This window comes from Bombina bombina, chromosome 3 (assembly GCF_027579735.1).
Source record: "Bombina bombina isolate aBomBom1 chromosome 3, aBomBom1.pri, whole genome shotgun sequence".
Taxonomy (NCBI): Eukaryota; Metazoa; Chordata; class Amphibia; order Anura; family Bombinatoridae; genus Bombina; species Bombina bombina.
Window position 1 is genome coordinate 466,814,390 of NC_069501.1, and position 72,089 is coordinate 466,886,478.

The 72,089-nt window shown below is 37.9% G+C and overlaps 2 protein-coding genes across 2 annotated transcripts; one reads left to right on the forward strand and one right to left on the reverse strand.

The window, feature by feature from the left end:
- Positions 1-18,854: 18,854 nt before the first annotated feature.
- Positions 18,855-38,883, reverse strand: BYSL (bystin like). Its single transcript, XM_053706734.1, has 7 exons — positions 38,625-38,883; positions 35,228-35,390; positions 32,931-33,069; positions 24,940-25,073; positions 24,696-24,856; positions 20,790-20,892; positions 18,855-19,807 (listed from the first exon to the last, which is right to left on the reverse strand). Exons 1-7 carry the CDS (start codon positions 38,881-38,883, stop codon positions 19,459-19,461), a joined length of 1,308 nt encoding a protein of 435 aa, XP_053562709.1. The 3' UTR covers positions 18,855-19,458.
- A 37-nt stretch (positions 38,884-38,920) lies between these two features.
- On the forward strand, positions 38,921-52,697 carry MED20 (mediator complex subunit 20). The gene is made up of 4 exons (XM_053706735.1): positions 38,921-39,053; positions 40,748-40,902; positions 49,246-49,499; positions 51,928-52,697. Exons 1-4 carry the CDS (start codon positions 39,040-39,042, stop codon positions 52,141-52,143), a joined length of 639 nt encoding a protein of 212 aa, XP_053562710.1. The 5' UTR covers positions 38,921-39,039; the 3' UTR covers positions 52,144-52,697.
- The last annotated feature ends 19,392 nt before the right edge of the window (positions 52,698-72,089 follow it).

Genomic DNA, 72,089 nt, shown 5'->3' on the forward strand with positions numbered 1-72,089 from the left:
TATGCTTTTAGATATTCAAAAAGAAGATATTTTTGCTGCTCTAAGGTAAAATATTAAAATGAAGGTCAATTTAGATGAATCGATGCCCGTTTTTTAATTAACCTATTAAAAACAAGGGCACTTTAATTCATCAAAATTGACATTTCACTCGTTTTCTTCAAAAACTTACCTTTGAATCCTGACAGCCGCTGCAGCGCTTCCTCCGCCCGTCGCAAGCCCTCTTCGCGGTTCCAAAATGACGAATCCGGCTTCCTCCAATCACGGCGTTGCCTCAGGCCATGATTCCCCTGGGGGGGGGAAGCCGTGATTGGAGGAAACCGGATTCGTCATTTCTGATGTACGAAGAGGCTTCCGACGGTCGGGGGAATCGCTGGAGTGGCTGTCAGGATTAAAAGGTAAGTTTTTGAAGAAAACGAGTGAAATGTCAATTTTGATGGATTAAAGTGCCGTTGTTTTTAATAGTATTATTAAAAACCGGGCACCGATTCATCTAAATTGACCTTCACTTTACAGCATGTTACCTTGCTATGTTAGTGTGGACCATCATAATAAAAGCTCCAACTCCCCTGTATCCATGAGATCTGGAAAAGAATACCTGCTAATATATGGTAGTATGAGATTAAAGAAGAGGAAAACATAGACCTAAGCAGCATTGTGTAAAGCCCAGATTCTCTGTTTGAACTTGGCATGTTATCAGGGCTAAGTTGAAGCATAAGTAAGACCTCTGTTTTAGAGATTAGTCTTATGCACCGTCCCAGGATCTAGGCATAGATCGTAATGAATGAGAGAGAGAGGCCAGGTCAGTATGATTAGAGTTTTCGAACATTTGTCTATTTACAGCTGTCTGTTAAGGATCCAGCCATTTAGGTAAAAAGAAAAGTCCAGTATAAAGGGAGTATCAGTGTGCAGTCTGATTGGTGAGATACTAGCAGACAATATGTGGTTCATGTTGGTGCTTGTGTTGACCCGGGTGTGCGCCCACTGTTTGGACACACACACCCCCTCCCCAATAATGAAACATTTTATGTGTTGTTAAAATAATGGTCCTTTAAATGCTGAAGAACCTCTGACTCCATCTTAGGACATGATACATTTAACCCACCTTGCTATAGTAGCAGAGGAAACAGGTTCATGATAAGGAATACAAGAGAAGGGTAGTTGAGAAAAGGAAGGAAACTGTGAGTAGATTTAGATATATATATATTTATTTTTTTTAAACATAAATTAATTGAGAAGAAATAAGGATTGTAAACTGATTTAAATTGGTGTCATCATTGGTGTCATCATTGTATTGGTGAGTAAGCAACTAAAAACAGAGAGGTACTGTGACCTCGTGAAAGTGCCCCTGACGCGCGTTTCACATAACGCTTCTTCTGAAGAAGCGTTATGTGAAACGCGTATCAGGGGCACTTTCACGAGGTCACAGTATCTCTCTGTTTTTAGTTGCTTACTCACCAATACAATGATGACACCAATTTATTAATTAAATCGAATTTAGTCAGGATAATGTTAACACAGTCTCCGCTATAGAAGAGACTTTTTCAGCTCAGTTTTGCATTGTCTCAGAAATCCAGCAAGATTAATGTTAATGAGAGCCTCCGCTATAGAAGAGGCTTTTTCTTTGGAGGACAGCATTTTGTTTTCACTTAACTCTATGCGATACTAATGACTTATACAGTAATTTAGTTACTTTAACGATATATACTTAAACGATACTTATATTTAGATTATATGTTATCTCGTAAGTCATTTTAATAACTGACAGAGTCACTCTTTTCATTACCACATATGTGGCCTAGATAAAGCAGATGGTGTGATTTGCGTAAATGGCTGATAATCTGTGAGTTTAATTTTTGACTAACCTCGAGATATACCACATATTGATAAAATTCAGTGTTTTTTACTGTATTAATATCTACCGCTTAGACAACTAGTGATTATATTTATTCGGTGTGTGTCTTATATTGTGACTTGATTGCACATATAGTGGGGCAACACTTGCGTTAAATATTTGAGGCAATAACTTTATAGTGTTAACTATCCCCAGTATATACCTGATATTGCAATCCTAGGCCATACCTTATGAGAGGGTTATTTAATATTGCCTAACAGTGTTTGCAATTTTCCCAACTTTTTCAATTTATGTACATTTCAAATTTATTACCACATTATGTTTCTGAGTTCAAGCTATTTTTAATCAGTGTGTGTGTGCGTGTGTACAAGTCCAGATGGACTAACTCCTTCTTTCCAATAAAGTTTTTGAGTTTAAATGTTGCTGTCTGAGACAATTTTAAATACACTCATTTGAATCTTTTTGTTAATGGGTTTTTGTTACAAACTTTCTTAGAGACTGGCAGTCTCTTTCTCTGTTTTGCAAACTTTGTTGCATCATTTGCACATAAATATTGGAGATAATAAATGTGACAGCCACCGTTATCCGTTTTAGCTCCGGACTTGATAACAAAAGATGTTTCCATATTGTGTAAGGAATAAATCTACTTATGTTATATATTAATATGCTCATCAAATAGCATGCCTTACGTATCGATCATCATTAGTGTATTCTACACCTGAGAAGGGTGAACAAAATAAATGAAAAAAGAGGTTGAACAGATTGAGTTAAAAATGTACATCAGGTAAATTAGGAAATTAATCTTAAAACTTATATCGAGTCGGTATAATGATATTAGTATTGTCATAATAGTATATATCCTACATATCAGTTACCCACTGTGCATTTTACATCAATGTGGGGAAGAGAACTGTGTTAAACCTTAGAAGTGAATAAAATGCATTTGCCATGTATTAGTGCATATTGTGTTGAATGAATCTGATGCCTGCCAATATAGGCAAAAGATCATCAGCACGGGTTTTGAGTGTCAAATAGTGAAATAAGAATTTACTTCTTAAATATAAGTGTTTCCATATTTGTGTAAACATCATAATCCATGTCTTGGGTTGGACACTTTGAAAATTAATACATGTAAATATTAAATAAGTGATACGCTAAGTTTTACCATTAATTAATGTCCTAAATAACAGGAAATTAGTTGAAGTGATGCTTAACATAACGTGACAAAACACAAACCATTAAAGCACAAGTGATGAGTGTATGCACTGGGTGAAGAAAATTATTAATGTGAACATTGCAACTTGTATGTGTTTGTGCGTTGCCCAATAGTGTTTGATGTTATCTTAGGCATAATAACTGCCTCTGTAGTAAAGACATGCTGTGGTCAGAGTTTGAATTAATATAAATTGACACAATCTTTATGGGCCCGGTGCTGTCTTGGATATAGGCTGGCTCTTTAGTGATAACAGTCTCTGCACAATTAAGGAAAGTTTAATATCACTTACAGAAAGGGAGCAAAGTTATTCTGTTCATTTAACCCTAGCAGGTAAACAGAGTTAAATGGACACTGAACCCAATTTTTTTCTTTCGTGATTCAGATAGAGCATGCAATTTTAAACAACTTTCTAATTTACTCTTATTATCATTTTTTCTTTGTTCTCTTGCTTTCTTTATTTTAAAAAGAAGGCATCAAAGCTATTTTTTTGGTTCAGAACCATGGAAAGCACTTGTTTATTGGTAGGTGAATTTACCCACCAATCAGCAAGAACAACACAGTGTGTTCACCAAAAATGGGCCGGCATCTAAACTTACATTCTTGCATTTCAAATAAAGATTCCAAGAGAATGAAAATAATTTGATAATAGGAGTAAATTAGAAATTTGCTTAAAATTGCATGCGCTATCTGAATCCTGATTGGGTTCAGTGTCCCTTTAAGTAAGAATATCCATTTACTCTCAGCACGTAACAGGTCTGATTCCAGGTTACCACCTCTTATTCCTAGGGTAATTTTTTGCAATCCAAAGCATTGTAAATCTGATTGTTTAGACTTATGAGTGGTCAGAAAATGTCTGGCAACAGAAGTGATTGTTTTGCCTGCGTTGGTGTCTTTTTGGGCGTTCTTGATATTACATAGGTGTTCCTGTATCACAGAAAAAAGGGGAGGCATGGCTACAGGTAAAGCCAGCAAGGAGCGCTTCTCACCAGACCGTTTGCGCCGGGGCAAACAAACTCCAACGATATGGCTTTGTAGTGAACGAAAGGTGCAGGCTCAAAGAAGAAAGGGACCAAGCAATCCCAAAAGTGCACGAGAAAAAAGAAAAAGCAGCACTCTTGATATCATGAAAAAACGAATGTTTAATCAAGCAGGTACATACCAATACACAAACACACCAGTGCTATGGAGGAGTTAGGGGGCGTGTCCTTACACGTTTCGTGCTGTGCGGCACTTAATCGAAGGATCCTATGATTAAGTGCCGCACGGCATGAAACGCGTAAGGACACACCACCTAACTCCTCCATAGCACTGGTGTGTTTGTGTATTGGTATGCCCCTGCTGGATTAAACATCCATTTTTTCATGATATCAAGAGTGCTGCTTTTTCTTTTTTTTAGGTGTTCCTGTAACCTGATTCTGATATATACTACTCCTTGTGTTTGACAATTGATGTGGGCATTAATTTGTTGCGTTGTGCCAAATCTGTCAACAATGGAATTCTTTGTTAGCATAAAACTGTAAGTGCTGCAAGTCCCACATTTGAAAAATCCTTTGGTTAACTTTGTTGTTGTCTTGGGACCAGATAAATGGCTTGGGCTCACCATATTTTTAAGATTGTGTGCTCTTTTGTATCCCACTGAAATTCTGTCTCCATGTATAGTTGCCAATACTGGATCTGATTTGAAGATGTACCAATTTTCTTGAGGTATCTTAGTCACTTGTTTAGTATGTGGACTGTAGGTGGTAATGAATCTTACTTGCTCCTGAGTTTGGATATCAGTTTTTTTGTTCAGTAACTCTTGTCGGGACGTTTGTCTTGCTTTGAATTCCGCTTTTTTAATAGATCTCCTACTGTATCCTCTTAGCAACAGTCTATTTGTGAGTTCTTTAGCTCTATTATGATAGTTTCCATTATTGAACAGTTTCTCCTCATTCTGAGGAACTCCCCTATCGGTAGAAATTTGGCTGTGCTAGGGGCACTTTCCCAATGTTCTGAAAAACTCATGAAAATACTTATAAAACACGATAAGTCTGAATATGACCTACTAGAAACTCAAATTAAAGATTTGAATGAAAAATTTAAAGAATTTGAATCCCTTGAGGACTTTGAAAATGCTTATAAGAGATACCAACAAGAGTTGGACAAATATGAACAAGAAATAAAAGTCATGAAGCAAGGGAAACTCAGCAGAGACAAATCAAGACTATGAGAACAAAAAAGTGTATAAATGGAGAAGAAAGAACAACAACAACAGAGAGAAGCCTTCACATGTTAATGCAGTTGAAAGTGACATATCTGATACGTATATTCAAGAAACAAATAATTCAGAATCCGAAACAGAAACTTCAATATCCACTATTACAAACACTGACAGAATTACACGTATAAAAAGGAAGGATTTTTTAGGAGAAAGTGCCTCTTCTCCAGCAGACACACAAGAAGAGGCAGGGGGAAAACCCAAAAGACAGATGAAGAACAAAACCAATACACAAAAAAAATCAGAGAGAAAAAAATTGGAAACCGAGTCCTTTCTCACAGATAAGGATGAAAAAATGAGAATCATCAATCTTTCCCAGAAATTATTATCAGAGGATCATATGAAAGTATTATCAAAAGGACTATCATTTTGTCCAACCCCAAAGAGTGATTCATTTGAACTAATTAAATATGTACAGCTGTATTTAAGGAAATTAGCACTAAAGAGGTTATATAATGTCAGAAATACAGATACAACAGAAGCAACGGATATACATGCATGGACAGAGGATGAATTAACAACCTTAGAAATAATGCAAAATCTTTTAAGTGACAATGAATCTCTACAAATATTCACGTGGAGAGATAAAATCAAAAATAAATCTCAGTTCATGCCAAAAACAAGTAAAAATCACTTCTTGGAAGTACTTAATAACTTGGTTTGTAACCAAATTGTTAATCTCGATATCAGTCCTATGAACCATAATCTTTCATATAAAGAACAAGCCTTATTTGACTTAAAAAATTGGAAAGATGTAATCACAAGGAACTCTGATAAGGGTGGTAATGTAGTTATCTGGCCAATAGATATGTACCTGCTAGAAGCTGAAAAACAACTGAGAGATACAATTTATTATAAGAAATTACATTTTAACCCCTCACAAGTATTTCTTCAAAAATACATGCATATGATAGAATCAGCCAAACAAGATTGCATAATATCACCCAAAGAGTATAAATTCCTGAAAATAGAAAATCCAACTACGGCAACATTCTATATGATACCTAAGATACATAAGAATCAATACCATCCACCGGGCCGCCCTATTGTTTCAGGGATAAACGATCTAACAGAAAAAGCAAGCAAATATGTAGACTATAGGTTAAGAGAATATCTACCTTAACTCTCTTCGTATGTTAAAGATACACTGGATGTATTGAAACAACAAGATAATCTACATATTAACACTACAACTTGGCTTATCACTGCTGACGTCGAATCATTGTACACAAGCATCAGTCATGATTTAGGACTCAAAGCAGTCATCAATGGAACATACCTCACATTATGAATTTATTCTTCAACTTCTGAGCTTTGTACTTCACCAAAACTTTTTTACCTTCAATCATGGTTTTTATTTACAAGTCAGAGGAATGGCAATGGGCACTGCATGTGCACCTACCTATGCCAACCTATTTTTAGGTTGGTGGGAACAGCAAATAGTATTTTCTGATGCAAATTCTTAGCATATGTCACACATACTCATGTGGATCCGATACATAGACAATGTGCTGTTCCTTTGAGAAGGGACCAAAGAGGAATTAGATTAATTCCTGGTAAACCTGAATATCAATGGCTTAAATATTAAGCTTACTTTATGTCAGGATATCTGTGAATGTTATTAAATTTTATATTTATATATATATATATATATATATATATATATATATATATATATATATATATAATTTTATATATATATATGGTTGTGTACACCAAATAATTCATTTCATTTGTAAGATTTCAGATGTCACTTTAACAAACCAACCCCCTCTCTCATTCATCAATTAAATTGTTTGCATAGTTATTTCAGAGAGAACAAAGGCTTAGACTGTTTTATAAATAAAACCAGTGGGCTACTTCAAAGTGAATATTAGCATGATGGAGCCCATATATGGGCTTCCTGTCCAGGATTGGTAATGAACTCACAGGCCCCCTGTGGGGAATAGACGGTCCGTCTGTGGGAATGATTGAATCTACAAACATGTTCAAGGAATTGTAGTTTTTTTACCATCTACATGTTAAATGATCCCCTGTTGAGATACATACACATCATGCCCAGCCATGTGTTCCTTGGGAGCATAGAAGCCAAGAATTAAGATTTCAACATGCAACATTGCAGCTGTTGAATTTATTTTTAAAATACAGCCTGTATAATTTTAAATACTGTATAAAAATGTGTATTGTGGACCTAAGAAGCAGTGACTAATAGTAACATATTAGATAAATATTTGCTGCGCTTGATAAATACTGCAAATAGATGTATAAATGTTTGACATTTTTCCAACATTGTTTCTTTATTTTACAGACAAGAAGATGTCCTATGAATATTAGCCATAAACATGGATATCTTCTATTTTATCATAGAACTTGATAAAATACTGGTGTTTGGTGTCAAATTGTACATTTTCTGTTATGCTAAATGAAATGTAGACGCTGACAAAAGAGGTTTATTAATGCTAAAAGTTATAGTATGTGAAATAATCACTTTATAAGGATGTATTAAATTGTTAGCAATATTGATGATGAGATCTGCATTTGCAGTTGTTTGCTGCCCCCTAGGGGATTAAAACTGGTATGACAGCCAAACGGATTGACTGTTTAAAACACAAGCAAATCCAAATAGCCAATAAATGCTCAGCTCCGTATGGGCGAATCAGGGGCAAGTTTCCAATGGGCCTATCATCCTAATTTCACTAATGATTAGAATAAAAAGGTGTGGGATTATATTGCGTGATATAACTCCAGGCAAGAGAGAAAAAGAGGGCTGCTGCTGAATTTTTGGCTGACAAACTGCTGCCTTGCGATCCAGTCTATTATAAAGCAATCTGGGCCTAATTTTTATCCATCTTACACTTTACCTCTTTTAATTTATGAGGTGAAATTGGATTTATCAGAGGAATCCTGGAAGAATTGATTGGTTATATGGGTGATGTATGGCTGTTCTATATTTTTAATATTTTAAAGCAAATACATTCATGGTTGCTACAGTTTAATTACAGTTAGTAAATTTAAAAGGGTGCTTTGTATTTTAAACTCATATTCACAGTCCTGTATAGTTTTAAGCTTGTCTTTTGTATGCTAAGTAATTTATAATTGTAGCCATATAAATATATTTTAAAATTCGTCTTAATTGTAGCTAATTAAGAATTTATTTCAGCTTAGCTAAATTAGCATATATACTGGCTGTGTACATTAAGAATATATATAACCTCTGGTGTTTTAATTAGAGTTGTATAGAATCATTGGTGGGCTATATATCTTAAATATATTTGCCTGGAAGTCAACAAACCATACCTTGGCATCTCATTATGGTATTTTAATGCAACTCTGATTTGGGAGATTATTGTGAGTAAAGTAAATTCTAAAGGTATATCTGGTTTGCTTTGTAAGGATATTGTAACAGTTTATGCTTGTATAGTTTGATTCATAACCTGGCTCCTATAAATATAATTCAATGTGTTTATAAATGTAAGTAATATAAAGAATTTAGGAATTTATATTACTTTTAATTGTTTTGTATATGCATTTTTTTTTTTTGGGGGGGGTTATTTTAAAGAATAATTATTAAATATGTTGTATTATCACCCAGCCATATACTGACATTATGAAGCAAGTCAAATGAGTACAACATTCCTAGACCTGCAAATAAATAAGAACGGGGATGGGACAATCAGCACTGATGTGTACAGGAAAGCTACAGTGACTAACAGCATCTTACACAGTGCGAGTGCACATGTCCCTAGCACAGCCAAATTTCTACCGATAGGGGAGTTCCTCAGAAGAAAGAGAAACTGTTCAACAATGGAAAATTATCATAATAGAGCTAAAGAACTCACAAATAGACTGTTGCTAAGAGGATACAGCAGGAGATCTATTAAAAAAGTGGAATTCAAAGCAAGACAAATGTCCCGACAAGAGTTACTGAACACAAAAACTGATATCCAAACTCAGGAGCAAGTAAGATTCATTACCACCTACAGTCCACATACTAAACAAGTGACTAAGATACCTCAAGAAAATTGGTACATCTTCAAATCAGATCCAGTATTGGCACCTATACTTGGAGACAGAATTTCAGTGGGCTACAAAAGAGCACACAATCTTAAAGATATGGTGAGCCCAAGCCATTTCTCTGATCCCAACAACACAGTTAACCAAAGGATCTTTCAAATGTGGGACTTGCAGCACTTACAGTTTTATGCTAAAAAAAAGTCCATTGTTGACAGATTTGGCACAACACACCAAATTAATGCCCACATCAATTGTCAAACACAAGGAGTAGTATATGTTCTTTTGCGCAAATGTGAGCTAATCTATGTGGGTATGACCACTAGGAAAAACAGAATCAGGTTACAGGATGTCACATTCCAGTATGTATCACTTTAAGGACGGCTGAATTCCCTATTTAAGGCTCCTCCTCTCTAACCTCTTTGCTAGGTAATTTGCTATAGTTGCGCTAAGGACGCACTTCTCTGTTACATCTAGCCACTGTTGATACTAAGGGGTTACATTTTTTAGTTACATTCAGTCAACCTGACACCAACCCTCCCAAATACCAACTTATATATATATAATAACGACACAACACTCAGGGTTGGGAGAAAAAACCACCTCCCCAACAGGGGGAGGGGTTGCTTTATTAAATAAATAAATAACTATAATCCTGAATAACCACCAAGCTGGCAAAAAGATCTTGTCCTAATTAACCCTCTAAGGGGCGTGGTCGCCCTGGAAATGAGGACGCCCTCATTCCGCCTACCTCTCCGCCCAAGGAAGATCGACCAGCGAGCCAACCTATCCCTAGCCCTTCGGCGACTAGGGTCCTACACGCCCACTGTACCTTCCTTCTATGATGTTACCGGCCAATTAGATTGTTATGCCACACCCCTTTCCGCCGCACTTGGGAAAGCATGCCGCCATGCAAACCCCCACCTATCAATTTTAGGGTTAACGGAGTCTCCAATACTGGATAGTCAACGGTCCCCCAGCCAAAAGACTGTTAGTCCCGAAGGGAGACCCCATACTATCAATTAACGCCTTTGGGCTTACAAAGGTCCACATGACTATGTAGCCCCCTGCCAAAGGAAACTAAGCCAGCTGTTATGAACTGAAACTCCTCCATCTGCTACCGGACCTGTAAAAAATTAGACAATGAACAACCGCCAAACAGGGAGGGCTGGGAGGGAAGACAAAAAACAGGTTAGTGGTTTTACTTTCAGTTCTGCAGCTCTATTATTAGCTCTGAATCTCCACCCTCTCAAGCTCCCTCCCCCTGCTCTGCAGGGAACACTCCTATCTTTTTAACCCTATACCAGCTTTCCTTCCTTACAAAAAATTACCCCTTAACTTGTTACATCCCTAATTAGGTATTCCACTTTTCTAAGGGGTTAAATTTTTTAGTTACATTCAGTCAGCCTGACACCAACCCTCCCAAATACCAACTTATATATATATAATAACGACACAACACTCAGGGTTGGGAGAAAAAAACACCTCCCCAACAGGGGGAGGGGTTGCTTTATTAAATAAATAACTATAATCCTGAATAACCACCAAGCTGGCAAGAAGATCTTGTCCTAATTAACCCTCTAAGGGGTGTGGCCGCCCTGGAAATGAGGACGCCCTCATTCCGCCTACCTCTCTGCCCAAGGAAGATCGACCAGCGAGCCGACCTATCCCTAGCCCCTCGGCGACTAGGGTCCTACACGCCCACTGTACCTTCCTTCTATGATGTTACCGGCCAATTAGATTGTTATGCCACACCCCTTTCCGCCACCCCAAAGAGGACAAGGTACTCTTGCCCCACTAAACATAACTAGATGCCAGGACCTGTCGAATATTCTCCAGGAACAAATCATTACCTTTATCAGATAAATGCACCTGATCCTTCCTAAACAATCCTGCATAATCAATACGAATATTGTCATGTAACACTACCTTCCCACCTGAAGCCAAAACCTCTTTGCAAACATCCCTATTTAGTTTTCTCTTTACACAAAAACCAGCCTTCCTAGTAGCCATATGCCTCCATATGTTCCTGGATATAATGTTTGACCATATAATGGTCACTCCCTTAAACTGTGTCCTCAGCCACCTAACATCAGAAACCATAATATCAGCAAGATCTCCCATCGGCATAGTTCCCACATAATTTCCTCCTAAATGAAGTAGAATCCCATGAGGTCTCCCCCATCTCCTTCTGGCTTCGCCAATCTGTTCGGGTAATTGGGACCACAACATGCCCCTCCTACCCAGCCACCTAATTGACACTTTGTTAGTCGGCAATCCCAACTGCTGACCTCCCGCCCGGGATGCTGCCCGTATGGCCGCCCAATGAACATAAGTATGTCCAACTATCCAAATTCTTCGGCATCCCGTGTCCTGACCTGAAAAAACATCAACCAACAATAAGGTCCTGGCTTCCCCAAAGAAACACCAAAAAACACATCCACTAACCATAGAACAACAAACATCCTGCTCTTCCTGATATTCACTGTTTTGTTCAGGCTTTGACTCGTATCAAACCTGTTATAAAATCTATTTCTCCTCCTTGGAGTCTCACTTTGGTATTGAAGTTTTTACATGCTTCTCCTTTTGAGCCTATGCATTCTCTGGATATAAAATTACTTTCTTGGAAAGTGTTATTTCTTTTGGCTATCTCTTCTGCTAGAAGAGTTTCTGAATTGTCTGCTCTCTCTTGTGAGTCTCCTTATCTGATTTTCCATCAGGATAAAGCTGTTTTGCGGACTTCGTTTACATTTTTGCCTAAAGTTGTGAATTCTAACAACATTAATAGGGAAATTGTTGTTCCTTCCTTATGTCCTATGCCTAAGAATACTCTTGAACTTCTTTGGATGTGGTAAGAGCTTTGAAATATTATGTTGAGGCTACTACAAATTTCAGAAAGACTTCTAGTCTATTTGTTGTTTTTTTTATGGTTCTAGGAAAGGTCAGCAAGCCTCTGCCATTTCTCTGGCATCTTGGTTGAAACTTTTGATTCACAAAGCTTATTTGGAGGCAATGCATGGCAATCTCTGCCTCAGCAAATTACAGCTCATTCTACTAGATCAGTTGCCACTTCTTGGGCTTTTAAGAATGAAGCTTCAGTTGATAAAATTTGCAAAGCAGCAATTTGGTCTTCTTTGCATACATTTACTAAATTTTACCATTTTGATGTGTTTGCTTCTTTGGAAGCAGATTTTGGTAGAAAAGTTCTTCAGGCAGCTGTTTTAGTTTGATTCTAGTGTCTACGATTTGAGTTTTTTTGAAATTTTTAAGAAAACCTAATTATTTTTTGGATTTAATTTCTCAGTGGAAATAGCTGTTTTTATTTTAACCCTCCCTCTCTAGTGACTCGTTGACTTCCACATTTTGGGTATTATATCCCATACATCACTAGCTCATTGCCACTTACATGAAAGAAAACATAATTTATGTAACAACTTACCTGATAAATTCATTTCTTTCATAGTGACAAGAGTCCATGAGACCCACCCTATATTTTTGTGGTTATGATTTTTTTGTATAAAGCACATTACTTTTCCAGTTCCTCTTTTTATATGCTTTTTACTCTTTTTTTTTTTTACACCTCACTACTTGGCTATACGTTAAACTGAGGTATGAGTGAGGTGGGAGGTGTATTTATAGGCATTTTGAGGTTTGGGAAACTTTGCCCCCTCCTGGTAGAAATGTATATACCATACGTCACTAGCTCATGGACTCTTGTCACTATGAAATAAATTAATTTATCAAGTAAGTTCTTACATAAATTGTGTTTTTATGGGAGCATAGTGTTTCTAAGAGGTTAACCTATGATTTGATAGTCTAGATGAATAGTTAGTTTACTGTAACTATATATAGCAGTAATGAGGTAAATGCTAAAAGGAAATGTTGGCATGCTCTGCTTTAGTTACACATACAATAACACACAGCTTGTTTTTCTCATAGACGTGGTCATGTTGACGCCTCCTGTTTGTGTCCAATCAGCAAGGGCATCCTAGGGGCTTGGTTTTAATGAGTGTTATTCCAGGTGCCAGAACACTGTCCTCAGGATTCCAGTTGTCCTTGGAGCTCAGTGTTCTTATCACAAATAGCGCACTACAAGGTATTATTTCTTGGCTGCTGAGGGAGGGTAGCCATTAGTATCTACCTGCATTACCTAATAAAAAAAATCTGACAATAGGTATTTCAGTAAAATACCCTTGCATTAGCAAAGAATGCTTCTAGCATTGTTTCAGTGAGAGCATTTACTGTGCATGGGCACATATCTAGATATGATTTGTGCACCTGCATTTTAAACAGTGTTTCTCAGAGTCGCCAGTGCCTTATATCATGTCATGTTGCCAAGATAACTCTCTCTCTGATCAGATGCACTGTTTAAAATGCTGGTTTATGGAGCATATCTAGATATGATCATGTGCTCATGCACAATAAATGCTTTCACAAAAACAATGGTAGCTTTTGCTAGAGGCATTCTTCGCTAATGTCAGTGTATTTTTGTAAAAGGGGCCATCTAATCATTCAATGGACAGTGTAGTGTAAAATGTCTCCCCTTTAATGTGTTCTCTATGATCCATTTTACCAGCTGGAGTGTATTAAATTGTTCATAAATAGTTCATTTAACTTTATTTTGTTATTTGAAATAGCTGTCAAAAACCACAACCTAAATTGAAAATATGACCACTCTTATTTTCTCTAAAGAAAAGCTACGTAAACAAGATAAAGGAACCCGGTGGGGTGGAAGTGACAGGTACTAAAATGTTAATTTTCAATTATTCTCTAAAAAGCCCTCCATTCTGGCAAGATCATTTAAAAAACATCAGTACTGCAATGTTCCCGTGAATTTATAATGTACTGCTGTATATTTAATATTCTTTTATGTCCTTTTTTAGTTTTAATGGTTAAAGGGACATAAACACTTGTGGAAATTTCTGTAATTTAATTCTGAAAATTATAAGCTGTTAAAATGTGAAAGTGTAGCCTCCAGAGACATATTCATTTGTTTCCTTTAAATGTTTAAAAATACTTGGCTTTACACGCTGGAGAGCCACGCTAACCTGCTCCTCTTCTTCTCAGAGCCTCAGCTGAACGAATAGGAGGCTTAGCACGGCGACTCCCAGGGCCTGCACTAAAGGAGGTCTGTTATTGCAGGCCTTGGGAGCCACCACGCCAAGCCTTCTATTAGCGCGGCCAGGGCTCTATGAAGAAAAAGAGTGGGTTAGCGCACTCTCTGGCACGCTAAAGGTAAAAGGGACATTAACTTTGAGATAGTAATATAAAACAATAAATTGTATATATAGAAAAAATATCTGCAATATACTTTCATTATTTATTTTGTCCACTTTTCCTGTAATTCCATTCTAAAATTGTGAGCTTTTCAGTTCCTGTTAGAAATGTAAGTGCAGAACACTTTCATATATCACACAGCTATTGGCTGCACACTCTAGTGACCTATGTATAACGGTCCCTAATTGGTCACAGCAGAAAAGGTAACCTAAGTTACAACATGGCAGCTCCCATTGTTTTATAGACCCTAAAACATTACACTTATTTTGTCAATATTTAAACAGATAATTAAACTTTAAAAATATACATTTACATGTTATTCTCAGACTAATCTTTTCTTAGAATGTATCAATTGATCAAGCATTTATTTAAGGTTTAATGTCCCTTTAAGTATAAAGCTACAGACAGGGATAGGCAAGGTGTCCGTGACTGGCCCTTGCAGTGTCCGCTGCAAGTTTTGCAGTGGGGAGGGACTTGGGATGAGTTGAATCCTCCTTGACACGTGGCGCCATGTTTCGCAGGATTGGGGCAGTGCCCGCGTGAGGGCGCCACTCAGTAGCGGGAAAGTGACTCCGAGTGAGATGTGAGAGGGATGATTTGAGAAGCAAGCTGCCATTGCACTGTTTCTTTATATGCAAAGGTAAAGCATAAAAAAGCAGTGCACTGACCTGAGATCTAGTGCTGATTATAAGGAAGCTATAGTGGTAATTTTAGCTTGTGTCCTGCTTTTGCACATCTATAGTTTACCTCTGTTGTTATAAATGTATTACAATTTTATTTTCTTCAGTTGAAGACAATAGCTATTCTGATATCTCAGACTGTCGCGATATATAAATACTCAATACTATTTTGTCATTTTGGCAATGTACATTTTAATTTAAACTGCTTAATATTTATAAATTCAGAAGAATAGCTACAAAAATCATAGTCTGATTTGAAGAAAAAATAAATAATGGAAAACTACTATACATTCTTTTTAAATGTTGTTTCACGTTTTTATCACGTTACAGTTCTGTTTTTATTTATTTTAAATTTAAGAAACATGTGGGGTTTCACAAACTAACAGGTCACAAAGACGCCAGCATTCTATGACACTTTTACATTTTTGTTACTGTATTCTTTATACCCTAAAGCCAACAAAATCGTGTTATTTTCTTTTTAACCTTTCATGCACCACACAATATAATGTATGATCCAGTTAGATTGATGAAAATTTTGTTTCCATTAAAGGGACACTACACCCATTTTTTTTTTTTTTTTTATCTTTCATGATTCAGGTAGAGCATGCAATTTTAAGCAACTTTCTAATTTATTCCTATTATCAATTTCTCTTTGTTCTCTTGGTATCTTTATTTGAAAAAGCAGGAATGTAAGCTTAGTAGCTGGCCCATTTTTGATTGAGCACCTGGGTAGAGCTTGCTGATTGGTAGCTAAATGTAGACCTTGGTGTCCTTCACTAAGGTCTGAACTTTATAAAATGTCCGCCACAGCTTTGGTCCATGCCTATCCCTGGCTACAGATGAACCTCTTACAAAACTAATGTAAACGTTAAACTAATATTCAATATTAGTTTTGTTTTAAAAAAAAAAAATAATAATATTGAATAGTACGAGCAATTAATATTTGTTTCCGGAAAATTCGTCCAAACACAATTTCTGGCCGATGCACGTCTACTACAAACTATACAGGGTACGTTGGCTGTCATTAATCAGTTAAACAAATAATATGTTTAAAATAAATCTGTATACAGGTAGCCCTCAGTTTACGCCGGGGTTAGGTTCCAGAAGGAATGGTTGTAAATCAAAACCGTTGTAAATTGAAACCCAGTTTATAATGTAAGTCAATGGGAAGTGAGGGAGTTAGGTTCCAGGCCCTTCTCAAAATTGTCATAAGTTACACCTAATACATTATTTTTAAAGCTTTGAAATGAAGACTAAATGCTAAACAGCATTATAAACCTTATAAAATAATCACACAACACCGACTTCACTTGCATTTTTCTCCAAACAGTTCTTTCTATGCATTCCTATTTGGACTGATTTAAAGACAGGAAAATCTTGTTCCTTTGAAATCTGCTCGATAGCTCAGGTCTGGTTAAACTGATTAATTTTAGCTTGCTTGGCTTTGTTGCAACACAAGCGGACAGCTCCACCTACTGGCTATTTTAATCAATGCACTGCTTCTCAATGCTTTTCAATAGCAGTCACATGACTGGGAAAAAAGGTTGTTATTCTGAAACAGTGTAAATTGAACCGTTGTAAACCGAGGGCCACCTGTATTGTTATCAGGCTAATTTTTGCTATGACGACATTCTGTCTAGCATTTATTTAGTTAATGTCCCTATAAAAAAATAATTTTCTTTATGTATAAATATTGCAAAAATGCAATAAGCTTTTCAAGTGTGATCAGACCTGGGTTGTAATTCCATTAAAATGACTTTGAATGATACACATAAGAACCCATTACAATACATGATACTTCGGGCCTTAAACAGCATTTAATCCTGTATGTCATACACCAGCTGCAGAAAATTAAATGTTTTGGAAATTGGGTTTTATTTTAGTATTTTTAAATAACTGGTTTTGCTCACTCAAACCACTATGCATTTTATTCTGAAACAGACTGAGCCTGCAGAAAAAGCAGGCCTGATGTTATATGTCTCTGCACAAATGCTAACACCTGGGTACTAGAATTTCTATTATGGGAAGTGGCTTCAATAAACAAAGCCAACTTTTTCAATTGCAAGAATAAATCTAAATAAGGATTTAATATTATGCAGCTGGTATTCATTGAGAGCACATAAACCCCTTTGCTACCAGGAATTTCAGAGAAAATGTTTGCTATAACTCAGTTTAAACAGAAACAGTGCCTTTGTTGTTTTGTTTTTTTTAAGATCAGCAGTATTAGTTTGACATTTTAGTAGTAAATAGCATACTCTGTATTTTAGTTCAGTAGCAGGTGTTCCTATCTTGGTTATATATCATACAAAAAATATATAACCTCATAGATATTTAAAAAAAAAAAAAAAAAAAAAGAGGACTTTTTTATATATATTTTTAATTTTGATTTTAATTTTAATATTTGGATCCTTGAATTCCTATTTATGCTGAACATAAAGATCAAAATGTCCATGTATGCATTTCAATTTTAAAAACTTTTGCATTACACTTCCATTAGCAAAAATTATTTTAGTAAAAAGGTATTACTGTTTTTCAGCACCATACTAGATATATATTATAAATGGTGCTCCTGACTTTTTCATACATTTTTGTCCACCACAGCTAACAAAATTTTAGTCCAAATTTGGATACTTTTAGGTGGAACGATGAATCATAAGTTTTTCTACAGTAAATATACTGTACTTTAGCTACCATGTTATAGAAGTAATTTATATATTAAAGGAACAGTGTGCTGTAAAATGTTCTAAACAGAAATACACCTCTCCAGGTTCACTCCAGTCTCAGTCAAACAACTCCAAAATGGGTGGGGCTTCTGAGAGCACTTATGCTGAATAAACACTCCTGCTTGGTGCAGGCCGAAGCAGACGAGCAAGCTATAAAACTGCAAATAGTTACAAATGACAGCAGCACTTAGGGAACAAAACTAAAATAAAAAAATAACTTATTTTCAGTGTACATTTTAAGCCAATGGAATAAGACTATCCTTATGCGTTTCGTGCCGCACATCACTTAATCATAGGATTACAGTGCCATGTGACACAAAATGCATAACGATTGTCCTCCTTTCCGAGGACATTTTAATCAAATGGAATAAAAGTTTTTTATTTTATTTTTGCTCCTTGAGTGCTGCCATTATTTGTAAAAAATAAATAAATAAAAATATCTACCCTTTAATTTGTTCCCAATTTACCGTTTTACCTGCTGGAATGTATTAAATAGTTTATAGATAGCACATTTACCTTTATTTTGGCATTTGAAAGCTGATTTTGCCTGTGGTATTCCCACCCATACTGAAAATTTGAATTTCAATACTCAAAAGTATTGGCTATAATTAAAATCTGCGTAAACATAACCATCACAAGAAATTACACTCCCAGTGGAAGGTAATAAAATGTAATATTTCTTCTCTTTAAGTATTGGGCTTTGGCATACATAGATGAGGAAGCATGTGCATGTATAGAAAGTGTTAAAATATTTTCCCTTAAGTTCAGCTCATTTTAATGGATTGTGGTGCCAAATACCAAAACCAGCTATTTCATACACATAAATAAACCCAGAGGATCAATTTCTCATAAATTTTATACTCTGCTGCTTGTATAATAAATAATTGAAAACACATTAAAGGGACACCGATTTTACAGTACCCTGTCCACAAGAAGCTATTGCAGCGTAAGATTGTATTTGGTGAACAGTAAATATATTTTTTTTTATGAAATATAAATCTTTGCAATACACAAATACACCAAGAACATGTATGCTCAGTAATTATTCCCACCAGTGCCGTTTTATCAGTACAGTTGGCAACGTACCATTTACTTTACAATTGCAAATATGCACACTCCACACAAATCATACGATGCCCACATTTTCAACAGCTTTGGGTATGTTTAATTAACACTCTACCTAAAATAAAGGTTAAAGGTAGGCAAATCCTCAAATATCCCAATGTCTGTAGCATTGTTGTATGAAATTGTTCCTTCTCTAGAAACTAAAGAACTATGTGATATCAAATGGGAATACAGCCAGCAGAATATTCATTATACATTGCTTGTCCAAGTCTTGTAACCATAAAGGTTGATGGTTTTCTAAATGATCTCTGCATGTCTGAAGACCTGTGTCACACAAGCACACACAGTATATACACCCTGTTTTTGCCAAGTGACTCTCAATCCATGCCCATCGGCGCCATTCCCTCAACATCACGGGATTTTGAATTTGCAAGTTCACGACGAATCTCATTTGTAATCTGTGGGTGGGAGTGGGTCCGCAGAAGCTCCAACAGGGTTTCTTTCTGCTCTGAAGACATATCTTCCTTGTAACGCTGGCAAAGGGTGAGAAGGCACTGGTGCCACAATACAGGGAGTGTCCGCCGATCTGAATGGAAAGCTAGAAAATGGAAGACCAAAGCATCCAGCACACGGAAGGGCAGAGCATACTTTTTATCAATTAATAACCGTAGGAAGATGCTATTGGCTCCGTTATATTCCATCTCTGCTATCTTCAACATGGCAGCACTAGGAGAAAGTACGTTTGTGAGAAAATAATTAAGGCATATGAAAGTCAAAATTAAAATTTTACAATTCAGATAGAACATGCAATTTTAAGACTTTTTCAATTTACTTCTATTACCAAATTTACTTTGTTGAAAAGCATATGTAGGTAGTCTCAGGAGCAGCAATGCACTACTGGGAGCTAGCTAGCGATTGGTGGCTATGCACTTACGCCTTGTCATTGGCTCACCAGATGTGTTTAGCTAGCACCTAGTAACGCATAGCTGGTGGGGGGGGGGGGGGGCTTACTTTAACCCCAGGGTTAAAAACAGTTATATGCAAGCAACAGTGTAATAATAATAATAATAATAATCGCTAACAGAGCATTTTCTATTAGCACTTTTATGCCAAAAAAGGTTTGTTTTTATTTATTTATTTTAAAAAAAAAAAGAGTCATGCAATTTTATTAATTTTGTACACTTTTCCTATAATGTAATTGGAAATTGTGGCAGTGGGGGTTCTACTGCCCCGTAGAGGCAGTTTGCAGGTTCTGCATCCTACACAGTAATTTGATTTGCAGTATCATCCCCCTGCTGAGGCCAATTTGGGACATGTATAAAGCAGGGTAATGCTTGAGTAATTTGCAATGTACAAAAATAAATGACACAATAAGGGTGCAACATTAATAATAATGAAAGACCATTTCAAAGTTGTTGTTTTTTTTAAATAATGCATAATTAAACATTTTAGATCACAGTGCGCTTTAGGTCCCTTTATTTTTTTCCAGCTTTGGTGGATGAAAAAGTTTAAAAAACTTTATGATAAACAGTGCCCACTTGTGGTGGATTCTGTGAACATACATGCCCAGGCTACTTAGAAATTATCGACTCCTGGCTGGATAGTTATTTAACCTAAACAAGACAAAAAGAAATGCAAGGCAAAAAGAGAGAAATAAACAAGGGAGGAAAGAGTCTGGTTGCTATTCCATGACCAAATAGCTACATACCTAGAATGCAGAACAGGAATGGAGCATTTGGTTAGAATGCTGCCGATGATCACAGCCTCTCTCAAGGTGCAGGTCCCAGACTCACATAAAGGGATTAGGATACCTGTGGAGGGAAAAGGGAATTAATATTGTGTTTCAATTACATCTTAAAAGGACATAAAACCTAACTTTTTTTTCTTTTATGATTCAGCTAGAGCATACATTTTCAAACAGCTTTATAATTTACTCCTATTATCAATTTTGCTTTATTCTCTAGGTAGCCTTAATTTAAAGTGCAGCAATGCACTACTGGGAACTGCACACATCTGCAAGCCAATGAAAAGAGGAATTTATGTGCAGAGACCAATCAGCAGCTAGCTTCCAGCTGCTAAGCATACCTCGGTATGCTTTTAAACAAAAGATAAAAAGGGAACAAAAGCATATTAGATAATAGAAGTCAAACGAAAAGTTGCTTAAAACCGTTTGCTGGATCTGAATAATGAAAGAAAAATGTTGGGTTTCCTGTCCCTTTAAGTGTAAACAAACCGTTACAGACTTACCTGTTAACCCAATATTATAGCGTTTTGCCTGATTTACAAGAACAATTTAAACCCAATATAAAAAGGCCATAAAAAACAATAGAATACTACTTAATAAAAATACTCAAACTAAGCATTAACCCCTAGAAAACACATCATTAACACCTATGCCTTTTAATTCCCCATTTAAAAGCAACCATTACTTCTTCTAATGTATTAGATCAAGTTTTTTCCACACTCAGCAATTACATGCATTCTAGCTCCCAAGCTGGAAACTTCTATTCTAGTTAGTCAATGGGGAACAGTGGTCACACAACCAACCAATTGCTTGCTGTGTTCTGCTCAGGAGTTGCAATGCTTGTTGTTACCAAGCAGAACATCACCTACAGGTAAAACTCGAAAAATTAGAATATCGTGCAAAAGTTAATTTATTTCACTAATGTAACTTAAAAGGTGAAACTAATATATGAGATAGACTCATTAAATGCAAAGCAAGATAGTTCAAGCCGTGATTTGTCATAATTGTGATGATTATGGCTTACAGCTCATGAAAACCCCAAATCCACAATCTCAGAAAATTAGATCATTGTGAAAAGGTGCAATATTCTAGGCTCAAAGTGTCCCACTCTAATCAGCTAATTAAGCCATAACACCTGCAAAGGGTTCCTGAGCCTTTAAATGGTCTCTCAGTCTGGTTCAGTAGGAATCACAATCATGGGAAAGACTGCTATCCTGACAGTTGTGCAGAAAACCATCATCGACACCCTCCATAAGGAGGGAAAGCCTCAAAAAGGTAATTGCAAAAGAAGTTGGATGTTCCCAAAGTGCTGTATCAAAGCACATTAATAGAAAGTTATGTGGAAGAAAAATGTGCACAAGCAGCAGGGATGACCGCAGCCTGGAGAGGATTGTCAGGAAAAGGCCATTTAAAAGTGTTGGGGACTTTCACAAGGAGTGGACTGAGGCTTGAGTCAATGCATCAAGAGCCACCACACACAGACGGATCCTGGACATGGGCTTCAAATGTCGTATTCCTCTTGTCAAGCCACTCCTGAACAACAAACAACGTCAGAAGCGTCTTACCTGGGCTAAAGAAAAACAGACCTGGTCTGTTGCTCAGTGGTCCAAAGTCCTCTTTTCTGATGAGAGCAAATTTTGCATCTCATTTGGAAACCAAGGACCCAGAGTATGGAGGAAGAATGGAGAGGCACACACTGCAAGATGCTTGAAGTCAGTGTGAAGTTTCCACAGTCTGTGTTGATTTGGGGAGCCATGTCATCTGCTGGTGTTGGTCCACTATGCTTCATTAAGTCCAGGGTCAATGCAGCCATCTACCAGGAGATTTTGGAGCACTTCATGCTTCCTTCCACAGACCAGCTCTATGGGGATGTTGACTTCATTTTCCAGCAGGACTTGGCACCTGCCCACACTGCCAAAAGCACCAAAACCTGGTTCAATGACCGTGGGATTACTGTACTTGATTGGCCAGCAAATTCGCCTGACCTGAACCCCATAGAGAATCTATCTATGGGGTATTGCCGAGAAAAAGATGAGAGACATGAGACCGAACAATGCAGAAGAGCTGAAGGCCACTATTGAAGCATCCTGGTCTTCCATAACACCTCAGCAGTGCCACAGGCTGATAGCTTCCATGCCACACCGCATTGAGGCAGTAATTGCTGCAAAAGGGGCCCAAACCAAGTACTGAATACATACAAATTTTTTCTGAAATAACATAAGTCACAGGATTGTGAGATATGTTAGAAAGGGTATGCTTTTTTGCACTGTCGTATGATTATCTCAAGTATTGAGGGATAGGTTGAGTTATAAAATATAACTTTTATTAATATTGGTTTAATAAGACAGCTTGTGAGATTTTGGATATTCTGCTGTCCTCACTTAATTTAAAAACACATCTCCTTTATATTTAATGTCCATAATTCATCTACTTTTAAGTTGGTCACAACTGTGAGAACTATAAGTTGTAGTGAAATCTTTAGTTAGTACTGATTGTATTTTCTAAATAATTCATAGCCTTATGTGTGGCTTGTTTGGAAATACAATATATTTACTAAATGTATTCTCTATTAGGTTTAATATCCCTATATTGTAATTGTAGTTCTGGAATTTTTTCTTCTAACTTTATTTAAAGTGACACTCAAATGATAATGTAGCTAATGTGGTTGCCCAGGTAGATGGTGATTTCAATGTACACTGATTGAATGTGTATAGTATAATGCTTGTGCACTTTTATTTCATTTTTTCTTGGAATTTTCTCTTATGATAGTTATAATTTACATAAGCATTCATATAGATTTATGCTGAAACAAGAGCTGTCTTATTAATAAGCGCATTCGTTTACGCTAAAACTCAGGTTTATATTTCTGTTTTTAGCCAGTATGATATATAAATTGTGCTTTAATTCAACCTTTACTTTTCAGAGGTCCGATATTGTTCTATGTACAAGTCTTGTTTTATTGATTGCATGTAATATTCCAATTTTCTGAGATTGTGGATTTGGGGTTTTCAAATCCACGAATCACGGCTTGAACTATCTTGCTTTGCATGTAATGAGTCTCTCTCATATATTAGTTTTGCCTTTTAAGTTGCATTAGTGAAATAAATTAACTTTTGCACGATATTCAAATTTTTCGAGTTTCACCTGTATGTGTTTAACCCCTTTGCATGAGTTAAAACGCATAGTAAACTAGGATCAATTAGGCAAAGATTACACATTCTAACATATTCTTGCATGTCACTTTCACTTGATTCAATGTATTTTTTTTTGTATTTGTTGGTAGTAACACCATAAGTGCCTTTTTAGTAACCAATACAGCATAGGTTTGGGAGCATGTTCTGCTTTGTTTTAAGGGTAAGGTGGTTTGTGTTACCAATAGTGCAGTTTAGCCACTATTTCCAGTGTCCAGCGGTCGCGCTATTATAAACATGGAAACCCGGCGACATACATGGTATGTAGTGGTCATTAAGGGGTTAACACACACACTCTAAATACAATTTTTGAATCTCCCTCTAATCATGGGTGCTGCCATTTTGGAACCTAGGTTTTACTGCAGGTATCTGAAGGAGAGTTGTTGGACACATGCAAACACGTCAGCACTGGAATGGAGTGAAAGCTAGATTTTAGCATGGCCACCCATGACTAGAGAGGTTGGTAAAAACCTAAATACTATGCTAATAAAAAGTATTTCATGTTTAATATCCCTTTTAAGTGAGGGATGGCCTAAAGAAAATTTAACAGTCACCCATGGGGATTTAATGGCGTTTTGCAGGATGTATTTTAAAATTAGTATGTGTTGTTATGTTGGGAAAACACTTAAGAAAAATATATTGTTTGGTGTCCCTTTAAGCCTACAAAATGTATACTCACCTTTGAACCAAGCCCCTGGTTTAAAAAGTGCTTTCTTAAGTGCCATGTAAAGATGGAAGTTGAGGCGCTTGTACTCAGCGATGTCATCTCGTACACGAGGAAGAAGTACCAGATTATAGAAGCGTTGAGCCATGCGCTCTGTCAAATTTGACGAGAAGATCCTGGTAAAAGTAAGAAATGTAAGAATGCAAAACAGTCCTGTGCCTCAAATGCAGAGAATGAATGGAAGAAGTGGCCAAAGTACCTGGTGGCCTGGTACATTGCTGCTGCAGTCCACGTTTCAGGCTCTGTGATATACAGAATCTGCTCCCAGTTGGAAAGGGCAGGAACGATTTTGAAAGCTTTAGGAATCTTGCCACTCCGGTACGAGGATAGCACCTGAGATTAAAAAGAGTTTTCATGAAAACCAAAATAATGTCCTCCTTGACTTTACCCAATCTGCTGTAGCTTATCAATGTAAGTTGTAGGTTTTCTCTCTACTCTAACAGCAGCAGGTTACATTTTGCATGATGAGAAGAGTTCGCAAAAAGCTAGGGTAAATACAAAATTACACCTAACTTTAACTCTTTAAAGGGATACGAAACCCAAACATTTTCTTTTGTGACTCAGAGAGCATACCATTTTGAAAAAGTTCCCAATTTACTTCCACTATCAAATTTGCTTAATTCCCATGATATTCAATGTTGAAAAGATACTTATGGCTAGATTACGAGTTGTGCGTTAAGGTAAAAAAGCAGCGTTATCAGGTCCTAACGCTGCTTTTTTACGCCCGCTGGTATTAAGAGTCTAGCAGGTATAGGTGTACCGCACACTTTTTTGACCTTACCGCAAACCAACTTACGTAAATTTCGTAAAGGCTTTTTTCTATGGGACTTCCATAGCGCCGGTATTAAAAAGGGACACTCAATCAAAATTAAACTTTCATTATTCAGATAGAGCATGCCATTTTAAACAACTTTCCAATTTACTTCCATTAAAGAAATGTGCACAGTATTTTTATATTTAAACTTTTTGAGTCACCAGGTCCTACTGAGCATGTGCAACAATAAGTGTGTATGCATTTGTGAATGGCTGATGGCTGTCACATGGTACATGTATGCATTTGTGATTGGCTGATGGCAGTCACATGGTACAGGGGGAGTGGAAAAATACATAACTTTTAAAATTGTCAGAAAAAAAAAAACATCTACTAATTTGAAGTTCAGACTAAGTGCTATTGCATTGTATTGTTATCTTGCATTTGTTGATTATGCAAATCTACTGTGTTGACTGGTCCTTTAAGAGTCTGCCTGGGAGGCCAAAAAGTGAGCGGTACAGCCTCTACCGCCAAGATTCGTAACGCATTTTAAAAGTCAGTAGTTATGAGTTTTACACTACAACGCTGTAGCATAAAACTCATAACTAAAGTGCTAAAAAGTACAGTAACACACAAACTACCTATTAACCCCTAAACCAAGGCCCTACCGCATTGCAAACACTAAAATAAAATTATTAACCCCTAATCTGCTGCTCCGGACATTGCCGCCACCTACATTATATTTATTAACCCCTAATCTGCCTCCCCTAACATCGCCGCCACCTACCTACATTTATTAACCCCTAATCTGCCTCCCCCAACATCGCCGCCACTATTCTAAATTTATTAACCCTTTAAACCTAAGTCTAAACCTAACCCCCCCTAACTTAAATATAATTTAAATAAACCTAAATAAAATTACTATCATTAACTAAATTATTCCTATTTAAAACTAAATACGTACCTGTAAAATAAACCCTAAGCTAGCTACATTGCCCCAAAGAAATCAGCTCTTTTACCTGAAAAAGAAATACAAACAACCCTCCCCAACAGTAAAACCCACCACCCACACAACCAACCCCCCAAATAAAACCCGAACTAAAAAAACCTAAGCTCCCCATTGCCCTGAAAAGGGCATTTGGATGGGCATTGCCCTTAAAGGGCAGTTAGCTCTATTGCTGCCGAAAGCCCTAACCTAAAAATAAAACCCACCCAATACACCCTTAAAAAAATCCTAACACTAACCCCCGAAGATTCACTTACCGGGAGAAGTCTTCATCCAAGCAGTAAGATGTCCTCAACGAAGCCGGCAGAAGTGGTCCTCCAGACGGGCAGAAGTCTTCATCCAGACAGCATCTTCTATCTTCATCCTTCCGACGCGGAGAGGCTCCATCTTCAAGACATCGGGCGCGGAACATCCTCTTCCAACGGCGGTTTCTTCGGAATGAAGGTACCTTTAAGTGACGTCATCCAAGATGGCGTCCCTTAGATTCCGATTGGCTTATAGAATTCTATCAGCCAATCGGAATTAAGGTAGAAAAAAATCCTATTGGCTGATGCAATCAGCCAATAGGATTTTTTTCTACCTTAACCCCTTAATGACCGGACCATTTTTCAATTTTCTTACCCTTAATGACAATGGCTATTTTTACATTTCTGCAGTGTTTGTGTTTAGCTGTAATTTTCCTCTTACTCATTTACTGTACCCACACATTATATACCGTTTTTCTCGCCATTAAATGGACTTTCTAAAGATACCATTATTTTCATCATATCTTATAATTTACTATAAAAAATTTTTTTATAAAATATGAGGAAAAAATTGAAAAAAAAAACACACTTTTTCTAACTTTGACCCCAAAAATCTGTTACACATCTACGACCACCAAAAAACACCCATGCTAAATAGTTTCTAAATTTTGTCCTGAGTTTAGAAATACCCAATGTTTACATGATCTTTGCTTTTTTTTGCAAGTTATAGAGCAAAAAAACCAAATAGCACTTTGCTATTTCCAAATCACTTTTTTTCAAAATTAGCGCTAGTTACATTGGAACACATATCTGTCCGGAATCTCTGAATATCCCTTGACATATATATATTTTTTTTTTTAGAAGAGAATCCAAAGTATTGATTTATGCCCATTTTGGTATATTTCATGCCACCATTTCACTGCCAAATGCGAGCAAATAAAAAAAAATCGTTCACTTTTTCACAAATTTTGTCACAAACTTTAGGTTTCTCACTGAAATTATTTACAAACAGTTTGTGCAATTATGGCACAAATGGTTGTAAATGCTTCTCTGGAATCCTCTTTGTTCAGAAATAGCAGACATATATGGCTTTGGCATTGCTTTTTGGTAATTAGAAGGCCACTAAATGCCGCTGTGCACCACACGTGTATTATGCCCAGCAGTGAAGGGGTTAATTAGGGAGCTTGTAGAGACCTTGAAGGGTTAATTTTAGCTGTAGTGTAGTAGACATCCCAAAGTATTGATCTAGGCCCATTTTGGTACATTTCATGCCACCATTTCACCGCCAAATGCGAGCAAATAAAAAAAAAAAAAAAAAGTTAAATTTTTCACAATTTTAGGTTTCTCACTGAAATTATTTACAAACAGCTTGTGCAATTATGTCACAAATGGTTGTAAATGCTTCTCTGGGATCTCCTTTGTTCAGAAATAGCAGACATATATGGCTTTGGCGTTGTTTTTTGGCAATTAGGAGGCCACTAAATGCTGCTGCGCACCACACTTGTATTATGCCCAGCAGTTAAGGGGTTAATTAGGTAGCTTGTAGAGAGCTTGCAGGGTTAATTTTAGCTTTAGTGTAGAGATCAGCCTCCCACCTGACACATCCCACCCCCTGATCCCTCCCAAACAGCTCTCTTCCCTCCCCCACAATTGTCCCCGCCATGTTAAGTACTGGCAGAAAGTCTGCCAGTACTAAAATAAAAGGCGTTTTTTTTTTTTAATTATTCATCTGTGATGGACCCCTGCCTTAGCCCCCAACCTCCCTGATCCCCCCAAACAGCTCTCTAACCCTCCCAACCTACCTATTTGCCACCATCTTGGGTACTGGCAGCCGTCTGCCAGTACCCAGTTTTCCCCAAAAAAGAAAGGTGTTTTTTTTATTAACTACAGCGTTTTCTGTAGTGTAGCTGCCCCCCCCCCCCAATAACCCCATCCCCCTACCCTAGCAGATCCTATTATTTTTTTTAAAAAACGTTTTCTGCCCCCCTCTCTCTTAACACTAATCATGGGTGATAGTGGTTGCTGCGCGCGCGCCCCCGCAGGCCCCCCTCCTCACGCTCCCAGCATCCGGCGTGCACAATGCACTTGCAGGAACCGGATGTTGGGTAGCGATGGGCCGCCCACCCGCCTCCCTTGTAAGCTCCCATCCACCAACGAACGGCACCATCGCTACTGGTGCAGAGAGGGCCACAGAGTGGCTCTCTCTGCATCGGATGCTTTTTAAAGGGTATTGCAGGATGCCTCAATATAGAGGTATCACTGCAATACCCTGAGAGCTGCTGGAAGCGATTGCGATCGCTTCCAGCACTCTCTTAGACAACTGACGTACCAGGTACGTCCATTGTCACTAACTGTCAGTTTTTGCAGGACGTACCTGGTATGTCAGTTGTCATTAAGGGGTTAATTCCGATTGAATTCTATCAGGCAATCGGAATTAAGGTAGAAAAAAATCCTATTGGCTGATGCAATAGGATTTTTTTCTACCTTAATTCCGATTGGCTGATAGAATTCAATCAGCCAATCGGAATCTAAGGGACGCCATCTTGGATGACGTCACTTAAAGGTAACTTCATTCCGAAGAAGCCGCCGTTGGAAGAGGATGCTCCGCGCAGGATGTCTTGAAGATGGAGCCGCTCCGCGCCGGAGGGATGAAGATAGAAGATAGCGTCTGGATGAAGACTTCTGCCCATCTAGAGGACCACTTCTGCCGGCTTCGTTGAGGACATCTTGCCACTTGGATGAAGACTTCTCCCGGTAAGTGAATCTTCGGGGGTTAGTGTTAGGATTTTTTAAGGGAGTATTGGGTGGGTTTTATTTTTAGGTTAGGGCTTTGGGCAGCAATAGAGCTAAATGCCCATTTAAGGGCAATGCCCATCCAAATGCCCTTTTCAGGGCAATGGAGAGCTTAGGTTTTTTTAGTTAGGCTTTTATTTGGGGGGGGTTGGTTTTACTGTTGGGGGGGGTCATTTGCATTTTTTTTCAGGTAAAAGCTTATTTCTTTGGGGCAATGCCCCGCAAAAGGCCCTTTTAAGGGCCATTCATAGTTTAGGCTAGGGGATTTTTTATTTTGATAGGGCTCTTAGATTAGGGGTAATTAGTTTAAAGATCTTGTAATTTGTTTTTTATTTTCTGTAATTTAGTGGGGGGGGTTGTAATTTAGCTAATTTAATTTATTTAATTGTATTTAGTTTAGGTAATTAATTTAATTGTAGTGTTAGGTGTTAGTGTGACTTAGGTTAGGTTTTATTTTACAGGTAAATTTGTATTTATTTTAGCTAGGTAGCTATTAAATAGTTAATAACTATTTAATAACTATTGTACCTAGTTAAAATAAATACAAACTTGCCTGTAAAATAAAAATAAACCCTAAGCTAGCTACAATGTAACTATTAGTTATATTGTAGCTAGCTTAGGGTTTATTTTACAGGTAAGTATTCAGTTTTAAAATAGGAATAATGTAGTTAATGATAGTAATTTTATTTAGATTTATTTAAATTATATTTAAGTTAGGGGGTGTTAAGGTTAGACTTAGGTTTAAAGGGTTAATAAATTTAGAATAGTGGTGGCGGCGACATTGGGGGCGGCAGATTAGGGGGTTAATAAATGTAGGTAGGTTGCGGCGACATTGGGGAGGGAGATTAGGGGTTAATAAATATAATGTAGGTGATGTCGGGAGCAGCAGATTAGGGGTTAATAAGTGTAAGATTAGGGGTGCTTAGACTCGGGGTTCATGTTAGGTGTAAACATAACTTTAGTTTCCCCATAGGCATCAATGGTGCTGCGTTACTGAGTTTTACGCTGCTTTTTGGCAGGTGTTAAGACTTTTTCTCAGCCGGCTCTCTCCATTGATGCCTATGGGGAAATCGTGCACGAGCACGTAAAACCAGCTCACCGCTCACTTAAGCAGCGCTGGTATTGGAGTGCGGTATGGAGCACAATTGTTCTCTACGCTCACTTCTTGCCTGTGAACGCCGGGTTTGTAAAAACCTGTAATACCAGCGCTGCAGGGAAGTGAGCGGTGAGAGGAAAAACTGCACGTTAGCACCTCACCCCTCATAACGCAAGACTCGTAATCTAGCCGTTAGGTAGGTATCTGAAGAACTACATGACAGGAAATAGTGCTGCCTTCTAGTGCTCCTGCAAATGGATAACAGTCTTGAAGAACTGATGCGATGCAGTTCTTCTGAAATGGGCTTCTATGATTACATCCCTGCTTTTCAATAAAAAATACCAAAAAGAAAAATTGATAATAGAAGTACAATGAGAAAGTTGTTTAAAATTGCGTGCTCTATCTGAATCATGAAAAAAAAAATTGTGTTTCATATCCCTTTAATGCATTACAGTTATTTGTATTATATCTTATAACTAGCATGGTACGTGTACAGTGCTAACCACTTAAGCTATTATACCTTATTTGGTAGATATATAGGAATATATATTAATATAGCAATATATAAAAGCAGATCAACATTGAATTCCCCCCCACGGTTAAAATTATTTTAAAAGCTTCTTAAATAAGTTAAAACCTGTTTGTTCACTGGTGAATAAGGACAACTCTTGAGTTGATTTGTCCAGCCCTCCTTTATTGACCCATCTTATTGTTTAAAATAAATTAAACACCTCTTGCTTTGGTGTAAAAATTTTTTTTGCAATTGTTATCAGTTAAAGTCAATTAGGGATAGATATGTAACAGAGTTCGCCTTGAGAAGTCAGCAGGGTCCATTTCAAATTACATGAAAAGGGGACAAAATAAATAATGAAAATATATTACAAAATTGTTTAATTATGTATAACTAAACATTGTTTGGAAAAATGTCAAGGTGTTTACTGTCCCTTTTAAAAAGGGACTTTAAACACCCATAAATTTTGTGTAATCGTGTTTAGTTCAACACTCCCTCGAGGCCAAAAGCAAAATCTGTAAACTAGGTTTTCCAAATGCTGCAAATTGCCTAAACCAGCTATTTGATTTACTGGTTAAAGAATTTGCTTTTTGGTCTCTCTAGGGAGCGTGGGACAAGCACAATTCACTTTACACCAACTTAATGACAGTGAATAGCTTCGTTTTCTGTGGACTAAAACCCAGATTGGCTCCTCCAAATAAGGCAAATGGTGGATGGGGTTTGGCTATTGAAAAATAACTGCAGTAAAAAGATGTTAATTTGTTTAAAAAGCATTAAGACTTGGCTGATATGTTACTCTACAGCAACACAACAGAAATGTCTTGTAATCACAAGGTGGTTTACTGTCCCTTTAAACAGAGCAGAAAAAGTAATTGTAGATTTCTATTGCAAGGTTCCAAAAATACATGTGCAATGTTTTCCACAGTGACTTTGTTAGCACTGGAATGAAGTTATATGTTTTGCCATGGGATATGCCACATTGCTGACAGCAACCTCTTCAGGTAGAGGATATAAACCAATCATCTGAATAAAATATATGTCCTCTCTGTGTTGTACATTTCATCAGGAATTACACAGCTGATACTGCAGGGGCGGTTTAAATTTGAACAACTTTTAAATATAATTTACATTTAAAAAGGGACATAGAAGTCAAAATTAAACTTTCATGACTCAGAGCATGTCATTTTAATAATTTTAAATAATAAGCAAAAATACAATGCTGTCTGGACACTGTGCTCCACCCCTCTTCTCAGTGTTTAGACACAGGCATTGTATTTCAACTGAGTTCCCAGCTTCTAGGCATGCTCCAGCAGATAATCCCTATTCAGTTGTGCATTTTACCAAAACAACAATGGATATAGCTACAGCCATAAAAATTGTGTGAGGGTTGGAGCTGTACAATTCAGAAACTTAAAAGAAAGGGTTAATGGCGAGGCACTGCAGTATAAATTTGCAGGTAAAGTAATTAATGTACATATTATATTTTGTCTCTCTTAACTTGTTTTATGTCCCTTTAAATTCACTTATATTTTCAAATGTACTTTGTTCTTTTGGTATCCTTTGTTTAAAAACATATGCACATATCCTCGGTAGCAGCAATGCACCACTGGAAGCTAGCTGGGGATTGGTAGCTACACACATCGCAGATATGAGTGTACAGTACATATCATGAAATATTTAATTCTTTTAAAAAAAAAAAAAAAATATATAATGATTTAGTAGAGTATCCCTTTAAAAAAAAAAAAACTGAATAAATTTATGTTGCAAATCTTTGTCCAGAGTTCTTACCTCTTTCACACCTTTATAAACCTCTAAAATACGTGGATCCAATTGTGGCATTGGCCGGCCAGAGACCTCTGACATCATTGTATCCACCTCGGTCTGCTTCTCTGTAATCTTCTCCATGATGATGTCAGCCAGAGTACGCCTGGAAAACGTGGTGTATAAAGAAGGGCATTACGTAACGTTTTTTTCCTTCTTGAATAAATCACAAAATTGTTTCAAAGGTACAGTGTACCGATACGTGTTCTGTCATCCATCTGTGTGTCTGTAGCTAAATTTGAAGTAAAAACTTTATATGGAAACTAATACAGCTTTATTAGTTGTGTAAAACCTACTTATGCTCATTATTTCATGGGCACTAACTAATAAATGTTCATTGAGCATTTATTTATATCTTTATTTTTATTTATTTTACATCAAAATGCAGAATACTAGACTTGGTAAACCATTAAACCAGTAATTCAGTCATAGTATATGTAGGTTTGCAACATTGTGCTAAACTGTAAACTGCAATGCCCCCTTAAAGGAATAGTCTAGTCAAAATTAAAAACTTTCATTATTCAGGTAGAGCATGCAAGTTTAAGCAGCTTTCTTATTTACTCCTATTATCAATTTTTCTTCGTTTTCTTGTTATCTTTATTTTAAAAAGCAGGAATGTAAGCATAGTAGCTGGCCCATTTTTGGTTCATCACCTGCGTAGCGGTTTCTGATTGGTGTCTAAATGTAGCCACCAAGCGCTACCCTGGTGCTGAACCAAAAATGAGCCAGCTCCTAAGCTTACATTCAAATAAAGATACCAAGAGAATGAAGCAACATTGATAACAGGAGTAAATTAGATAGTTGCTTAAAATTGCACGCTCTATCTGAATCATGAACGTTTAATTTTGACTAGGCTATTCCTTTAATCCATTTAGACCCATCTGAACTCGGGAATGTATTGTTCTTCACCTGTGTTACGTGTGAGCAACCCACTATTCATTTCCCCTCCAATTAAAAACATGATAATAGAAATAAAGTGGGATGCCTGACTACCTGTGAAGGAGGAAGACAGTATATCAAAGGGTAAAGAAACATGCATATAAAAAGAGGAAAAAGGAAATGAGAAGGGATAAAAAAGTCTCTCCACCCAGATCAATATTCACCCAATAGTATTGCATAAAAAGTGACTTTTTGCAGGGACAGTTGAAAAAGACCTGGCTGCATTGTGTATAAAGTAATATGTCTTGATATAAATGTTAAGGCTATTCTCATGCAAGTTTATATTAATCCCAATGAAATTGGATAATGTGATAAAAGTCTGACTTTTGTTTCCTATAATATCCTTAACTTCCCAGAATATAAAGTTCCTCTGTTTGAATTGATCCACATACGCTTTGTGGGGATTTGGGTAGATTACCAATTTTTTCTTTAACATCATCGATTTAGCTCCATTAACAGAGCTTTTGGGTTTGTAGTTTAGAACAGCATGTGTGAGCTGAAGGACCATATGTCCCAACCATACACTCTCTCAAACATATACTCTGAACCTAGAATGCACATTTTAAGGCAAACTTATGTTAAAGGGATAGTAAACCCAAATTTTTTATATCATGATTCAGATAGAGCATGGAATTTTAAGCAACTTTCTAATGTACTCCTATTATCAATTTTTCTTCCTTCTCTTGGTATCTTTATTAAAAAAGCAGAAATTTATAAGAGCTGGCCCATTTTTGGTTCAGAACCTGGGTTGCACCTTCTGATTGGTTAGTTACATTTAGCCACCAATAAGCAAGTGCAACCCAGGTTCTGAACCAAAAATGGGCCGGCTCTTATAAATACATTCTGCTTTTCAAATAAAGATACCAAGAGAAGGAAGAAAATTGTTAATAGGAGTAAATTAGAAAGTTGCTTACAATTGCATGTTCTATCTGAATCATGAAAGAAAAAATGTGGGTTTACTATCCCTTTAAGTACTAAGGCAGCAATGTTTTACAATTGAGTTCAAACATTTGTGGTGAAACTAAGGACCTGTGTGTCTGTTGAAATATTTGGTGCCATATCTTAGCATCTAAGGTTTCCTCCAGCTCTTTATGCCCCTGTACACAAATGAACATTAGTAGGAATGCAAACATAATAGCAGTATATTACTTTAAATTTACACAGCTTTTACCTCATATTTTAATTTAAAAAAGTACATGTTTAAATGTTGCCATTTCATATGGATGACAAATGTTTTGAGTACCGTGTACCTTTAAGGCTGCCAGCTTTAGCGCACGCTGTGCGAGTTTAAGTTCTAGCATAGGCTTATTGGTTATGTTACACACCTCAGTGGGGGATTCTTATTCATGAACATTTCAATGGCTTTCTCATCCTCAGGATTCACTTCCACACTCTCACTATAGGCACCTGCATCCATTGATGCTGCTTTCTCCAAAGAGGGCCACTCCTCATCCTCAGAGTCTGAACCTTCAGCTTTCTTTTTGGAACCTAAATACACATAAAAGATAAGTGAAAATACATCATTCCTGTCAATCTTACCTGGCCAATTTATGGTCTTTTCTAAAGAAAGGTCTCTACAATCTCAAACCCTATTTGAGCAATGGCTGTTGCTAAGCCCTTAAGGACGTGAGTCATATACCATGTACAGCGGACGCTTCCTGGACTCTAACAGCGTTGGTCTCGCCCACTGTGAAGCACTGCAGGAATAGCACTATGGAGAAACCACAGCCTATTACAATGGGTTGAGCTTCAGGTAATATCAGATCTCATTAAGTTATCACTTTTATGTACACAGACTTACTTCCTTATCTTATATTTGTCTGGAACACCAAAGCTCAATACATAGAGAGAACAATGGAAAATTATCATTTTATTACTTAACTATCCTGCATCCCACTGAGAGTGTAATCTCTTCTGCTGGCTGTGTTTACTTAGGCTTGTCAATAGCGTATACGCCAGTATCAAAACTTTCAGTATAGGTTGGGAAACCACAAGCTAAATCAGCTATTTCAAATGCTGAAATAGGAGTAAAGGAGCCACTTGCAACCAATTTAATACACTCTAGCAGGTAAAAAGGATCATTGGGAATAATTTAAAGGGGATAAAGTTTTTGGGTGAACTGTCCCTTTAAGTGAACAGTCCAAGCTAAATTTAGTGTTAAATCACAAATTCCATCATTGTAATATTTGACCTATATTACTTGGAAACCTAGACAAATAAGGCATTCCTAAAATCAGGAATAATTAATATATTTTGAAGTATTTTTTTAGCTACACAATTTTGTAGAAAATCTATTTTTTTTTTTTATTTCCCTCAATTTTTCAGTATTCTTGTTCTTTATTATTTTATGTACCCATATAGGGTATCACAAGAAAGCCGTGTTTGTCTTTTAAAAACACTGTATATAATATGTATGGGGAGGCACATCACTATGGTGAAACCAATACAAAGCAAAAATGCCTGTGCCCCCTAAAACCCTCATCAGCACCTTTGTAACCTACATAAGCCGCAATGCCCCCCCTATAACCCTAATCAGCACCCCTGCAAACCACATAAGCCCCAGTGTCCCCCTATAACCCACATAAGCATCCCTTGTAACGCACATAAGCCCCAGTTCCCCCCATAACCCTCACCAGCACCCCCTGTAACCCACATAAGCCCCAGTTCCCCCCATAACCCTCATCAGCACCCCCTGTAACCCACATAAGCCCCAGTTCCCCCCATAACCCTCATCAGCACCCCGTGTAACCCACATAAGCATCCGTTGTAACCCACATAAGCCCCAGTGCCCCCTCTGTCACCTACATAAGCCCCAGCAACCCCTCTGTCACCTACATAAGCCCCAGCAACCCCTCTGTCACCTACATAAGCCCCAGCGCCCCCTTGTAACCCACATCAGCCACAGCGCCCCGGTAAGTCGGCGCAATGGCACAAGTTGGATGTAGGTGTAGGCAGGCGAATCAAACGGATTATGGACTAATCAGATAATACACAGTAGGTATTACTGCATTATCCGATTGGTCTTCAGGAAGTTACTGGCTGTACAACCAATCGAGTCCTGTTGCCAGTGTGTCGCTAGCGCCTTGTTATAAATAACTGTGTGCTCACGCATGTGAAATTATTTGAGAGTCAGCACTAATTGCCTGAAATGCAAGTCTATCAAAAGATCTGAGATAAGGGGGCAGTCAGCAGAAGCTTAGATACAAGGTAATTACAGAGGTAAAAAGTATATTTCCATAACAGTGTTGGTTATGCAAAACTGGGGAATGGTAAATAAAGAGATTATCTTTTAAAACTAACATTTTTGGTGTTTACTAACAGCCTACACAAATGTGCAAAGCTCAAATTGGTGCATTAAACTAAAAGTGTGGATGGCACCGCCACCTAGTGGTTACTGATTAACCATGCTAATATTTTGTAGCCCATAAAGCTGAACAAACCTGTGAAAAGGTTTATACAGCAACACCCAGAAATGTATCCGTGAGTGAAATAATATACAATAAATTTTAAGATCGTATTCTCTGAATGGGTTACTCCTTTATCTCAGTCTAAAACTCTTATCTCCTCCCCCCGTTTATCAGTGTCAGGCTGTCAGCCTCCAATTCCCTCTGATCTCTAAACGTTTTACCCCCAAACCTGTCATGTTACGCTTGCTTATTGGTGGCTAAAAATGTGGGTTTAGAATCCCTTTAAAGGGATAGTAAAATCCAAATTAAACTTTCATGATTCAGATAGGGCATGTAATTTTAAACAACTTTCTAATTTACTTTTATTATCAAATTTGCTTTGGTATTCTTAGTTGAAAGCTAAACCTAGGTAGGCTCATATGCTAATTTCTAAGCCCTTGAAGGCCGTCTCTTATCTTGACAGTTTTTCACAGCTAGAGGGCATTAGTTCATGTGTTTCATATAAACAACAAGGCGCTAGCGACACACTGTCAACAGGACTCAATTGGTTGTCCAGCCAGTAACTTCCTAAAGACACGAACCAATCAGATAACACAGTAACGCCTATTTCCTGTGTATTATCTGATTGGTCCGTAGTCTGTTTGATTCGCCCGCCTACTGGGAGGCGCTGTGGCTGATGCGGGTTACGGAGGGGAGGGCTGATGAGAGTTACAGGGGGGCGCTGGGGCTTATGTGGGTTACAGGCATGCTGAGGGTTATGGGGGACACATGTAGGTTACAGGGGATGCTTATGTTGGTTACAGGGGGTGCTTATGAGGGTTACAGGGCTGCTGATGAGGGTTATAGGGGGCACTGGGGCTTATGTGGCTTACAGGGGATGCTTATGTGGGTTACAGGGGTACTGATGATTGTTATAGGGGAGCACTTGGGCTTACATAGGTTACATGGGTACTGATGAGGGTTATAGGGGGCACTGGGGCTTATGTAGGTTACAGAGGGGGTGCTTATGAGGGTTACAGGGGCTTATGTGGATTACAGAAATTCTGATGATTACAGGGGAACTGGGGCTTATGTAGGTTACAGGGGGTGCTTATGTGGGTTACATGGGTTCTGATGAGGATTATAGGGGGACACTGGGTCTTCTGTAGGTTACACCCCAAGATTGTCATGTTGCTACTCTCTTTATGTCACTAGCTACATGACGTGACTCATGTCTGTATTCCATATATGTATCCTGTCCCCTACGTCTTATCTGTGTCATGTTACTTTGTCTTGCCTCCGTCTAACTCCTCTAATACCCCCGTATCTCTCTTACCCAGCACGGTTGTCCTCTCCCTAGGAGCCACACTTTGAACCCCATGTTCAGCCTCCAGCTCTTCCTGCTGTATACGGGCCTGCTCCAGGATCCTCCTGGAAAGTTTTTCATCCACGTATCCGTCATCTTCTGTCTCCTTCGCAGACGCTCCCCGGCGCTTTTCCCTGTTTGTAGGTCTCACAGCCTCCTCTTGTAGGATCTGATCTGCTAGTGGTGCCTGTCGGATGGCAGCAGCCCGAGAACTCCGGTGCTTTGGCATGTTCAGGGACACACGTGTAGCACTTTCTACACAGTAGACATGCGCCAACGTCAGTGCGTTCCAAGCCTCGCTTAGCAGTTAAAGTTGGAACGCAAATAATTATGTTGAACTCCAGTGCCGGGACGTCATAGGTTTGCGCCAATCGTGGATGTCGTAATGGGGGTAACTTGGTAAGATGATTAAATCAATCAATAAATAAATTAGTTATATGTGATGTTGTGTTGTTGAACAGTGGAAGGATTATTGTATTATTTCTAAGGTATTAAAAGCCTGGTATACTGTGCAGTGTGATCTGAGTTTGTGCAGGACAAGTAGAAAGCGATGTGTTCATTATTAAAGGGACATTAATGCCATGTTTATATACTATGAGAAATTAATCACTATATAGCGCAATAGCTGCATACCTAACAAATAATTTTCGAAAGCATTTAAAGCTGTAACTGTATTGTTCTGCATGTCCATGGTGTCACATCTCCTTAAAAAGCATTTAGAGTGTTATATTGTCATCTGTATTACTGTGGCCATTTGGGTTTTAATAAATATATATATATATATATATATATATATATATATATATATATATATATATATATATATATATATATATATATATATATATATAATCTGTGCAAATACAGATTTCTGTGTGTTGCACTTTTGCATTATAAAATCCAATGCCATAAACAACTGAATGCTGCAGCCTGCAGACACATTTTGGATTTGTTTCTGTAACGAATGCCGAAATTTTGTCCATGCCTAGGGGCTCATTTTGTAAACAGAATTTCCAAAGTTTTGCAAATCAATAACAGTTTAGGGGTACACCCATTGCAAAGCCTAATGGAATTCAGATTCCTGTTTTTCTTTCCTGTGGTCATTTAGGGACAGATGGGTTGTGAGCTTGGGCACTAATGTGAGCTAAAAATGTGTAGGATGTTGCAGGGCAGGATTTTCCCCATACTTACGTATGGTGGGAGGTCTCCAGACTCTCTTGGGGAGTAGAAACAGCTAAATTTGTGGGGGAAAAATTTGTAGGAAAAAGAAAGAAAAGTAATTAATTGCTATATTTCCTTAAAGGGACACTGTAACCAAAAATTTTCTTTCGTGATTCAGATTGAGCATGAAATTTTAAGCAACTTTCTAATTTACTCCTATTATCAAATTTTCTTCATTCTCTTGGTATCTTTATTTGAAATGCAAGAATGTAAGTTTAGATGCCGGCCCATTTTTGTGAACAACCTGGGTTGTCCTTGCTGATTGGTGGATAAATTCATCCACCAATAAAAAAGTGCTGTCCAGAGTACTAAAACCAAAAAAAAGCTTAGATGCCTTCTTTTTCAAATAATGATAGCAAGAGAACGAAGAAAAATTGATAATAGGAGTAAATTAGACAGTTGCTTAAAATTGCATGCTCTTTATGAATTACAAAAGAAAATTTTTGGGTACAGTGTCCCTTTAATTAAACATTTTATGTAGGATTTCTTTAAATAAAGTCCATTTAAATTAAACTGAATTCAAACCTGCACAGTTTTTTGATCATATACTCTAAAGGAACTGCATGCTTGTGTTCACAAATAGGGGCCGAATTATCAAGCTCTGAATGGAGCTTGATGCCCCGGTTTCCGTGCTTGATGCCCCTGTTTCCGCTCTGAGCAGATCATGTCGGACAGACCGATGTTCTCTCCTTAGAATTGTATTTCTGTCTTGCAACTTATTTCATTATATCAATATACATGCAGTATTGAAAGGCCTTATAGAGACAGTAAACACTTTGTCATTACAAGACACGTCTGTTGTTGTGCTATAGAATAACATATCAGCCAAGTCTAAATATTTTATAAACCTGAGTAACATCTTGTCTCTATAGTGTGTGTCAGGTTCCTCTAGCAGAAGGAAAAAGTGTACAACAAACAGTGGAGATTATGACCCGAAAGCTGGAACAACTTGGAGCAGAGAAGCAAGGGACATTTTATGTGGACTGTGAAACGTATCACACAGCTGGATCCAGTGTGGGAACTCCAGGTATTAGAAAATACTCTTTTATTAACTAACCATCCACAATGGCTGTAGCTACATTTTTTCATTCTTTTTATGCATAGAAGAAGAAAGGCAAATATTAACGGTTCCAGTGAGCTAAATATTACATATTTTATGTTAATTTTGTTATAATTTTTATTATTATTTATTTTTGCAACATTCTTGGACTTAAAGGGACATGAAACCCATTTTTTTTTTCTTTCATGATTTACACAATTTTTAAACAACTTTTCACTTTATTTCTATTATCTATTTTACTCTGTTCAAAGTTTCTTTTTTAGTTCTGTTTTCAAATTAAAAACTTTTGTTTGCTTGGTATAACTTGTCAAAACTTAACTCCTCTCTATGGGCGCATACCTAGGCAGCCTCAGGAGCATGTACGTGACTTGAGAACTTTACGTATAGTATTGTTCCAAGCCTATCTTAGTATGCTCCCATGGTTTTTAGCAAAGGATACCAAGAAAACAAAGTAAATTGGATTTATTTTCACTATAGCATCCGGTATGTGGAGCTATGTGAGGTCTAATACTTAAAGGGACGTAAAACCCAATTTTGTTTCTTTCATGATTTAGATAGAACATAACATTTTAAACAACTTTCTAATTTACTTCTATTATCAAATTTTCTTCATTTTCTTGTTATACTTATTTGAAAAGCAGAAATGTAAGCTCAAGAGTGTGCACGTGTCTGCAGCGCTATATAGCAGCAGTTTTGCAACAATGTTATACATTAGCAGTAACACTAGATGGCAGCACTATTTCCTGTCCTGTAGTGCTTCAGGCATGTGCACACTACCTACCTAGGTATCTCTTTAACAAAGAATAACATGAGAATGAAACATTTTTGATAATAGAAGTAAATCAGTAACTTTTTAAAAATTGTATTCTCTATCTGAATAATGAAAGAATTTTTTTGGGTTTAATGTCCCTTTAAAGGGACAGGAAACCCCAAATTTGTATTACATAATTCAGATAGGATATACAGTTTTTTTTACCAACATTCAAATTTACTTTTGTATTTTATCATTTTCTTTGTATCCTTTGCTAAGGAACAGCTTTGCGCTACTAGCAGCTGCCTGAACAAATCTAGTTAGCCAATCACAAGAGACAAATGTATGCAGGCACCAATCACCAGCTAGCTCCCGCTAGTGTATGATATGTGTGTATTTTCAACAATGGATACCAAGAGAACAAAGCATATTTGAAAATAGAAGTGATTTTAAAAGTATCTTAAAATCACATGCTCTATCTAATTCTTGCAAGTTTAATTTTGACTTTCCTATCCTTTTAAGTTAATTTGAAATATATTATTGAGTAATGATTTTCAGCATTCTCGCTCTTTCTTTCTGCATTGGTTGTTCTATAGGCTAGATTAATCAAAGGCTAGGCGAACTCTGTATGTGCTTCCCCTGTAACTGTGTCCCAGCTCGCCTCCGGAGAAGCGCACAGATATGCCCGAATTTATAAAAAAAATAGACGTAACTTTGCGCAGGCGAGCTGGGGCATAATAATGATAAATTTCGCCTGTCGGAAAAAGCATTTACTCCCTATTTACTCCCTATTTATCACAGTACATCCCTATAAATATTTACACCGCCATGTTTTGATTATTAAAAAAGCGTTTTTTAGGTAACTAGCTTATATTTATATTATACTGTATAATGTTTCTGTGCTGTTTTAGCCATATGTTGATAATTTAAGATAGCAAAAATAATTATATCAATATATATATATAAAACTGTTAGTACCCATATGCGCCTGTGGAAGCGCAACTTTCTCTCGATAACAGTCTCTTCTTGGCGCTGAGCCTTTGAAAAATTAGTTAAAAGAAGAAAGTACTGCCTCACAAGATGTAAATGCATGTATTATAATGTTGTTCGCCTCAGTCTGTATGGCAAAATATACAACACGCAATTGAAGCCAAAATTTCAGTTCCCTATCAGCGCAAAGCAATGATAAATAAGAAACTGGGCGTATTTGTAGGTCGGGCTGTTAAATTACGCCTATTACTAATGTATATTGTTGCACTCGGGAGGCGAATGCAAGCTGAGTGCGAAGTTTCTTTCAGATTTGCGCAATTAAAGGGGCATAGTACTTTAATGAATATGAGGATCAGTGTGTATGCGTTATTTTGACCGTAATTATAGGAGAAGGGCTTTGATAAATCTAGCCCTATGTGTGAGTATGGATATTTCAATGTAATGTCACCATTTCTTTCTTTATGTCTTTTTATTTGTGTGTTCATTTCAAACTATCAAATTTACTTGTTTTCATTATATCCTTTGTTGAAAAGCACTACTGGGGCTTAGTTGTTCACATCTAGTGAACTAGATATGCACCGAACTGAAAATTCTGGACCGAAACCGATAGCGAAAATTCAGGATGCCCCTGGCTAAAAACCGAAACAAAACCGAAATTATTTTTTTCTTTTTTTTAACTACAGTGTGTGTAGCTGAGAGAGCTTGTAGGCGGGAAAGCTCCAACAAATGGGCGTGGTCACTTGTGCCGTAGGGCGTGATCTGCAGTGAAACTGGTGGAGCTCTACAAGAGAGAGCGTGGTTATAGCCAGACAAAAATACGAGGTGGACGTGTGTTTTGTTTTTGGGTGTAGTTTTCCGTGTGATAGGCGTGGCTGCACCTGATCGTCTCTCATCGTATCTCCCCCTAGTTCCTGGTTTGGGTCTCATGCTGACTCGTCAGATTATATGTCCGGAGCCCCAAATGGAGTCTGCCTGTCACCTATCACCAGGACCACCGGGTGCTAATTTGTGCCAGCTGTGTGCGAGCTTGGGGCTTATGCATATATAGTGTGCACGCATATTTGCCTCAGGCGAATAGAATGTCTACACACAAGAGGCTGATGTATTAGCACTGTATATAAGGCTTATACATATTCACTGTGTGTGCTTAGGGCTGTGTCTGATAATATCAAGTGTTTATAAACATGTTACTTATCCTCCTTTGAAAACTGTATTCAGAACTTTGGTTTCCTTCTAAAAAAAAAAGGCACTGCTGGTTTCAAATATCATCATGTTATGGTACTTATGTGTGTGCTCTGTGTACCATGCCAGTGCTGTGCTGCTCACCTTATGCTAAGGATAGACAAGTAACTCAACAGAACAGGGGAAAACTGTACATTTTTAGCCATTTTGGTCCTCTTTGGGCCAAAATTGTAATTGCACATTTTCGGCGGCCCAAACTAAAGTATAGTTCCTGTAAACTATTATTATATGCAAAACAGTAAGTCAAGTAATGAACTCAAACAGCAGCTCTAAGCTGGCATCAAATTTGAAATATGCTACACAATAATTTTACCGAAAATAAAAGGCAAAAACCCCGAAAACCGAAATAACCAAAAATACAATTTTTGGCCGAAACTTTCTGCGGCCGAAATTTTGGTGCATCCCTATAGTGAACCAATGACAGGAGTCATATGTGTGTAGCCAGTAATCACCAGCTAGCTCCCAGTAGTGCTTCTCTGCTCTGAAGCTATCAATATGTTATATTTATATAAAGCAATAGTGCAACAATAAATTAGAGCATTTTCTTTTTGCATTTTTGTAAGTGTTTTTAATACTTTGTAGCTCTTGTGCCTTAATATAGATGAGAGCAAAACCAAATTGTGAATTAAAAAACACGTAGAGGTCATAACTTTGTTGGTTAACCTTGGGGGGAAATGCTTCCTGAACATCGTAGTTCCCTTTTTAAGGCAGTTTGAAAGACTCCTAAATGTTAGATTTTTACCTTCAATTAGACAGAGTGAGATATATATATATATATATATATATATATATATATATATATATATATATATATATATATATATATATATATATATATATATATATATATATATATATATTATTATTATTATTATTATATATTTATTTTTTTTCCCACAAAATTATTTGTAATGTAATCTAGTTCATTGACTAACTTAGTAAAGCCCTTTTTCAGTATATAAAGGTACATATGTTCCTTTACATACAATGGACATAGGTACAGTACTTTTTCATCATAAGCCTATATTAAATCTATTGGCCTACAATTATAATATACTGGGAAGTGTTTTTAGACTAGAAATACCACTTTTATATGGTAAACATTCCAAATACTTTTACTCTCAGAAGAAACTGTTCTAGATACTTAATAAATGCTTTTTAATCCCATAAGGACACAGCATCAGTTTGCTCAATGGTTCCATGACGGAATAATTCCATCATTGCTCATTAAGGGGTTAAACATCAGCATAATATAAAAGTAATTTAAAAGAATATGAAACCCACATTTTTTCTTTCATGGTTTGGATTTTAAACAACATACAAATGTACTTTTATTATCTAATTTATTTTTTTCTCTTGGTATCCATTGTTGAAAAGGCTAGCTAGCTAGGCTCAGTAGATGCTTCTTGGTGGCTGCACATATATAGCTCATGTTATTGGCTCACACATGTGCATTGCTGATACTTTAAAAAAGTATACCAACAGAATGAAGCAAATTAGATAATAGGAATACATAGTAAAGTTGTTTAAAATGTTATTCTCTATCTGAATCATGAAAGAAAAATGTTTCATGTCTCTTTAAAGGGACATTAAATACTTTGAGATGGTAATATAAAATGATACATTATATATAACTCTTTAATTCTGAAATTGTGAGCTTTTCAGTTCCTGTTAGACATGGAAGTGCAGAACACTGTTATATTCCACACAGCCATTGGCTGCACACTCTAGTGACCTATTTATAACTGTCCCTAATTGGCCACAGCAGAGAAGGTAACCTAAGTTACAACATGGCAGCTCCCATTGTTTTATAGACACTTTACACTTATTTCAATATTTAAACAGCTAAGGAAACTTTAAAAAATACATCTACATGTTATTATCAGACTAATCTTTTCTTTTAATGCATCATTCTATATAGCATTTATTTAGTGTTTTATGTCCCTTTAAGAATGCAAACAATGACTCATTAGCAAACAGGAAATGCTGCAATGTGTTATATGCAAGCATCAGTGCAATAATACAATGTTCTAACAGATTAAAGCATTTCTTTTTTTTGCATTTTTATGTCTCTTTTTCATAATTGATAGCTTATGTAAAATAATTTTTTAAAAAATCTTTTAGGGGGCCCAAGGTTTAATGTTAGTAAAAGAAGATAAGTTATAGTGGCAGTAGGGAGTATTCTTGTAAAGTGACAGTATTCTATTTGTTATTTCACAAGCCCCAGTTGAACGTGTATGCATTATAAATTTGTATGCAAACAACGTTTCCTGATTACTTGTGTTTGTAAGTGCAGATCAAATAACTTGCAAATGTCACCTCATTTAAGTAGAGTGATGTGCCGTACGCTTGGATTTACCATCACTTTAATTTTCTTCTTATGGTTGGCTGAAAGTAAACAACTATATTCTTTAAGTCATGCACTGACTGATTAACCAACGTATAAAAATGTCAAAAGTACCTGTTCAACATCAAAATGACTCAGGATCTGGTTATCTAAAATTCATTAGCATAGCAAGAATATACAGTATTCTCAAAAAGGATCAGAACCTGAATATTCTAGTGGGTTGCAAGCTGACTTCCCATAAAAAAAAGTAATTAAGCTCTCTGGAATACAGAATCCTACAGGGAAAATAAATGATTTCACTGTTTGTGGCCCAAGTTATCATTAAATCAATTTAATATTAGCTAATTTTCAATTAAAGGGACAGTGTACTATAAACTTGTTTTTCCTTTATTGACTTTCCAATGACTTGTTATACCAGCTGCAGAGTAAAAAATATGTGAAATTGCTTATTTAGGTTTGGTTTTGTATATGAAATAGCAGGCATTGTTCTTTGGAACCACAACCCATTGAAATGGGTTTGAGTTTGCAGGGAAATCAGATCTCCTTATTTTATCACTTTCTGTACAGACACATGCTTTCTTATATTATCTCTGTCTGTATACTACAGCCCAATACAATTGAAAAATTAACATTTTATTACTTATCTCTTCTAACCCCCAACTGGGAGTACAATTTCTTCTGATTGCTATGTCTACACAGCTTTTCTATATCCAATACGTATAGGTAGGGATACAAAAGGCAAAATCAACTATTTTAAATGCTGATATAAAGTTCAAGGAGCTTTTTTTTGTTAATAATTTCCATTGCATTTCTTCAAGTTCTGCAAAAATGTCAGCAGACAAAACAACAAGAAGCAGAAGTAGCATGCTTAGTGAATTCTAATTACAATTGCGATAAAACATTATACATGCTTTAGAAACACTCCTGTTCAGCCCGCTTGCCAAGGCTGCAAGCCTCATTTTACAATAGAAATATAAGGAACCCTTTTAATTTAGACCTCTTCTTTACAATTTCAACTTTTTTTCCCCCCAGGAAATTGCATTGTTTGTTAAAGTGATGGCAAACTTTCCCTTTGTATAAACAGATCTGGAATGTTAGTAATATTTTAGATGGAATTTAATTAATCAGTTGTAATGAAGAAACCCTATAACTTACTTTTTAATGTAGCGCAGTTTCAACTGTTCCCCAATCCGTGCTCTAGCCGCAAAAAAAATGTGTGAGTCCCATATAGCTATAGCGCCGTTTGGAGAACAGTTTAAACCGTTAGCGTACATAAAAGTACTTTTGAAGTCCGGAGCACAGGGTATTTGAATTTCAGAGCTGCATTAAAATCCTTTTTTTTTTTTTTTTTTAAATATAAAATAAAATTATCAAAACTACTATTTGTCCCTGCCTTTTAGTCACAGTCTTCTCTGCCTGTGTCTTTCTCTGCTTGTGTCTTTGGTTTGTTTTTTGTGTTCTAAACTGCAAATAATAGTCTATATTTATTTAAAACAACAAATATTACCTGCAGTAAATACAAGAGGACAGAAGCGCCACATGGCCCGATATAGTTGGAAATAGTCAGACTTTTCTGTGTAATAATTACACTCACATGTAGTAGGACACCCCTATTGGTGTGGAAGGAGCGGTCTGGGATCAAAAGCAGTCACCCAGAAATCTGACCTCCGGTGGATGTACTGAGATCTGTAAATACCACGAGAGTGCCTATATGGCCTAGTACTGTTGATGAAACAAATTTGTGGTATAATATGAAATGCACTCACATTTAGAAGAGCACCTCCCTTGGTGCGATAGAGACAGGCTGGGATCAATATGGTCACCCAGTAGACTGATTCTTAGGCAATCAGGAGCTCACAGAGATTCTGTAACCAGTTGAGATATAGGTGATATTAAAAAAATTAAAGTCCGGCAGCAAGTGGTACGTTACAAAACGTACTTTATTTTAAAAAATTCAAATTATTAGCAACGCTGCCGGACTTTTTTCACTTTTTAATATCACCTATATCTCAACTGGTTACTGAATCGCTGGGAGCTCCTGATTGCCTAAGAATCAGTCTACTGGGTGACCATATTGATCCCAGCCTGTCTCTATCGCACCAAGGGAGGTGCTCTTCTAAATGTGAGTGCATTTCATATTATACCACAAATTTGTTTAATCAACAGTACTAGGCCATATAGGCACTCTCATGGTATTTACAGATCTCAGTACATCCACCGGAGGTCAGTCTTCTGGCTGACTGCTTTTGATCCCAGACCGCTCCTTCCACACCAATAAGGGTGTCCTACTACATGTGAGTGTAATTACACATAAAAGTCTGATTATTTCCAACTATATTGGGCCATGTGGCGCTTCTGTCCTCTTGTATTTACTGCAGATCACTGATCCTGGATTGTGGCCTTGATCCTCTACAGATAGCTGCCTGAACATACCAACCACCTACTCGTATTGACACCATCATTTACACAAAAAATTGTCCCAAATAGCTTTATAAGGACTTTCTGTATGTTTTTATGGTTCTCATGATTATCATTTTGCAGTTTAGTGCACATATATTGTGTCTTGTGATACACTTGTCACTCACTCTTAATCTCTCTATTGATCTATTTGATACAATTGTATACTAACCATTGCTTTATATAATAAGGGCGCCCCCTATTAATGTATTTAACAAATATTACCTTTCTGATTACAGTACTGTGCTATGTACATAAAAAATGATATAAAACTACCTTTAGGTTGCATGTATAAGCTGTATTGTGACATATAAATATTGCCTACACTTGATTCCATCCCCTCTCCAATCTGTACCATTTTAAACATGCAAATATTAAAAAATCCAAACTATTCCGAAATCCAAACCTTTTTACCGGTCCCAAGTAGTTTGGACAAAGGTTTTCAACCTGAATTTGAATAATTGGTTTTCATTCTCTTTATAATCAAATAACAATAATGTATTTTTATTTCTTTATCTTTCAGGTCAAACTGGGAAACTTCTTTATGTCATGCACAATTCAGAGTACCCTCTCAGCACCTTTGCATTGTTTGAAAATGGTCCTTGCTTGGTCGCTGACCTAAACCTTGATGTCCTTATGGTGAAGCTTAAGGGGTTCTTCCAGAACTCCAAGGCCAACAAGATGGAGACGCGAGGCACACGCTACCAGTATTGTGACTTCCTTGTGAAGATTGGAACAGTCACTATGGGGCAGAGTGGTCGAGGCATCTCTGTAGAGGTACTTAATGAGCCAAGAATTAGATCAATATTCCTGCAATTCCATATTGTTACCTTGTGTAATTAGCTTGTAGGGTCTACCAAGTGTGACAATCTTGACTGATCTCTTCTACAGGAGACCTCAATATACATTATCAAGGGCTGCCCAAGTATCGAAAAAAAATTGGTCTTTTTGATCTAAAAGTTCAGCTGAAATACAAGTCATTTGGTAAAAATATTACATTTTCAGAATTATGAGGCAAAAGCTTGGGCTATCCCTCTTCCAGTAACGGGCCAACTGCTGTACATATTGTTTCTGTTAATTTATTATTGTTAAGTGAAAGACTGGGGATGGGTCTGTAACAAGGCATGATTGGGAGTCAGCTGTAATGATTTCTAAAATATGGAGCTTAGCAATCTGGAGGTTGGCTCCTCGATGTGTGCTATTTTTTTTACAGTGCCCCCACATGTTTCTTTTTCTCCACACCCCAGAAAGAACACCCTTACTGGTATATAATCTTGAGGGATGCAAATATCATGTATAGGTGAATTTTAAAGAGACAGTATACTGTAAAATTGCATTTTCAGTTTTATTTGTCTATATGAAATAGTTGGTTTTGTGCTTTGAAACCTCAGCCTATTACAATGGGTTGAGCTTGCAGGTAAGATTAAATCTCATTGTGTTATCATTTTGTGTACACACACATGCTTCCTTATCTTACATCTGTTTGTAAACCAAAGCCCAATACTTAGAGAGAACAATGGGAAATTATCATGTTATTAGTTATCTATTCTACACCCACTGGTAGTGTAATTTCTTCTGCTGGCTGTGTTTACATTGCCTGTTAATAGCCTGGATTTAAGACCAGAAACTTTCAGTATAGGTGGGGATACCACAGGCTAAATCAGCTATTTCAAATGCCAAAATAATGTTAATCAAGCTACTTGTAAACAATTTAGTACACTCCAGCAGGTAAAATGGATCATTAAAAACAAATTAAAGGGGAGACATTTCTCAGTAAACTCTCCCTTTAAGGGAAAAGGAGCATCCCCGCCTCACTATTTGGAGGATTAAAGAGAAGATACAATTTAGCAATAGCTTCATTTGGTCTATGTTTGTATAGGCATAAAGATTCACAAGTTGTCAAGCAGCTGGGGGGGAAGTAAGTGTACAATTTCATGAACCCCGGATTTGAGTTGGAAATAATGAAACCAAGTATGTTTATCAGTAGGATCAAGGTTTCTATAATGTAAGTTATAAAAGAATTGTTAACTAAAGTATCTGTTATTCTACATAGACCTCTGTTAGCCCACTTATTTAACACCTTACCTATGAGAGAGGTAACCTAGGAATCCAAGGGGGTAGCTTTAAAACATTTGGTCAACAGAAAAATAAAGAATCTAGCAGCTCACAGAGAAGGAACAGGGTATCCTCTGCACTTGAGTGGGGCAATTTAATTTGCTGGTGTTTGTTTTCTTTATCCATTACGCTCAAAACACATCAAATTATATTTAAAAAAAAACTATTATTGTGGTGGAAAAAAAATATTAGTTTCTCTTTCCTTAAAGGTACTTTAGAGATATTTTATTTATTTGTGGTGCCTAGAAAAGGATATATACAGTGTGTGTGTGTGTATGTATATATATATATATATATATATGTATATATATATACTAAAACTTTAGACTTTTTTTTTTTCTTCAATGTTTAATGTAATTAAAAAATATTCTCAGTTTAATCTTTTCTTTGAATACATCATTAAGCCTAGCATTTATTGATTATATAAATGCTAGGCATAATGATATAGTCAAAGAAAAGATTAAACTGAGAATATTTTTTAATTATATTACACATTGGGGGAAAAAATATGTCTAAAGTTTTAGTGCTTTAACTTGGCAATTGTTTCCATGCTTTTAACATGTTTAAATATTATTATTATTATTATTTTCAGTTATTCCCGCAGTGCTATAAACATAGTTATGATATGCAAAGGTAGCATTTATAGGAGACAAATGCGTAGAGGGCCATGCTAAGGGTTGCACTGTTGTAAATCACCTCTTATTAATGTGATCTACGAACAGCTGGGCTTGTAGGCTTACATGCTAAGGAGAGAGGAGAGGAACTGAGGTAAGAAAGGTACGTTGTATGCATCCCAGAACAGTAGTACTCATTTTGCAAGAAAACAAGTACGTTGTTTGCCGTTTCTTTTTATGTTTTGTTTCTTTTTATGTTTACTTTGATTTAACATATATGTTTTACTAAAAGAGCACTGTTTTATATCCCTTTAAAGGGATATTAAACAGAAAATAACAAGTAAAATAAAATCCTTTTAAAAAGATGAATAATTATTTATAATTATTTCTATTAAGTACAAGCCACTGATTTTAGTGTTCTTTAATTATAACAATGAAACAAACTATTTTATATCATTTTAATATCCTCATTTCAGGTGGATTATTGTCCGTGTGCTGTGCCTGGTGACTGCTGGAATCTGATGGTGGAGTTCATGCAGAGCTTCATGGGAAACCACGCACCTTCTGTCCCACCGGTCTTTACTGCCAAGCATGATGCCTTATACGCACCTGCAGATACTATGCTGCAATACATGGAGCTCTTGAACAAAATCCGTAAGCAGCAGCAAGTAACAGTGGCTGGAATGCGATGACCTCCATTTGCTGTGGAGCTACCTGAGACAAAAAACAACCAATTTCTTGCTGAAGTTTACAAATAACGTTAAGGACTCCAAATTCCAGACGTCATGGGAGTATATTGAACACTGTGGGTTGGCATGCGGAATGAGTGATGAAGCTTGAAAAGAACTTTATCGATTTTTAGTTTCATTCTGTATCACTTCAATATGGGTTTGCTATTCTGATGGAAGATAAATGCTCTTTATCAACCAATTGGTCTGAATCTCCAGTCTCACAATGACACTTGGTACAATTTGTTTTACTGTAATCAGTGACTCTTTAGGATGGTAACTGACCAGCCCTGTTCTATCATATTCGATAATTCTCTTGACAGTCCACTCTTTGGATCTATTTTTGTATCTCCACGCAATGTACACTGTTTTTACAAGATTCTGAACAAAAAAAGATACATTCTTGATGTGGCCTGGTTGTTAATGGCTCCTATACTATTTCATTCTTGTACCAATGATTGGTTTCTTTAAAGGGATATGAAGCTCACAATTAAACTTTCATGATTCAGATTGTGCAATTTTGTGAGACTTTTACTTCTATTATATATATATATATATATATATATATATATATATATATATATATATATATATATATATATATATAAATAATAAATATACTTGGTTCTCTTGGTAACCTTTGTTGAAAAGCAAACCTAGTTAGGTAGGCTTAGGAGCAGCAATGTACTGCTTGAATCTTGCTGGTGATTGCTGGCTGCACACGTATGCCTCCTGCCATTGACTCACTAGGTATGTTTAGTTAGGTCCCAGGAGTGCATTGCTGCTCTGGGGTTTACTTAAAGAGACAGTCTACTTGAATATTTATTGTTTAAAAAGATAGATAATCCCTTTATTACCCGTTCCCCAGTTTTGCATAACCAACACTGTTATATAAATACATGTTTTTACATTGTATCTACTCCTCTGCAGATTGCCCCTTATCTCAATGTTTTTTACAAAGTTTTATATTTCAGCCAAATAGTGCGGACTTGTGCATAACTCCACAAGAGTAAGCACAATTCTAGATGACACACATGAACTAGCACTGTCTAGCTATGAAAAGCTAATAAAATGAACTGAGATAAGAGGCCGGCCTTCAAGGGCTTAGAAATCAGCATTTAAACCTACCTAGGTTTAGCCAAGAATACCAAAAGAACAAAGGAAATTTGATGATATAAGTAAGTTGGAAAGTTGTTTAAAATTACATGCCCTATCTGAATCATGAAAGTTTATCTTTGATTTTATTGTCCTTTTAAATATGTGTTTAACCCATTTTCATGGGTTAAACATAAAGTTAGAGCATTTTATAATTGCACTATTGCTTGCACAGTGCATTTTCTTTTTGCACTTTTTTTTTTTTAGATCCTGTACAACAAAACCTTTTTTTTTTTTTTTTAAAAACAACAAACAAGCATGAAATCTATACATCATTTAAATGGTCCTTGCTTATGTAAGTGGATTTCTATTGGCTAAGGCTTAAAGTATCTTCATTTCACCATAAATCACTCACTGTATGAAAGGTTCTTTTTTAAACCCATGGTCACCGTGACCAGATAGCTCTCCAACCTGTCTGACTTGTGGCATAAAATGTGTGAACCGTTGATCATTCATCTTAATCTGCTGAGAGTTGACATTTTTATTACCATCTTGAAGGCCACCTTGTGGATTTATGTTATGCGCTCCTATAATTATTTCTTCATGCATAATTCAAACATAATATGGTTATTAGCTTTCCAGTCGCCAATATGAGAGCTCAAGATTATTATTTAAAGGAACATTCTAGTGTAAGAATAAAATGCTGTATTTTGATAGAGAATTCTATTTTTAAACCAATACTCATTTTCACAATGTCTCTAACCCCTGCAAATGGATTTAATGGACATTAAACTAAAAAATGTTATTCCCTGTAAAATGTTTAATGCACATTCATTATTTATTTTGGCTGCTTTTACTGTCATTTAAAGGTACAGTTTACTTAAAAATATATTTTTTAAAAGATAAATAATCCCTTTATTACCCATTCCCCTGTTTTGCATAACCAACACGGTTTTATTAATACACTTTATACCTCTGTGATTATTTTGAATCTAAGCCTCTGCAGACTGCCCCCTTATCTCAGTGCTTTTTGCAAACTCGCATTTTAGTCAATTAGTGCTGGTTACTGCCCAACTCCACGGGAGTGAGCACAATGTTATCTATATGGCACACATGAACTTGCAGTGTCTGGTGGTGAAAAGCTGATAAAATGCACTGAGAAAAGAGGTGGCCCATTGAGGCTTAGAAACAGAAATGTAGAGATTTTAAAGGTTATAAAGTATGTTAACAATGTTGGTTGTGCAAAGCTGGGAATGGGTAGTAAAGGCATTATCTATCTTTTTAAATCAAGTAGACTGTCTCTTTAATTCTAGTTTTTTTAATCCCCTCACCAGTTAAGCTGTAGTGTATTCCATGGAAGGCAGAACCCTGACACTCCTACATGGTACAGGTATACAGTGATTCACTGATATAATCAGGACCTTGTTTATGACTGTCTTTAATTTTTCTCAGGAAAATACGGTAAGTAAAATAAAAAATATTTAAGTCGCTTTTCAAGGGGTATGTCCCAAGTCTGCAAAACAATGCATATCTTTTTAATTAAAATCTCAGTTGGAAATTATTTTAAAACCTTTTATTTTACATGCAGGTCTATTGCATTTCAGTACATAATGCATAAATAAAGAAAACATTTACTTCAATGTCTTTTTACTAACGTAATCTGAGAGTGCTACTTTTCAGATCATTTACAGTCATATCTAATTAGTATCAGCAGTAGATAACTAAGGGGCCGATTATGTAAAGGTCTCCTCTGAGCTGGCGAGATTAGATTGCTCGCCAGCCCTATTTCCCTGGTGGAATTATATAAAGCCTCTTTTACCATTAAAACAGAGGGCGTATACTGCATTTTCATATGGGAAGGAGATGGATACATTACAAACGTGCAAAATGAAAATCGTAATATATAAATCATACAAAACAAATAAGTGAACCAATCACATATAAATACGAAGGAAACAAATTGTATTGTTGAGGTGCATCAAAAATCGTATTTTATCAAAATCATAATATTTGTATGTAAATTACACAGGAATAAATCATATTAAATATGCACAGAGTAAATCCTAATGTATAAATACTGGCCACTTGAGCTTACAAGGCCATTTTTCAATTTCTTTTCTTGAAGGACCAGGGCTATTTTTAAATTTCTGCGGTGTTTGTGTTTAGCTGTAATTTTCCTCTTACTCATTTACTGTACCCACACATATTATATACCGTTTCTTATTCTCGCCATTAAATGGACTTTCTAAAGATACCATTATTTTCATCATATCTTATCATTTGCTTTAAAAAAAATTATAAAATATGAGGAAAAAATGGGAAAAAAACACACCTTTTCTAACTTTGACCCCCACAATCTATTACACATCTACAATCACCAAAAAACACCCATGCTAAATAGTTTCTAAATTTTGTCCTGGGTTTAGAAATACCCAATGTTTACATGTTCTTTGGTTTTTTTTTGCAAGTTATAGGGCCATAAATACAGGTAGTACTTTGCTATTTCCAAATCACTTTTTTTCAAAATTAGCGCTAGTTACATTGGAACACTGAAATCTTTCAGGAATCCCTGAATATCCATTGACATGAATATATTTTTTTTAGAAGACATCCCAAAGTATTGATGTAGGCCCATTTTGGTATATTTCATGCCACCATTTCACCACCAAATGAGATCAAATAAAGAAAATTGTTCACTTTTTTCCCAAATATTTTCACAAAGTTTAGGTTTCTCACTGAAATTATTTACAAACAACTTGTGCAATTATGGCATAAATGGTTGTAAATGCTTCTCTGGGATCCCCTTTGTTCAGAAATAGCAGACATATATGACTTTGGCGTTGCTTTTTGGTAATTAGAAGGCCGCTAAATGCCACTGCGCATCACACGTGTATTATGCCCAACAGTGAAGGGGTTAATTAGGAAGCATGTAGGGAGCGTCTAGGGTTAATTTTAGCTGTAGTGTAGTAGACAACCTCAAGTATTGATCTAGGCCCATCTTGGTATATTTCATGCTACCATTTCACCGCTAAATGCGATCAAATAAAAAAAAACGTAATTTTTTTTCACAATTTTAGGTTTCTCACTGAAATTATTTACAAACAACTTTTGCAAGTATGGCATAAATGATTGTAAATGCTTCTCTGGGATCCCCTTTGTTCAGAAATTGCAGACATATATGGCTTTGGCGTTGCTTTTTGGTAATTATAAGGCTGCTAAATGCCGCTGCGCACCACACATGTATTATGCCCAGCAGTGCAGGGGTTAATTAGGTAGTTTGTAGGGAGCTTGCAGGGTTAATTTTAGCTTTAGCGTAGAGATCAGCCTCCCACCTGACACATCACACCCCAGGATCCCTCCCAAACAGCTCTCTTCCCTCCCCCATCCCACAATTGGCTCCGCCATCTTAAGTACTGGCAGAAAGTCTACCAGTACTAAAATAAAAGGTATATTTAAAAAATAAACCCTCCACCTCTACCTTACTGGGAGCCATCTTGGGTACTGGCAGCTGTCTGCCAGTACCCAGTTTGCAAATAAAAATGATTATTTTTTTATTTTTTTTCCCTTTTTTCTGTAGTGTAGCTTCCACCCGCTCCCAGATCCCTTAGATTTACTTTTTTTTTTTTTTTTTTAAATTCTTTTTATTAGAGAGAAAAGGAGGTCAGGTACAGTTACAATTAGCCTTTAGGTATACACATAACATATCAAATGCCTCACACATAGGTTGGTATATTTGGTTTGACAATATTACATTTAGTTTTCTTGTAGCTTATTTCTGTATAGAGATTAGATGCTGATAGTTATCAGAGTTTTGTCGTTCCTTTCTCCTTCAACTCTCTTATTTTGTTTTATTTTCCTTTATACATTTATAACTTAACACAATACTTTAACACATAACCTCGCCAGCAGGTGATTCCAAGTGTACCGTGGAGTTTGGCACGAAACCCCAGAGTTGGGGGGGGGGGGGAAAGGGGTATTGCTCCCCGAGGGTCTCTCTCTCTCCTCCCACCCCCCCCAGCCTGTGTCTTAATTTCCGATTTATATTATTTGTGAGATTAGGATCTCACCCTGTCTGTCATCTATCGCAGCCGCATCTTTGTCATATAATGCTGTCCATTCTCCTCTTAGGGATGCCTCTAGGAGAGTTTCCGTGTGGGAGAATGGGCCAAGTATCTGCCTTTGTATTGTGGGGGTTTGTTTTTTCAAAAATGGTCCCCATTTTATTAGAAAAGGTCGTAGTCTATGGTCTGTGTCCAACCTGACGTCAAATTGCTCTGTGAATAAATGTTTATATAGTTTGCATTTAAATTGTCCCATAGTTGGTGATTTCTTCACTGTCCATAAGCATAGTATGCAGTGTCTGGCGAGTAGCGTCGTCAGTGTCAGCAGTGCGTGGTATTTGTGAGGAACATCACGCCATCTAAACAAGCATATCTGATCTAATTGTAGATCAATTGAGATATCTAATAAGTGTCTAAGCCAATATTGCAATCTGGCCCAAAACTGTCTCACCAGAGGGCAGAAATAAAAATAGTGTGGGACATCTGGAGCCGGGGCTCCACACTTGCCACATCTGTTTGGCAGGTGTGGGTTCCATTTGGAGATCCTGTTAGGAGTAATGTAGTCGAAATGTAACATTCTGACTTGCGACTCCCGTAGGGGCATGCTGAGTGTTGCCTTCTTAGTTAGCTCCAGACTTTTCTGGATGTCTATGTTGGCAATGTCATTCACTCCTCTTGCCTTCCATTTATCTAAGGTGATGCTCTGACAGGTAGTCACCGATTTATGCATCAGTGTCTTATATATACTGGATATCGAGAAATTCCCCAATTTATATAAAGTTTGTGTAATAGCAAAGACTGGAGTGCTCCAGAAGTGTGGGTCTTTTTGTTTAAGATCGTCAATATAATGACGAATTTGAAGATAGGCATAGAATTGCGTGTTGGGGAGATCATAACTCGTTCTCAAGTCCGCAAAGGTCTTAACCGAGTGTGTCAGGGGGTTCAATAGATCTCCAATTGTCTTTATTCCCTTATCCCTCCACTGACGGAAGGGTAGGGTGTCTATGCCCGCTGAGAAGTCAAGATTGCCCACTATGGGCAGTAGTTTGGCTGAGGGGGATCGGGACCCCAAGTATTTATGAGCCATACGCCAGGCTGTCAGTGGCCCCTTATAAAGGATAGAGGATTTAATGAGTGAGGGTGTGTCAACTGCCTTTAGATGCGGCAGGTAAGCTAAGTCTATAGGTTTCAGTACAGCCTTTTCTAATTCACTGTCACAGAAGTGGGAAGTATCCAGTTGCCAGTCAAGGACCACCCTGATCAGAGCCGCCCAGTTATACATTCTGAAATTTGGCAGTCCAAAGCCCCCAGAGTTGTATGTTTGCTGCAGGTGTGTAGCAGCTATGCGTGGTTTCCCCCCTTTCCACACAAATTTTTTGACTGCCATATTCAAGGAGTTCAGATCTCTCTTGTTCAGTAGGAAAGGCAGCATAAGCATGGGGTAAAGCAGCCTCGGCAGCGTGACCATTTTGACGAGACTGATTCGTCCCATGATTGATAGTGGCAGTGAGCTCCACTGCTGCAATTGTTTACATAGGTTGGCACAATGATTTGAAAGATTCAAATCATATAAGTGGTGTGGGTTTCTATGCAGTTGGATTCCTAGATAGGTTAGACCATTCCCAACTTCCGTAAAGGGATAGGTCCCTCTGCTGGTTGAGTGCTTGTTGAGCCACAGTATTTCCGACTTCCCTGTGTTGATCTTATAGCCGGAAAAGCTACCAAAGTTTTGAATAATCCGAAGGATTTTAGGGACATGCTCGGCCGGGTCCTCAACAAATAGTAGCATGTCATCGGCGTACAGGGCCAAGTGTTGCGGTCTGCCGTGCACTCTGACGCCCGGGAAGCTCTGCCGCAATTTGATAGCAAGAGGTTCCAATGCTAAATCGAAAAGCAGAGGAGACAGGGGACATCCCTGTCTCGTGCCTCGCTGCAGAATAATGTCTGAGGAGAACAGACCATTAGTCAGGATTCTGGCCACTGGTCTCGAGTAAATGTTCCAAATCGTCTGTGCAAAGTTCCCCACCACATTGTAGCGTGTCAAAGTGTTGTTCAGATGTTCCCACTCAACTCTATCGAAGGCCTTCTCTGCGTCCAGGGACAGCAGGAAGGCCTCCGAGACATCATCCCGATATCGGCCCTCACCTCTCCTCCAGTAAAAATCGATGATCTGCAAAACCCTTCGCAAGTTGACCACCGATGATCGTTGATATACAAAACCGGTTTGATCTGGATGCAGAAGGGATGGTAATAGGATCTTTAATCGGGCCGCCAACACTGCCATAAATATCTTATAGTCAGCGTTGAGTAGCGAGATGGGTCGATACGATTCAGGCAGAGAGTGGTCCTTTCCGGGCTTAGGGATGAGGGTAATATGTGCCGCTGTGAAAGTCGGCGAGGGTAGAGATTTATTCTGGAAGTATCCATTGAACATTCCCAGCAGAGTTGTTGCTATGTTGGGTTGTAATAGCCGGTAGAATTCCACCGGTAGACCATCCGGTCCTGGTGTTTTACCCAGGGCCATGCCTTGTATTGCTCTATCGACTTCCTCCGCCATAATGGGGGAGTTCAGCTGATCAGTCTGGTCCTGGCTAAGCCGCGGAAGGTTCACAGAAGACCAAAAGGAGTTCTGCACCTCAGGCATGCATCCCGGTTGCTTTGTATATAACTCTGTATAATATTCTGCAAAACCCCTGGCAATATCGACAGGCGTTGTGAGGACCCCTCTTCTACCTCGCAAGGAGGCTACATCCCTTTTTGCTGTGCAAGCTTTGGTTAGGGAGGCCAATAGTTTCCCAGATCGATTTCCAAATCTATAAAATTTAGTTGCGGTTTTAATCAACCCTGCCGCTGCCTGCTGGGACATAAATGTATCCAGACTTTCCTTAGCAGCGACATATTCATCATACAGCTCTCTAGTTTTGGTTTTACAATAGCTACTATAGGCCAAAACCAGATTTTTTTCCAGTGTGATATATCGAAGCTGGGTTTTACGCCGAAGGTCAGCCAAGTATGAGATGATATTCCCTGCCAACACCACCTTGGCTGTTTCCCACATAAGTTGGGGATTATCAGCATGAGCCAGGTTGTCGGTATAGAAATCATTCCAGGAATGCACCAAGAATTGTTTAAAAGGCACCGATTTTATCAAGTAGTTTGGAAATCTCAGTGTGTTTCTATTGGCAGGACCCCTGCGGGAGCAAAGCACGAGCTCAACCGGTGCATGGTCAGATACTAGGATATCATGTATCTTGGCCTGTTGGACCAGCGATATAACCGACTCAGATGTCATAAAGAGGTCTATCCTTGACAAGGACGCCTTGGCTTTAGAGATACAAGAGTAGTCTCTGCCCTCCGGGTGTCGTAGCCGCCAAATATCACACAACCCCAGCTCTTTTTCTAGGTTAGAGAAAATCTTCTTCTCAAATCGCCCCAAGTATTTAGGCCGAGCACTCTCTGGAGGGAGACCCGGGGCTCGCATCCTATCGCACATTTGATCAGGTGCAAGGTTAAAGTCCCCTCCCAGTATAATCTTAGTGTCTAAGTATGGCGTTAGTACCCTAGTTAGTTGGGCCCAAAATCCTGCGCTTTTTTGGTTGGGGGCATACAAATTACACAAAGTATAGCGCTGCATGCCCAGCTTAATTTGGACTATCAGGTACCGACCTTCTGGGTCTTTATGGGTTTTGAGAATGTCCACGTTAGATTTTTTCCCAAAAAGGATGATTAGTCCTCTACTAGAGCTAGTGTGTGAGACATAGGCAATGTTACCTACCCAGTCCATTTTCAGTTTCTCATGTTCCGTATCAGTCAAGTGCGTCTCCTGTAGGAGAGCCACATCAGTATGTAACCTACGTAAGTGCGTGAGTATAGTTCTTCTCTTAATGGGTGAGTGTATCCCACCCACATTCCAGGATATAAACGTAACTACCATTTATAGCTCCCCTCTGAGTCCCGTGTTTTCGGAATTGCGTCTGCAAAGCACAGGGGGGGGGGGAGGGCCCAGAGGGGGAGAGAGAAAACAAAAAAAAAAAAAAAAAAATTTATCATTTGCCCCATCAGTGGGGAGGGTCACCTGCACTATTTTAACCATTGGTGAATTAAATCCATCCAGAGGTTGAAAAAAGGGAAAAAAATGTTAAAGGATGTTGATGCAATGCATCACTGGTCCAATGGTTCATAGTGCAGGTTGGAGATCTTGCGGATTTCCACTGAATCCATGGCAAAAAATTTTGAAAAGGAAAAATAAAAAATCCAAATCGGAAAAAAACAAAGTCTCCCAGTGTCGAGGTCTGCCATTCTCCATAGTAAGAAAGAGTATTAGAAACCATCGCATACAAATATAACCACAATAATAGTGACAATAAGTAAAAAAAATTCAAGTTAGGAAAAAGAGATATACAGTCTCCAGGGACTGTCGTCCACCACCTCCCACCGCAAGTTGAATTGCTAAAAATAGTAGTATGTGAACACAACAACAACAAGAAACAAACAGAACAGACTGTCAATCTCGGTGAACAATCCCCACATCAAGCAGAATTATTAGAAATTGTATTACATGAAAGGACTCTTTTTTCCTGTTTATTTCCAGTAGCAATGTATTGCCGTGGAAGCGACACCAAGACAACACCAGAGAGTAGATTCTTTTCGGCTTGTGTTATCTCCGTTTGTGTCTGAGTGTCGCTCAAGGCAGTACTTAACTTAACATAAATGAAACATATAACAGTTGTGAAATAATCCATTAATACTGGAAGTATCCGAACAGTCAAATTTCCTCCCCGCTGCAAACCCGTGAACATAGGATATTGCCGTGGGTGTAACATCAGAGCACCAACAGAGGAAAAAGTCCTGCTGTTTCGTATTACCTCAACGTGCTCCCGAGCGTTACACAGGGCAGTATACCAGATAACAATTATATAACAGATATGAATGGTAATAATATACCCCATCAGCATCATTTCCGTGTTTTGTGACTCTCAGCCACTTGCATCAGCTTTCAATCAGGGTTAGGTTGTGGTGCCTCCCTGCGAGGATTACCAGGTCTTCTCTGACCCTCCCGCAGAAAGGCTTGAGCCTCCGCAGGAGAATCAAAAAATCTAGGACCATTATCAGTAAGCAATTTTAACCTTGCTGGGTACAACAGATATACTTTTCGTCCTTCCCTGTTTAGGGACGAGCATATCGCAGAGAATTCCCTCCTTTTTTTCATCAACTCTGCGGAGTAATCCTGAAAGAGTAGGAGTTTTGAGTTGTCAAACATCAAGGAGGGGAGTCTACGATATGCTCGTAATACCTGCACCTTTACCTGGAAATGTAAGAATTTTATCATTACTTGTCTGGGGGGCTGACCTTCCCTAGGCGTTTGCCTTTCTGGCCCTACTCTATGCGCCCTCTCAACACTACCTCTCATAGTGCCTGCTGCAATACCCAATAAGGATGCTAGGTCATGCTCAATAAAGTGTATGATGTCAGACGGCTTAACTGTCTCGGGTAAGCCCAAGAGGCGTACATTGTTCCGCCTGGACCTGTTTTCTAGGTCCTCCAGGCGCTGGTACAGAATTTGATTTTGATGTGTCAGGTCTTCTACTTTCCTTGTGTGAGAAACATTAAAGTCCTCTAACTCTGAGACTCTCTCCTCTACCTCATTAAAGCGGGCCGTTATCTGCTTAACCTCACCTGCTAAAATATCTACACCTTTTTGAATATTATCCATTTTCGGCATAAAAAGTGATGTGAGTTGCTGTACTATGGCGTGTGATTCAGCTAGTTCAGGTGTGGTGTCATTTTTTTTAGGTGTATGAGCAGGGGTGTGCTCTACCGCATTCCTTGCCTTTTTTTCTCCTGTCTTGCCTCTACTAGACATTTTGGGGGGCTCTAAGAATTTATCCATATAAAGAAGGAATACACTTGTTGGGGTTAGGTATAGTGGGGCTTAGTACTGAGAAGCTTACTCTACTTGGCTCTTGTTGATGTGCCCCAGGTTTCCTTATGCTCTCCCTTCAGACACTATACCCACCCCTACTCTCCAATGTCAAATTAAAAAATTATATTTTGATCAAGTATAGATACAGGCTGATAGTATCAGTGCAGTATACACCTCTTGCATGAGACCTTACAGATATCAACACAGTAGCCACAAGTACATTCAAATGCAGATAGTACATAGAGTCATAACAGCTTCAACTGCAGATTAGAAAACACCAGGAGCAGTTGCAGTATTCTGTCTGCGGCTAGTTCTATGCCTATTGATAGGCCTGGGTGCTGTATGAAGGAGCAACTAGATCAGGCACTTGTTACCGTTTAACATGCCATGTGTTTTTGTGAGAGTCTATTTCTACTTGCTTTTTTCAGGTTAAAGGTCACTCCTATGCACTGTGTCCCGGTGAGTCCCAACAAGCAATTTGTGGCAGAGTCTGGGCCAGTTGTACCCCACAGCACGACTCACAAGCTGTCAAAAATGTGCTAAGCATGCAAACAGCACTGAGTCCCGGTGTCCTTAAGCAGGCCTGTGTGAGCCAGGTGTATGTGGTGTGGAACTGTATCTTACCAGTTCCTCTGGGTCCCAGATGATTCTTCTGTGTCCGGACCTGCAGTACACCTCCTGCCTCCCAGCAGCTGCAGTGTTAGGCCCTGATGGCGTTGACAGTTGAGTCCGCTGCTTGTTAAGATGGCGCCGCAGGAGTCGGGGCTCCACTGCTTGTGGCGTAGTCAGAGCTGGAGATGTGTCCTTGCAGCTCCGTTTGGCTTCGCCACAGCTGTTGTCAGCTGGATCACAGCGATCCCGGTTCACTCGAAAGGAAAGCCGCCTCCGTCTGTGAAAAGTTCAGGGTGTAGGCAGTTAGTGGCGTGCGCTCCCATGCATCGCGCTCCAGGGCACTGTTTTCTCCTCCTCACTTGTGCCGGTTGCCGGGAGGTCGAGGTAAGGCGCTTAGGTAGTGAAGGTTGCTTTGTTCCTTTGTCCCCTCGAGTCACCACCTCACCTCGCCGCTGTTACAGGACCCTGTAGTCTGCCAGGGATATTCATTCCTTTTGTGCCCGCCAATATGGCCGCCGGTCATCTATGCCTCAGCAACTACTCGGTTAGTTTAGTTGCCCTTCCGTGGGGGAGAGATGGAATTCTCCAGCCAGAATTTGTCTAGGCACGCTTCTGCCAAAGACCAGTATGGTCGGGTCTTGTTTTTAACAGATGAAGCCAAATTGACTTTCAAATGTTCTCAATGGGATAGCGGAGCTCTAAAGTGAGCTGCTTACTTCTTGCCCGCCCACCGGAAGTCCTAGATTTACTTTTATTAGGAATTTTATCCCCCCTTACTGCCACTTATAACAAATGTTTTTCTGTAGTGTAGCGGTTCCCACCCGCTCCCTCCTCGTGCACGCGCCCACCGCCCCCCCGCCCACGCGCGCGCTCCCAACAACCCCCGATCCCGCCCCCTCTCTCTTCAGTCTTTCATCGATGGCCGCCCACCCAGCTCCCACCCACCAACGATTGCGGCCATCGATACCGGTGCAGAAAGGGCCACAGAGTGGCTCTCTCTGCATCGGATGGGGGAAAAATGTTATTGCAGGATTCCTCAATATCGAGGCATCACTGCAATAACCGTAAAGCGGCTGGAAGCGATCAGGATCGCTTCCAGCCCCTTTAATCCCCAAAGTCGTACAGGGTACGTCGCTGGTCTTTAAAGACCAGGTTGTGTGTGACGTACCCTGTACGACTCATGTCGTTAAGGGGTTAAAGGGACATTGTACAATTTTAGATTGTAATTTAAAATGTTTAAAGGGACTGTACTGTGAAAGTGAATGGACCTATTTTACCTGCTGGAGTGTATTGCATTGTGCTATTGGTGTGGAGAAAGAAATAGAAATCCACTAAAGAATCCAACTCGGCACTCTGCCCTGACTAATAAGGCAGAAAATATAGATGAGAATAAAACATAACTTTGAATAATAATAAATCATTAAGCACGGGATAAACCCTACAAGTTAAAATTAGGAAAATAGGTGTGTGATATAGACATCCCATGCAATAGAATATAAAAAATAATGCCTTTGGGATATAACTGCCAATAAATTGATATCCAAGGGTATTATAATGATTCCTAGAAGCAGCCTATAGAGACTATGTTTGGATTAAAGTGAATCTAACTTTCACTCTTATTGGTAAAGAACAATTTACAATAACATAGCGTTATCCATGCAGTCTAAAAGGATTAGTTTGTCCTTTGGAAGTGGTTATATAATAGTACCACTAGTTAATATTGAAGGCTGCTAGGATGTAGTTAATCCCTAAGGGAATAATATGAGTCTAAGGGAATCTTGGAAAATTCTTTGGAAAATGTATTCCTTTAATTTGAGTGACTGTTTAGCCTTAATTTGTTGAGTGACTTATGACGGGTTGGTGTACTTCAAATATCACCCTCAATGTTGCCAAAAATTACTAGCCCAAATTGGTTATCAATTAAACCAGGTTTCTTCAAATGTGGCAGTAGAAGGTGCAAGTCCTGTTCTTATGCTGCTTTTGGCACCAGTTTTGTATCTACTGTAAATAAAAAAGCATTTAAGATACAGGAACACATAACATGTAATTCTTGTTATGTGATATATCTTCTGACCTGCAGGGGGTGCTACAGGCAGTATGTTGGTCAGACTACACGGGCCTTAAAGGACAGGTTTTTGAAACATTTACGTTCAATTGAAGACCCTGAGTCTACCACTCCTGTCTCCCTGCACTTCAGAAGAGAGCACAACTCTGATAGTTCTCTGCTGACATTTCAGGGTATCCAACAAATTGCTAGACAACCAAGAGGTGGTAATAGAGGTAACACTCTAAGTAAAAGAGAGGTCTTTTGGATCTTTCAGTTGGATACCCGTCTGCCAGCAGGTTTAAATTCTGAATGGGATGTCAAATTGTTTGTTGACACTTAATGAGTTTTTGTTTTTCATATTATTTATAATATTTTATATTATGTGATATTGTGTGATATTATGTGAAGGAGTATCACATTGAGATAAAAATATAGTCATCCCATTTTATGTATTTATGTTTATATCTTTGGTAAGCAATTGGTTGTTACTAATGTATGTTTCTTTAAATTGCAGTCACCTTACACATATCCTGCACTATTAAACATAAACCAGTGCTTACAAACAATTTGATTGGATTGATAAAAATGGGTGTGTTTTTCCTGCACCTTTAAAAAGCACAGTGTTATGGGTAATAGATTATGGTGGTCACTGAGGAAGTATGTCTTATATATGAAACGCGTATGACCTGCCTTAATTGCCTGTCTGTAAGGCTTTTTTTGCCTTAAATGAAAATACAGACTTTTTTTGCTTCAACCTAGTGTGAGATTTGCAATATTTACATTTGCCGTATGCCGAGTGCATTGGATGTTGTTGCTACTTCAAATATCAGTATCCGCTATATCTGGTAAATTTCTATTCAATTATCAGTGTTCACTATTGTCCTTTACAGCAATTGGTGTGATGTATGTTATGCTTAGACATGTGATTCATTGATCTATTCAGTGTTACATTTTGTATTATGGTTTTAAAAGTAGCACAGTTGTTCTGTCAATGATACTCATTTATATTCCAGGAGTTAATTAATAGAACGTCCCCATGTCTATTCGCATTGTTGCGAGAATTTGGTAAGTATTGGAATGATTAAATCTAGGATAAAAAGATAACTTAATATAATGGTGTTACTATCTATAAGCAAATATACAAATTTGCAGTTGTATCAGCAATAGCATCCATCTACCTATACAATGATTCACTTTTAATAGGGTTGTACTGTTAATGTGATACAAGAGCTTTATCATATATGTTGTGGCTACTAATCCTGCCACTTTAATCATTACTTGTGAAAGAAATCTAATCCACCCAAAGTAAGAGTGTAATTATTATTAAAGTTAATGTATATATTAGCTACATAATAGCTGGTTAGTAAGTAAGAATTAAGATGTCCGCTACCCGTGGCTGACAAACATAGCTATAATGAGTGCTCTGTTCGCTCACTAAATTTTAAGTTAGATACATCTATATTTCCTTTATAAAAAAGAGCCCCCATGCGCTCTTGTGAACCCCCTGACGTGTTTCGCCCCTCTGGGCTTTATCAATTAGTACTGAAAGGACCCGATCTGAAATGTATAGTAATATAAAATGCAATGCACAAAGTGCAAGTGTAACAAAACTCTCATATCACGCAGTGCTATATTGCACTGGGCTTGCCTCTGCTTCACATACATTAATGAGAGTTCTGCCCTTTTTCTTTTGAAAATTCAGTGGCCTAGATTTAGAGTTTGGCGGTAGCCGTGAAAACCAGCGTTAGAGGCTCCTAACGCTGGTTTTAGGCTACCTCCGGTATTTGGAGTCAGTCAGGAAAGGGTCTAACGCTCACTTTTCAGCCGCGACTTTTCCATACCGCAGATCCCCTTACGTAAATTGCGTATCCTATCTTTTCAATGGGACTTTTCTAACTCCGGTATTTAGAGTCGTGTCTGAAGTGAGCGTTAGAATTCTAACGACAAAACTCCAGCCGCAGAAAAAAGTCAGTAGTTAAGAGCTTTCTGGGCTAACGCCGGTTTATAAAGCTCTTAACTACTGTACTCTAAAGTACACTAACACCCATAAACTACCTATGTACCCCTAAACCGAGGTCCCCCCACATCGCTGCAACTCGATTAAATTTTTTTAACCCCTAATCTGCCGACCGCCAACTACGTTATCCTTATGTACCCCTAATCTGCTGCCCCTAACACCGCCGACCCCTATATTATATTTATTAACCCCTAATCTGCCCCCCACAACGTTGCCGCCAGCTACCTACACTTATTAACCCCTAATCTGCCGTCCGCACGCCGCCGCCAGCTACATTATCCCTATGTACCCCTAATCTGCTGCCCTAACATCGCCGACCCCTATATTATATTTATTAACCCCTAACCTGCCCCCCACAACGTCGCCGCCACCTACCTACAATAATTAACCCCTAATCTGCCGACCGCAAAGAGCCGCCAGCTACATTATAGCTATGTACCCCTAATCTGCTGCCCCTAACACCGCCGACCCCTATATTATATTTATTAACCCCTAACCTGCCCTCCCTAACATCGCCGACACCTAACTTCAATTATTAACCCCTAATCTGCCGACCGAATCTCGCCGCTATTCTAATAAATGTATTAACCCCTAAAGCTAAGTCTAACACTAACACCCCCCTAAATTAAATATATTTTTAATCTAACGAAATTAATTAACTCTTATTAAATAAATTATTCCTATTTAAAGCTAAATACTTACCTGTAAAATAAATCCTAATATAGCTACAATATAAATTATAATTATATTATAGCTATTTTAGGATTAATATTTATTTTACAGGTAACTTTGTACTTATTTTAACCAGGTTCAATAGCTATTAAATAGTTAAGAACTATTTAATAGCTAAAATAGTTAAAATAATTACAAATTTACCTGTAAAATAAATCCTAACCTAAGTTACAATTAAACCTAACACTACACTATCAATAAATAAATTAAATACAATACCTACAAATAACTACAATGAAATAAACGAACTAAAGTACAAAAAATAAAAAAGAACTAAGTTACAAAAAATAAAAAAATATTTACAAACATAAGAAAAATCTTACAACAATTTTAAACTAATTACACCTACTCTAAGCCCCCTAATAAAATAACAAAGCCCCCCAAAATAAAAAAAATGCCCTACCCTATTCTAAATTACTAAAGTTCAAAGCTCTTTTACCTTACCAGCCCTGAACAGGGCCCTTTGCGGGGCATGCCCCAAGAAGTTCAGCTCTTTTGCCTGTAAAAAAAAACATACAATACCCCCCCCCCAACATTACAACCCACCACCCACATACCCCTAATCTAACCCAAACCCCCCATAAATAAACCTAACACTAAGCCCCTGAAGATCATCCTACCTTGTCTTCACCATACCAGGTTCACCGATCCGTCCTGGCTCCAAAATCTTCATCCAACCCAAGCGGGGGCTGGCGATCCATCTTCCGGCGGCTGAAGAGGTCTAGAAGAGGCTCCAAAGTCTTCATCCTATCCGGGAAGAAGAGTAGACCTGGACCGGCAACCATCATCTTCCAAGCGGCATCTTCTATCTTCATCCGATGAGGACCGGCTCCATCCTGAAGACCTCCACCGCGGACCCATCTTCATCCGGCGACGTCCAACTGAAGAATGACGGTTCCGATCAGCCAATAGAATGCGAGCTCAATCTGATTGAATCAGCCAATCGGATTGATCTTGATTCTGATTGGCTGATTCCATCAGCCAATCAGAATATTCCTACCTTAATTCCGATTGGCTGATAGAATCCTAAAATAATCGCCGGATGAAGATGGGTCCGCGGTGGAGGTCTTCAGGATGGAGCCGGTACTCATCGGATGAAGATAGAAGATGCCACTTGGAAGAAGATGGTTGCCGGATCTACTCTTCTTCCCGGATAGATGAAGACTTTGGACCCTCTTCTGGACTTCTTCAGTGGATGTCTAGCCCCCGCTTGGGTTGGATGAATATATCGGAGCCAGGACGGATCGGTGTGATACCCGGTGAGGTGAAGACAAGGTAGGATGATCTTCAGGGGCTTAGTGTTAGGTTTATTTAAGGGGGGTTTGGGTTAGATTAGGGGTATGTGGGTGGTGGGTTGTAATGTTGGGGGGGGTATTGTATGTTTTTTTTTACAGGCAAAAGAGCTGAACTTCTTGGGGCATGCCCCGCAAAGGGCCCTGTTCAGGGCTCGTAAGGTAAAAGAGCTTTGAACTTTAGTAATTTAGAATAGGGTAGGGCATTTTTTATTTTGGGGGACTTTGTTATTTTATTAGGGGGCTTAGAGTAGTTGTAATTAGTTTAAAATTGTTGTAAGATTTTCCTTATGTTTGTAAATATTTTTTTATTTTTTGTAACTTAGTTCTTTTTTATTTTTTGTACTTTAGTTAGTTTATTTCATTGTAGTTATTTGTAGATATTGTATTTAATTAATGTATTGATAGTGTAGTGTTAGGTTTAATTGTAGGTAATTGTAGATATTTTATTTAATTAATTTAATGATAGTGTAGTGTTAGGTTTAATTGTAACTTAGGTTAGGATTTATTTTACAGGTAATTTTGTTATTATTTTAACTAGGCAACTATTAAATAGTTATTAACTATTTAATAGCTATTGTACCTGGTTAAAATAATTACAAAGTTACCTGTAAAATAAATATTAATCCTAAAGTAGCTATAATATAATTATAATTTATAGTGTAGCTATATTAGGATTTATTTTACAGGTAAGTATTTAGCTTTAAATAGGAATAATTTATTTAATAAGAGATAATTAATTTCGTTAGATGTAAATTATATTTAATTTAGGGGGGTGTTAGTGTTAGGGTTAGACTTAGCTTTAGGGGTTAATACATTTATTAGAATAGCGGTGAGCTCCAGTCGTCAGATTAGGGGTTAATAATTGAAGTTAGGTGTCGGCGATGTTAGGGAGGGCAGATTAGGGGTTAATACTATTTATTATAGGGTTACTGAGGCGGATTAGGGGTTAATAACTTTATTATAGTAGCGCTCAGGTCCGCTCGGCAGATTAGGGGTTAATAAGTGTAGGCAGGTGGAGGCGACGTTGTGGGGGGCAGATTAGGGGTTAATAAATATAATATAGGGGTCGGCGATGTTAGGGCAGCAGATTAGGGGTACATGGGGATAATGTAAGTAACGGCGGTTTACGGAGCGGCAGATTAGGGGTTAATAATAATATGCAGGGGTCAGCGATAGCGGGGGGCGGCAGATTAGGGGTTAAGAAGTGTAAGGTTAGGGGTGTTTAGACTCGGGGTACATGTTAGAGTGTTAGGTGCAGACGTAGGAAGTGTTTCCGCATAGCAAACAATGGGGCTGCATTAGGAGCTGAACGCGGCTTTTTTGCAGGTGTTAGGTTTTTTTTCAGCTCAAACAGCCCCATTGTTTCCTATGGGGGAATCGTGCACGAGCACGTTTTTGAGGCTGGCCGCGTCCGTAAGCAACTCTGGTATCGAGAGTTGAAGCTGCGTTAAATATGCTCTACGCTCCTTTTTTGGAGCCTAACGCAGCCTTTATGTGGACTCTCAATACCAGAGTTATTTTTATGGTGCGGCCAGAAAAAAGCCAGCGTTAGCTTTTCGGGTCGTTACCGACAAAACTCTAAATCTAGCCGAGTGAGTTCAGCCTTTGTAAAGTCTGAACTTTAATTTCTCTCCAAGCTGGAGAATATCAGAGCCTAACGGTCTGATGATTTAAAGCTCTGCTTTGGCAGCATTATCTACAAACTCTTATCAGTACTGCGAAATCCCTCAAAGATTTTTGGAAAGGCAAAGTTCTGCTTAAAGGGACAATCTACTTGAAAAATGTTATTGTTTAAAAAGATAGATAATCCCTTTATCATCCATTCCCCACTTTTGCATAACCAACACTTATATTAATACACTTTTTACGTCTGTGATTACCTTGTATCCAAGCCTCTGCAGACTGCCCCCTTATTTCAGTACTTTTTACAATCTTGCATTTTAGCTAATTAGTGCTGGTTCATTCTTCACTGGAGTGAGCACAATGTTATCTATATGACACATATGACCTAGCACTGTCTGGCAGTTGTGCAACATTTAAAAAGGACTGAGATAAGGGCCAGCCTACAGGGGCTTAGAAACAGGGAAACTTAGAGGTTATAAAGTATATTAATATAACCATGTTGTTT

Coding starts and splice junctions, on each gene's coding strand:
- BYSL (XM_053706734.1), bottom strand. CDS start 38,883: ATGCCAAAGCACCGGAGTTCTCGGGCTGCTGCCATCCGACAGGCACCA. Junction 35,391..38,624: donor GGAGAGGACAACCGTGCTGG/GTAAGAGAGATA, acceptor ATGTGTATTTAG/GTTCCAAAAAGAAAGCTGAA. Junction 24,857..24,939: donor GCAATGTACCAGGCCACCAG/GTACTTTGGCCA, acceptor TACTTTTACCAG/GATCTTCTCGTCAAATTTGA.
- MED20 (XM_053706735.1), top strand. Junction 40,903..49,245: donor ATCCAGTGTGGGAACTCCAG/GTATTAGAAAAT, acceptor TTTATCTTTCAG/GTCAAACTGGGAAACTTCTT. Junction 49,500..51,927: donor GTCGAGGCATCTCTGTAGAG/GTACTTAATGAG, acceptor TCCTCATTTCAG/GTGGATTATTGTCCGTGTGC.